Source organism: Euphorbia lathyris, chromosome 9, assembly GCF_963576675.1.
Source record: "Euphorbia lathyris chromosome 9, ddEupLath1.1, whole genome shotgun sequence".
In the NCBI taxonomy this organism is placed as follows: domain Eukaryota; kingdom Viridiplantae; phylum Streptophyta; class Magnoliopsida; order Malpighiales; family Euphorbiaceae; genus Euphorbia; species Euphorbia lathyris.
In genome coordinates, this window is record NC_088918.1 from 11,957,052 (window position 1) to 12,029,140 (window position 72,089).

General features: G+C 33.9%; 2 protein-coding genes and 2 non-coding genes across 10 annotated transcripts; 2 read left to right on the top strand and 2 right to left on the bottom strand.

Annotated features, from left to right (window-relative positions):
* Positions 1-974: 974 nt before the first annotated feature.
* LOC136205717 (uncharacterized) lies at positions 975-6,466 on the bottom strand. Of its 5 annotated transcripts, none has more exons than XM_065996442.1 (9): positions 6,329-6,442; positions 6,129-6,151; positions 4,931-5,108; positions 4,528-4,830; positions 3,560-3,768; positions 3,422-3,470; positions 3,243-3,332; positions 2,928-2,990; positions 975-2,812 (listed from the first exon to the last, which is right to left on the bottom strand). In XM_065996442.1, exons 3-9 carry the CDS (start codon positions 5,096-5,098, stop codon positions 1,214-1,216), a joined length of 2,481 nt encoding a protein of 826 aa, XP_065852514.1. In that variant the 5' UTR covers positions 5,099-5,108; positions 6,129-6,151; positions 6,329-6,442; the 3' UTR covers positions 975-1,213. The 5 variants fall into 5 exon arrangements, with proteins under 5 accessions (XP_065852514.1, XP_065852515.1, XP_065852512.1 ...); XM_065996443.1 differs by having other exon boundaries at positions 4,931-5,103; positions 6,329-6,441; XM_065996440.1 differs by lacking the exon at positions 6,129-6,151 and having other exon boundaries at positions 4,931-5,103; positions 6,329-6,466.
* Positions 6,467-28,588: 22,122 nt separating this feature from the next.
* TRNAI-UAU (transfer RNA isoleucine (anticodon UAU)) lies at positions 28,589-28,662 on the top strand. Its single transcript has one exon. It is a non-coding gene; the product is annotated as a tRNA-Ile (tRNA).
* A 3,117-nt stretch (positions 28,663-31,779) lies between these two features.
* Positions 31,780-37,098, bottom strand: LOC136206685 (putative pentatricopeptide repeat-containing protein At1g16830). Of its 3 annotated transcripts, XM_065997831.1 has the most exons (8): positions 36,839-37,098; positions 35,276-35,834; positions 33,786-35,185; positions 33,525-33,620; positions 33,308-33,429; positions 32,772-32,887; positions 32,114-32,230; positions 31,780-32,039 (listed from the first exon to the last, which is right to left on the bottom strand). In XM_065997831.1, exons 2-3 carry the CDS (start codon positions 35,825-35,827, stop codon positions 33,881-33,883), a joined length of 1,857 nt encoding a protein of 618 aa, XP_065853903.1. In that variant the 5' UTR covers positions 35,828-35,834; positions 36,839-37,098; the 3' UTR covers positions 31,780-32,039; positions 32,114-32,230; positions 32,772-32,887; positions 33,308-33,429; positions 33,525-33,620; positions 33,786-33,880. The 3 variants fall into 3 exon arrangements, with proteins under 3 accessions (XP_065853903.1, XP_065853901.1, XP_065853902.1); XM_065997829.1 differs by having other exon boundaries at positions 33,786-35,834; XM_065997830.1 differs by having other exon boundaries at positions 33,786-35,834; positions 36,774-37,098.
* A 13,953-nt stretch (positions 37,099-51,051) lies between these two features.
* On the top strand, positions 51,052-51,123 carry TRNAD-GUC (transfer RNA aspartic acid (anticodon GUC)). Its single transcript has one exon. It is a non-coding gene; the product is annotated as a tRNA-Asp (tRNA).
* The last annotated feature ends 20,966 nt before the right edge of the window (positions 51,124-72,089 follow it).

A 72,089-nucleotide genomic window follows, 5' to 3' on the forward strand; every position in this document is an offset into this window, starting at 1 on the left:
TAATTTTCATAAAATAAAATTTAATTTAAAAATTAAGTTTTTTTGAATCTCAAAAGTAAAAGAAAAAAAAAACTGATTTAGCAAAAAGAAATTAGTTTAAAAAGGTTAAGAAGTTAAAAAGAAACATAGAAAATTCAATAAATAAATAAAAGTTTAAAAAAACTTCATGAAATTTGAATTCATGATCTCTTATATTAAAAGGTGTAATTTAAGGAACTCAATTATCTTAAAATATTGTAATAATACTATAAATACATCAATATAAATGAAAATTAAAGGGAGCTGAAATCTATCAAAACACCATTATTCAAGGGTGGAGCCGACAACCGGGGGGGCGGAGCCCCCCGAAACCCTAGGCTGGCTCCGCCCCTAATGGCAGGTTTACCGATTCATGAGGTTAGGACAAACCACAACTAAATTTTGATAGAGTGAAATCTAACCTCAACTTCTTAACACTCGGATCAACTAATTGACAAAATTTTCTTAAAATAAAATCATATATAGAAAACGCTTTCTAAACAACATATGCAGATTTTAAATGTATATAAAATGAATAAAAAATACACTTTTAGTCAAATTTATGTATGCAATTATAATTTATAATTGATTAATCTTGGATATATCTAATTGAAAAATCACACATAATAAAAAAGATGAGGTAACCTAAAGATATTTTTTTCCCCAAATAATAACAATAATAAAGTCTAAGCTCAGTTTATTTCATAAAAAAATATAGTATATTCAAAATAATTTATAAAAAAAATTAAAACTTAAATTTAACCACTTTTCTCTCCCCTCACACTTCCTTTCAAGCCAAAATATATATTTTAACTCCTAATTCTTTTTCTTTTCTTGATTATTTCATTCACCAAATTCTATTTAGATAAGTAATTCATACCAAAAATTCTATTTAGATAGTAGCTATTAAAAAACAGTTAATAACAAACAATTGAACTAAAAAAATCCCAAAAAAATGTTACTGTTAGATATTGAAGTTGTATTGCGTACTATTTTATGGTTCCAACGGTCATAAAACCATGTCTGACTAAAAAAAAGGGCGGCCCGGTCGCACTACGCGTCCCCGCTGAGCGAGGGTCCGGGGAGGGGTCCCACCACAAGGGTCATAAAACCATGTCTGACTAAAACCATGTCTGACTAACCAAAATAAATTACTACTGAAATCAAGTTTCATACCAAGTTCTATTATAGACAATCATTTTCTCCCGTCTCTCTCCGTCAACACCACGAGTCTCCGGCCACCACCGTTTCGCCAAACTCCATGTATTGGCATCACTTCAGGAGGGTCTTTCTTCCAATGAGATTTCCCCTTCTCATCAGAACCAGCATCAGCATCAGCGTTGCTGCTTTCTGAAAGTGCAGTAGCTGAAGTATCACCAATGCGGTTCCTGACAAATTTCGGTACTTTTTTACGCGGTTTATTGCCACTTACGCCAGGTAGAACGCTCTTTTTCAATGTGGTTGACTGAGCATCATCTCCATTCCGCAGCTCTAATGACTGGAATCGGTCAGCTTCTTCTTCAGCCAAAACAACTTTTGATTTGCCTTTCACAGCAGAACGGTGTGAATCCGAGTCCGAAACCTTCATTTCATTCACAGATGATTTATGGTTCAACTGCAAGTTCATTACCTTTCTATTAAGACTTTCTGCCGGAGCGTTCTCTGAGCTATGATTACATTCACACTTCTCTTTACCTTTCTTTGAGCTTTTTGTGCTATCCAGCCCACCATTACTGATTCTCAAACTACTTCCGTTGCACTTATTTCTCGTGTTGTAAATCTCAACAAGCTCTCTTCGTTTCTGGGCATCCGGACAAAGTATAGCTAGTTCAAGAACCAGATGTTCGAGTCCAAATTGATGCACATAGGCAAGATATTCCCCAGTGCCTATCTGATCCTGGCGATACTCCACGGATATCAGTTTAAATGCAGCAAATTTGTCATCCTCAAAATCCAATGCAGCTCGAACTTTTTCCACCAGAGCCTTATTAGCAGATCCAATATTTTCGACTGTCAATAGCTGTTGGCTGCTCTTGGTTGTTTTGTCTAGTCGAGAGTCAGAAATAGATCTGTCAACAGTCTCGCTGCTTTCAAGGTTCAGAGCCGAAGAAGAGTGACCAACTCTGTTGGTGCTACTTTGAATCCTTGAAGAACTTGCAAGATTAAGAGGCAAAACAAGGTTATTAGCAGCGGATGGTCTAAGTCGAATAGAGCTTGCACGACTAGATAAAGAATATTCATTACTATTTCCCGGCTTAATGGCAGAAGAACTTGCAGAACTAGATGAGGATGAAATGCCAGAACCTAAAACAGGCTTCGATGGGCAAGAAATGCTTACTGATGAAGTATTACGACTACTCGCTGCAGACGAAGCCCGAGAAGAACTCAGAACCTTTACAGAGTTATTGTTTCGCAAGCGAGCAGCCATTGTATTTGCACTCAACCTACCTGCAGCTTTTTTTAATCCCCGTTTACTGCTGCTCGGAGCCGCGGGGAGTGGTGGGAAGGATGATTCTTCCAGCACAGTACTTGTAGTTGTAGAGTTCTGCCCTGACATTCTAAAGGATCTTGAAGCCGGCTCAGAATCTATACCAGCTAATGGCTCATAAGGGTTAACACTCGAACTTGTTTGCCCAGTCGAGGGAACGTTGCAAGACCTTAAAGTATTAGATGTCTCGAGACTATCCTGAATTGCCATGGAAAGTTGAAAATCTGCTGAGTTGGAACCGGTTCTATGCCGTCTGCCTCGTCGATCTTGTTCAGAAGGTTGCGGATACCGAAAGCTTATAGGTATCTGGACACAGGAAAGAAAGAGTAGTACGCTACGTTGTTCCACATCGAAAGATAAAATGCCATGTATACAACAAAATATGAAGAACCAAAATATCTATGAAATAATATCTACACACCTGCAGTGCAGCATTACGGTTAGAACGAGACATACTCCCTTTGTGTTCCATGGCAACATGCCTCTACAGATGTCAGAATTAAGGGTGTCAAAATGTGGTGTTGTGTTAAAATCGTGTTATATGATATAAATGCAACAAAAATGATAATCGTGTCAAGCGGGTTGACTCCATAAATTGTGTTGTCGTGTCGAAAAATGACAGTTTTATCAGAAATACTCAAATACATGAGAGAAAAAAAATCTTGAATCATATTGCAAACTTCAGAATGAAAAATATAAATAGATTATAGGCATTGTTAGATTTGCTAGATACTACCTTCATTTCAGATTCAGATGTAAAGACAATGAACTTTTTTGCAAGGCATGCTTCATCTTCACATAAGCAATGTCGTTGACGAAAATGGGTCTGAGACATAAACTTATGTCAATTAAACAAGATATCAAGCTTCACAATACAATAGCAACCAGCAGGAGGAAAATCTACATATAACTGACCTCCAAGTCATCATAATCATCATAGTATTCGTATTTGCCTGGATGCTGCCTGCATTAAATAGAATAACCGGATACTCACATTTGATAAACCGAAACAACAATATATAAATTATGGAAAAGAAAAAGACAGGGGGTCACCTCCGGCATATATGGCAAGTGAAATGCTCAGTAGACATATGCAAGTAAAGCTCATTGTCCCCATAGAACGGGTTCAGGCAAAATTCACAAGCTGGGTGACCTGTAAATCCGCCTCTTTCACTTTCACTACCATCAACTACAGAGTCACCAGTCTTAATATGCTGATTTAATTGTGTTCTATTGTACAACTTTTGCTCACTCATAAATATCTGATCAAAGTTCAGTTGAAGTCAAAGGAAAGCAAGTATCTAAATGACTGATTTTAGAATGAATTGTAGCAGAATATCAGTATCTAAGCAGTTTCATTTCCTTCAACCAGAGTCCATGTGAACCAAATATGAAAGATAAGCCCAATTTTTTTGCATTTAAGATGAGAAAACTCTAGCAATCAAACCCATCATAATTAGGGGTGGCAAAATTACACATGACCCGATTACACGATACAAAATCAACACGCAATTATAGTGCTTGGGTTCAGCTTAGTTGGTAACGGGCCCTTTTTGGGTTGGGTTAGGGTCGATTTGCTAACTCGAAAATGACATGAATATTTAAAATTATTATCCTATTCTATCATGTTTTTACATGTCAACTGAATTAATAAAGGTAATAAAATTACAGTTATTTCCTGCAAATTAAAGACGACTTGAACCTCCCATATTTTTACATGTTATCCATAATGAGATAGTAAAATTACACGGAACTTATGAACACATTACATGAACTCAACATGATATTAACAGACTTTTGGATGGTCATGGTTAAAAAATGAACTTTATGACCTTATTGAAGCAATATCCAAACTTAAGAGACGTCATGCGATTTACCCTAAAATTATAGCCTCAAAACAAAGCTGTTTATGAATGTCATAATGCAATTACAGCAACTGCTTCTTTTTCGAAAGAATGCCAGTAGGACAACTCTTCATCAACCAATACCATCAAACCAACTATCAAATGCATACATCTTACCTTCCTCCCTTCTAAACACAGACTGCACATGAACAAATTATGCTGGTGGAACAAATGAATCTTCAGCAGCTCAATGCTACTAAAATCCCCACTTATTCTTGATTCTCCATTTCGTGGACCATTCTTTTTCTCGCAAACATTGCATGATAGTCTACACATGGCCTTTATGATCTTGAAATGGTCCACATCATCAAAATATGCTTGTGCACCTTCATGGAACCAATATTGCCCAACTTGGCCTTCAATTGGATTGGGTGGTAAAACAGAGAAGTCATTTATCATCCTTGTATAGTCTCCCAAAGCCTTAAAAGGAGCCAAAATAACGCAAAAACATTATAGTTTCTTACATCATCATGAATGTCAAATGTGCATTTTTTAATGAGATTAGATTGAAAAGGCTAACCTTGGTGACAAATATGACTGTGGATTCAGATTTGCAGATGCAGCAGCATTGATCATCGCAGATGAAACGGAGGCGGATAATGCAAGTTGAGCATACCTCACGATGGCCACATGGTCCATATGCAACCCACTCCAATGTCTCAGCACATACAGCACAACTATCATCCATTGCCTCTGTGCTACGAATAAAACAGATGGAGAGACACCATGAGCATTGAGTAACAATGAAAACACGTTTATGAAACTAAGAAGAAAATATCATTCCTACACCTAAAATCATTCGGTTGCATGAAAACAGAAACAGATATGGAAATTAAACCAGAAGGTGATCTTTGTGAAAAATATAGGAAACAAAAACATGGGAAAAACATGTAAATGTTTATTTTCTTTTTTATATATATACATTAAAAAAATTAGAGGGCGAGCCTTGGCGCAACGGTAAACGTTGTTGTTGTGTGACCGAGAGGTCACGGGTTCGAGTCTTAAGAGCGGCCTCTTGCAAAAAAAAAAAAATGGCAAGGGAAGCTTGCCCCCTATACACACTTGTGGTGGGACCCTCCCTGGACCCTAGCTTAGCGGGGAAACGTAGTGCACCGGGACGCCCAATGCATTAAAAAAATTACATACATGTCGTAATGATAGAGGGAACAAAGAGATCTTTTCATTTTGAAAGCTTGTAAAAGATGATCTAGAAAATATTAAGGATTTATTAAACATGTGATTAGCAATCATCTACTTCTAAAAGGCATTACATCCTAGAAAACGAGCTTCCGATTTTTCTGAATTAGGGAAACATGATCTGAAACGTTTCATACAAATTTCTTGAAAGTTTCTGTTCTGAAATGAAACACTTTAAAATCAAAGTTTTCGTTCAACATGCTTTAAAACGTTATATCCTGTGGGAAAAGGCTAATGCATGAAAGCTAAATGAAGTTGCAGGAGATGTAGCTGAAAGGCAATACACGAATATGAAGAAAAGAGAAGGCTCATTTGCTTGTTCACTAGCTAAAAGACACAACACAAGTATTTTAACTTATTCATAACAGAAAAAACAACATTCTCAAAGCAATTTAAAATTCCGAAAATTGATTGAATGCTTATTGGTAACTCTAAAATTCACTTCATCATCAAACAGTAACTTAAACAGAACACACATTCCAGAAAACCATGTATCAATTCGCATGCATGACTAAGGATACCTGAAGGAAGACTTGGTTTGACTCTGAGTGTGAGGAAGATACAAATCAACCAGTGGATTAGGGTTTGTTAGAGAGAAAAGGAAAAATAAAATAAAATGCGATCATGAAATTGAGGTAGCTTTCTTCGAAATTGACCTGCAATAGGCGTTCTGATAATAAAAAGTAAGCGGAGAAAAGAATGGGACTCTGTCGGTATTCACCTGTGTAATACGTTTTCTGTCTTAGAATCCGTCGCTTTCTCGGCAACCAAACAGAATCTCGCGAAATTGAGGATGCGGACCGCGATGATCGTCGACGACGCTATTGGTGGTCTAGTTTAATGATGAATTGGATTGGACTCGTTTTAGGAACGCGTTATTGTTAAACGACAGGTCGTAGGATAGTTTGACGGTCAAAATGTCTTCATGATTATTGAATTTCTGAATGTGTTTAGGGAATTGTTAATAAAACTTTACTTATTTAAAAAAATTAATTCACTTTCAATAATCCTTTCAACTTTTTTGAAATTATTGCTTAAATTGGAAAGATTGGAGTAATTTAGGAATTTAAGGTAATTTAGAATTTAATTGATTTGATTTATTATTTAGGAAGTTAGGTAATTTAGGAATTTAATTGCTTTAAATTATTATTTAGGAAATTGAAGTAATTTAGGAATTTAATTGATTTGAATTATTATTTAGGAAGTTGAGGTAATTTAGGATTCTAATTTACTTTCCTTTATTTGTACGTCAATTTTAAAGAGGTTTATATTCGTGTGTAAATTAGGGTGCACGTGGTCGATTAACCAGTCTATTAATATTAATTTGGTCGGTTAACCATTTCATTAGTTTTTTAAATACACTAATCATATATTAGTCTACTAAATTCGGTTAACCATTAATCGGTTAACTAATTATTCGATCGCTTAACTTTTTATTTGGTTTCTAACCATTAGTAAATAAGTGTAAAAATAATAAAAGAATTTTAAATCAAAGTTTACTACCAAATAAAATTAAACAAAACATTATAATATATCATTCACTTCCAACCAAATCAAGGTTTAATGTTGAAAATGACTCATAAACATTCATAATTTTAAATATGAACTTAATAATAAAAATAATAATGGAGATGTGGGACTTTTTGGACGGACTTCCGATCCTAGACTCCTCATCTGTTGGAATTAGTCCATATGAACACTCTGACGTTCAAGTTAGACAGGTAAAACGAGAATAAAGTAGCTAGGGAGAGAGTATGAGATCAGACATGTTCCTAATAGGGTTGCTCACCCTATGTATATGCTCTTGAGTGTGGATCAGGTAAAGACCGAACCTTTACCATTGATGTTAGGTCTGGCCTCCTTCTTGGTGGGTTTGGCCCACATACCTCATGAATTAGTCCCCCTTTCTTCCAGTGGGCTGCTTCGAACCATTACATGTGAGGTTGTCGGATGATGGATTTTGTGTGTTGATCACGAGGTGCATAAATGAACTAGATGTGAGGTCATCGGAGAGCAGATTAGTTGAGGTGGATACATAGCATTGGAAAAGCTTCTGAAGGGTGTTAGTGGGGGGGATTTGATGAATGTATGCTACTTGTCTAGTATTTGAAAGGTTATTTCTTGATACTGGGGTGTAATAATGACCTAATAGTCATTTATTATGTGTTGATTGTTCGGCGGTCGCGTGGGTGACAAATGTCAATCCTTAGGTCGTTTACGTCTTGCTGCTGTTTGGTTAGTCTTTTGGCCCCTATAAATAGTTGCCATTTTTGAAAGTGTAGAAAAGTTTGGCAAAAAAAATCATCATTCTTTTCTTCCTTCAAAATCTTCCTGCTTAGCAGGTGAGGGTTGTGTCCCTTCTTTTTTGTTGCACCTTGTGCTATACACGGGAAGTGTGCGTAAGATATCAGAGGCTACTGTGGTTGTTGTGTGGAATTGGTTGAATGTAAAGGTCAGTTTCTCACTACCTTTTGAGATTTTTTGCTTTTTTTTATTTGCATGTTGTTGAGGCCTTGTTTTGGGGGAAACATACTTTGTCTTTTGAGTATGTCTAGTGAGTTAAGTTGTGCGGAAGTGGTATGGATATCCAGTGTAAAGATTAGAGACTCAAAGTTAGTGGATACAAGTCGTGTGAGACAAAGAAAACATAAGACCATTAAGGTTGGTGATATGGGAGAGGGGGGTAGGAAAAGTGTGACGAAACCTCGTGTGCGAAAGCACCAGTGGTAAAACAGGAGCCGCAGTTCGTCGACCAAGGGTGGTGTTAGGCCTGATGTTTTGGAGGTGGTTATAAAGGTGACAGCCTACTTAGTTAGTGACGGGTTGACCCTAGTCGATCTAAATGAAAGAATGCGAAAGAAAGTGTGGCCGCATGGGGTCAGGGCGCTTGGATCAGAGGGAGCCAGGTTCAAACTAACTTATAGGTGTAAAGAACCAGGGTACAAGTGCTTGGAGGAGGCCTAGACAGTTATTATTTGGAAAGATCTCGAGAGAATATCGACCACTTATAGGGTCAGGGATCCGTATGAGCTATCGACGCTCCCGGAAGAAGTGGGAGCGAATGACCATGTGTTACCGAACGAGATGATTGTCTATGAAGAGCATTATGAATCCGGGATGAGGTTACCTATATTGCCATTCTTTAAGGAAGTTCGATCTCAGCTCGGGGCAAATATAACTGAATGGTTGGTGAATAATGGTTGGCTTTTATTCGCTGTGTCGAGCAGCAGGATTCTGAGCGACGAGGCTTGTCTTCAGGAAATTCTTCAAGTCGTCGAAGGTGTAAGGTTGCAGCATGTGAGCTTCTCCCATTCCAAGTTCAAGGTGATTTGTGGGCTGTCGGACAAATTGCCAGAGTGGAGGCACTAATGTTTGAAGGTGTCTTTGCGCAATCGCGAGTTTCCTCATCGCATAAATTGGAATATAGAGCCTACTTATTCGGGCAATTGGCTAGTGGAGAGGGCAATGATGGAGAAGGAGCTAGATTTAGTGGCACATTTGGATACTCTCTCATCGTAAAATTGACCCCCCAACGAACCAATCTTGTATTCAAGTTAAACAATTGATGTGTTCGGATTGGGAGAGATATAATGTGAGTAGAAAATCTGTCACAAACTATTATTCTTTTAAGCAAAGCTTTGATCTTTAGAAACCCAAAAAACAATCAACAGTTAGTTGTAGAGTATAGAACTATGACTATTATCACGTGTGAGTTGAAATGGCTAAGTTTCTTGCTTAGAGAATTCCAAATTGAAGCGAAACTACCAATCACCTATATACATGTAACATCCCTAAAACCCTAACATATACATCTTCCCACATTCATATATGTTTTCATGATTGAATACATACATTTTAGATTCATCGCATTGTCATTAGAAGTTTCATATGCATAATGCGATTACCGTGCGATTAGTAGACGATTAGTGTATCGTTAAGATGTAACGATTGGTTAATTGAGTTAGGACTTAAATGAATGAATGAATGAATTCATATGTCCTAAATTGATTAAGTTACACTTTAGGAGGGCTGAATTTGAGGTTTGTGAGCAAGCACGAGGTGTCACCCCAATATTAAGACAAAATACACCTCTTCATTTGCCAAATGATGTGCACAACTCATTCTTTATCTATTCCAGCCATAATTTCGACCAAAGCTTCAGCAAAACCTTCCTTGTTCATACCCTAAACCTCTCCAAAGAAAACTCTTCCAATTTCTTCCATTTTCGAGTCAAACAAGTCAAGTTAGGAAGCATACTAGGTGATAGACTGTAAAAGGATTTGACAATCCATTGTGTTTAGTGTGAGCTAGGTTGAGTGAATTATGGTAGATGCAAATCTGGGTAGTCTGTTTCTTGGCTGGAAATAGGACATAATCATTTTGCATGCCATATATTGTGTAGAAGTGATATTAATGTGAATTTTGGATATGTTATACCCATATATGTCTAGTTTCAGTAGGTTCAAGAAACAGGACATTTGGATTCATATAGAGAAAGTTATGGCAGAATGTGTGCAAGTAGGTCATGTGATGATCTAAGACAAAAGGATTAGATTGCATGAACTTTGTGGAGTTAGTGTCTTGTAAATCATAGAGCATTAATTAGTGTATATTGTCATTAAGTTTATGTTAAGGCTAATGGTATAAATGTTATATGACATTAGGAGGACAAGGTGCAATTGAACGCACACCCGATCGTGTTGAATAGATCGAACCAAGTGCGACGGTAAGCATATTGCTTATATATGTGTATGAATGTATTGTTCCTTGTGATTTGTTGAGTGTGGGATGTGGTTGAATCTGATGTGAATGATGTGAATAATGTTTGAGTGTTTGTGATACGTTATTAGTGATAAGAAAGTGATATGATTGAGTATGTTGCAGTGTTATGAGTGAATACGGCATGTTGAGCCTTATGCACATACTGGAACTGAATAATGGTTGGATTATAAATGAATATGAGCTTGCTTAGATGGATATGTGAAATGGTCCAAGTTGAGAGTGTTATCCGAATATTGTGAGCCGGAAGCACATGTGTTGAGATATATGAGTACGTGAGTTGAGTGTAACTCCTCCGTAGCACAGATGATTGTATTCCGAATTTAGTGAGCCGGAATACAGATTGGGCCCAAGGACCATTTTATATATATTGTTTAAGTACAGCAAGGCCTTTCTAAAATAAGTATTATTATAATAAGTGAAACAAATGAATAAATTCTAACTTGGTACTAAATGATATATTTTGCTTTGTGCTCTTTACATTACTTTTGTATATACATATATGCGTAATATGTTTATTGAGTAGGCAGCTCACCCCTTGCCAACAGATTTTACAGGTTAGGTGGAGTTCTTCTTGCTTAAGGTCGCACCACAGTGTCAGTCCATTCTCATCTAGGCATTTTGGAGTCTTGTGATGTACTTTTGTTTTGTAAATCCTCTATGTAGGATAATGACTTAAACGTGTATTGTAAATGTTTTCTCTTATGTATAATATGTAAAGTTTATATGAGATTGAAGTTTATATGATTGAGAATTGAAAGCATGTCTATAACTGATATTGTGTGAGATATCATGTGATCCAAGTGAGGGGGTTACATTTAGTGGTATCAGAGAGGGTCTACTTTCCTAGGGATTAGGTTGTGTATGACTTGTTTTGGATTCCTAGGTTAAGACCACATAATCATATTTTCTTATTCTAAAGCATGTTGACATGGTCATGTTTCATGTAGGGTTATGGAGTCTGATGGTGAGAATGGACAATCCGGTAATGTGTCTAGTCATGGTTCAGTTGGTCATGTTCATAAGTCTCGGGGCTCAGAACATATATGAGCTTCAGGACATGCAGGTTATCCGCAGGGTTATAACCAGTTTGAAGAAATGATGGGAATCTATTTGGCTCAAGGTCAGCCTCAGCCACGTGTTCAAGCTCGTCGAGATGCGCCAGTCTTTGATAAAAAATTTGAAAGGCTTAAAAAGATGGGCGCAACAGAGTTTGAGGGTAGTACAGATCCTGATATAGCTGATAAATGGTGGGCCAAGATTGAAGATGTACTTGAGAACACAGAATGTCGACTAGATTCAATGGTCAAATATGTTTCTAATCTTTTCACTGATGAAGCTTTAGAATGGTGGAGATCTATAAAAAGGACAAGAATTAGAACTGAAATAACATGGGATATTTTCAAGAAGTTGTTCACTAATAAGTACATGCCAATGATATACAAAGATAGGAAACAAACAGAGTTTTTGACCCTTATGCAGGAGGATATGTCTGTGGCTGAATACGAGCTTAAGTTTAACACTTTAGCCAAATATGCACCTGCAAATGTGGCTACAGAAGAAGCAAAATGTCGTAGGTTTGAACATGGTCTACACCCAGATGTTAGAATGGGGATTCATGCACATGAAACGAGCTTTAGATTGTTAGTAGAATCTGCACTCAGAGCTGAGGAAATTGTGAAAGATAGAGAGCAACTTTTTGTAACCAAAAGGGCTAGATTTGATATAGAGGGCCAGTCTAGCAGGCCATCAAAGAGAGGTGGATTCTCAGTTTCTTCTAGAGGCTATTCTCAACAATTTAGAGGTAGTAGTAGTATCCATCGTGGTGGGACTAGATCACGGGGCGGATTTGGAGATGTTTTGAGTAGTGCTCCATCTGTTGGTAGTAACAGATTTTCAGGTGGTCGGTTTAATAGTGGGTATAGAAGAGGAGCGAGGAAAGCATCTTTTCCAGCTTGTCAGACATGTGAACGGGTACACAGAGGTGAGTGTTGGGGACCTTCCCTGGTTTGTGGAAGATGTGGCCGATCTCACACAGGAGAGTGTTATGGTTCATTTAAGAAGGGTACATGTTTTGAGTGTGGAGAAACATGCCATTATCGTAATGATTGTCCCTTACTAGTTGATAGAGGAGAGAGAGTTCAACCTCAGTCTAATATAGGAGGTGGTGCAGCTGGAGTGGATAGAGGCAGAGGCAGAGTTCGAGGAGGAGGTAGAGGGGGTAGACATGATGCTCCTATGGGTGGACAGACACAAAATTTACCACGAAATAGAGCCTTCAATATGACGAGGGGTGAAGCTCAAATAGCACCAGAGGTTATATCCGGTACAATTTCTATCCTTGATACCTTAGCTTTTGTTTTGATTGACCCTGGATCCACTCATTCATACATAAGACCTGAGTTTATATTGAAAATAAATGGGACGGTAGAACCATTAGGATATGATGTGGGAGTTATCCTACCAGTTGGGAATAATGTTATTGTAAATCAGGTTCTGAGAGATTGTCCTATAAAAGTGAGGGGAAGTGAGTTCCCTATAGATTTAGTAGTTATGGGGTTTAGAGAATTTGATATTATTTTGGGGATGGATTGGCTGTGTAAATATGAAGCTAAAGTTGATTGTTGTTCAAAGGAAGTTGTGTTACATTTTAATTCAGAATCAACTGTGTTATTTGTTGGGGAGAGAAAGGTTGTGCCGTCTTGTTTAATATCTTCAATTCAAGCAATCAGATGGATTAGAAATGGGTGTGAGGCATATTTAGCTCATGTTGTGGACACTAGGGAGGATGGAGGTAAATTGGAGAATATTCCAGTGGTGAGAGATTTTGTAGATGTATTCGTAGATGAACTACCAGGATTACCACCTCATAGGGAGATTGATTTTCCTATTGAGACCATGCCAGGAGTATCTCCTATATCAATTGCTCCATATAGAATGGCTCCAATGGAATTACAAGAATTGAAGAAACAAATAGAAGAACTACTTGAGAAGGGGTTTATACGACCCAGTACTTCACCGTGGGGAGCACCTGTATTATTTGTGAAGAAGAAAGATGGAAGTATGCGATTGTGTATTGATTACAGACAACTGAATAGAATGACAGTGAAAAACAAGTATCCATTGCCTCGGATTGATGATTTGCTAGATCAGCTTAGAGGAGCTCGTCATTTTTCAAAGATTGATCTAAGATCGGGCTATTGGCAGTTGAGAGTTGCAGAAGCTGACATACCTAAAACTGCTTTTCGTACAAGGTATGGTCATTTTGAGTTTCTTGTGATGCCTTTTGGCTTGACTAATGCTCCTGCAGCTTTCATGGCATTAATGAACAAGACTTTTTAGCCATATCTAGATAAGTTTGTTGTGGTGTTCATTGATGATATCCTAGTGTACTCAAGGACTGTGGGTGAGCATGAACAACATTTGAGAATTGTTTTGAAAATTTTACGAGATAATCAGATGTATGCAAAGCTGAGCAAATGTGAATTTTGGATGGATGAAGTTGTATTCCTTGGTCATGTGGTGTCAGGTGAAGGGGTTCAACCCGACCCTTCCAAAATTAAAGCTATTGATGAATGGGAACCGCCAAAGAACGTTACAGAGCTTAGGAGTTTTCTTGGGTTAGCTGGTTATTACAGGAGATTTGTAGAGGGTTTTTCTCTGATTGCAGGTCCATTAACTAAATTGCTGAGAAAGGGAGTTGTATTCCAGTGGAATGATAAATGTCACCAAAGCTTTGAGGAACTAAAGAAGAGATTGACTTCTGCACCAGTGTTAGTGTTACCTTCTGAAGGTGGTGGCTTTATTGTTTATACAAATGCCTCGGGACAAGGTTTGGGATGTGTTCTAATGCAAAATGGGAAAGTCATTGCATATGCTTCTAGGCAACTGAGACCTCATGAGATGAATTACCCCACACACGACTTAGAGTTGGCAGCAGCCATCCATGCATTGAAGGTATGGAGACATTACCTATATGGGGAGACATTTCAGATTCTCACTGATCATAAGAGTTTGAAGTACATCTTTACACAAAAGGAGCTGAACCTAAGACAAAGACGATGGATTGAGCTATTAAAAGATTATGATTGTACAATAGATTACCATCCAGGAAAAGCTAATGTGGTTGCAGATGCTTTGAGTAGAAAGAGTGTTGATATTGTGGCTAGTATGAAGAGTTATAGTTTAAATTCACTAGTGGAGATGCGAGCCATGGATGTGCAGTTAGAAGTAAATGAAGTAACAGGTTTGATGGCTACACTACGGGTAAAACCAGATTTGAAAGAAAGGATCCAAGAAGCACAATGGCATGATCCTTATTTACAAAAAATGCGAGATCGTGTACAACAAGGTAAAAGACCTGATATTTCTGTGGAAGATGATGGAACTATGATGATAGGTAGTCGATTATGTGTTCCAGATGTAGCAGATTTAAGATCAGAAATTCTACAGGAAGCACATAATTCTCCTTATGCTATGCACCCAGGAATGACAAAGATGTACAGAAATTTGAGACCTTTTTACTGGTGGCCTACAATGAAGAAAGATGTATCTGATTTTGTTTCCAAATGTTTGACATGTCAACAGGTTAAAGCTGAACATCAAGCTCCCGTGGGAAAACTAAAACCTTTAACCATACCAGAGTGGAAATGGGAGAGGATCACTATGGATTTTGTGATGGGATTACCAAGAACAAGGCGTAGACACGATAGTATATGGGTGATAGTGGATAGACTTACGAAATCTGCTCACTTTCTACCGGTTCAACAGACAGACTCGATGGATAAATTGGCTAGACTTTATGTGGAACAAATAGTGAGGTTGCATGGAGTACCTATATCTATTGTTTCAGATCGTGATCCTAGATTCACATCGAGATTTTGGGGCAGTTTACAGCACTCCTTGGGAACAAAATTGCATTTCAGTACAACTTTTCATCCACAGACAGATGGACAATCAGAAAGAACTATTCAGACCTTAGAGGATATGATGAGAGCTTGTGTTCTTAATTTCCAAGGTGAGTGGGATATACATTTACCTCTTATGGAGTGTGCTTATAATAATGGTTATCATTCGAGTATAGGCATGGCACCTTATGAGGCATTATATGGAAGACCATGTAGAAGCCCTATATGTTGGGATGTTGAAGGAATGAGGCAATTGGAAGGACCTGAGTTAGTCCAGGAAACTGTTGAGAAGATCAATGTCATAAAGAAGTATTTAAAAGCTGCACAGGAACGTCAGAAAGCCTATGTGGATCAGCATCGAAGGGAGATGGAATATAAAGTTGGAGATAAAGTGTTTTTAAAAATATCCCCATAGAAAGGAATAGTTCGTTTTGGCAAAAGAGGGAAGTTGAATCCAAGATACATCGGGCCTTATGAGATCATTGAGAGAGTTGGACCATTGGCTTATAGGTTAGCTCTACCACCAGAATTGTCTTTAATACATGATGTATTTCACGTGTCAGTATTAAGAAGATATAGATCAGACCCAAGTCATATGATTCCTGAACCTGAGATTGCAATAGTGAACACAGACTTGACTATTCGTGAGCAACCTTTAGAGATTTTGGGACGAGAAATGAAACGACTCAGAAACCGTGAAATTCCGATGGTTAAGGTGAGATGGAGTCATAATCAAACACTTGATGAGGCAACTTGGGAGGTAGAAGAAAATATGAGGACACAATATCCTTACCTATTTGAAGCTTCTGGTAAGTGAATTTCGGGGACGGAATTCTTTAAGGGGGGAAGAACTGTAACATCCCTAAAACCCTAACATATACATCTTCCCACATTCATATATGTTTTCATGATTGAATACATACATTTTAGATTCATCGCATTGTCATTAGAAGTTTCATATGCATAATGCGATTACCGTGCGATTAGTAGACGATTAGTGTATCGTTAAGATGTAACGATTGGTTAATTGAGTTAGGACTTAAATGAATGAATGAATGAATTCATATGTCCTAAATTGATTAAGTTACACTTTAGGAGGGCTGAATTTGAGGTTTGTGAGCAAGCACGAGGTGTCACCCCAATATTAAGACAAAATACACCTCTTCATTTGCCAAATGATGTGCACAACTCATTCTTTATCTATTCCAGCCACAATTTCGACCAAAGCTTCAGCAAAACCTTCCTTGTTCATACCCTAAACCTCTCCAAAGAAAACTCTTCCAATTTCTTCCATTTTCGAGTCAAACAAGTCAAGTTAGGAAGCATACTAGGTGATAGACACGAGTTGAAGGTTAGTATGTTGTTTTAGCTTATTTTCTATGAGTTTGAGATTCTGAAATACCTAGGTATGATCATAGGATTTGTTGTGGATGAGTTGTGATGGAGTTTTTTGAGTTTTGGTGTTGTTTCAAGTGGTTATAGGCTGTCCAAATGAAAGATATGTATCAAGTGCCCTAAACAGAAATCTAGGGTACTGCTTTCAGTCATTTTGGAGCATGTTTTTCATATTGATATTGTTCGAATTTGAAGATACATAAAGAATAAACTATGTTCCTATATGTGTTATGAAACCCTCTGTAAAATATGGGACTTTAATTCCATATATAGAGGAAGAAAACCTAGATGGATCATGACTATCTCGAAATGCAATGTCATGTGAGGCAGCTATGTTGATGTAGCATTTTGAGGACCTTAGAATCATAATTTAGGAAAGTTTATCTATACAAAAGTGTTCCTAACTACTTGAAGTATATGTCTGTAAAAGGATTTGACAATCCATTGTGTTTAGTGTGAGCTAGGTTGAGTGAATTATGGTAGATGCAAATCTGGGTAGTCTGTTTCTTGGCTGGAAATAGGACATAATCATTTTGCATGCCATATATTGTGTAGAAGTGATATTAATGTGAATTTTGGATATGTTATACCCATATATGTCTAGTTTCAGTAGGTTCAAGAAACAGGACATTTGGATTCATATAGAGAAAGTTATGGCAGAATGTGTGCAAGTAGGTCATGTGATGATCTAAGACAAAAGGATTAGATTGCATGAACTTTGTGGAGTTAGTGTCTTGTAAATCATAGAGCATTAATTAGTGTATATTGTCATTAAGTTTATGTTAAAGCTAATGGTATAAATGTTATGTGACATTAGGAGGACAAGGTGCAATTGAACGCACACCCGATCATGTTGAATAGATCGAACCAAGTGCGACGGTAAGCATATTGCTTATATATGTGTATGAATGTATTGTTCCTTGTGATTTGTTGAGTGTGAGATGTGGTTGAATCTGATGTGAATGATGTGAATAATGTTTGAGTGTTTGTGATACGTTATTATTGATAAGAAAGTGATATGATTGAGTATGTTGCAGTGTTATGAGTGAATACGGCCTGTTGAGCCTTATGCACATACTGGAACTGAATAATGGTTGGATTATAAATGAATATGAGCTTGCTTAGATGGATATGTGAAATGGTCCAAGTTGAGAGTGTTATCCGAATATTGTGAGCCGGAAGCACATGTGTTGAGATATATGAGTACGTGAGTTGAGTGTAACTCCTCCGTAGCATAGATGATTGTATTCCGAATTTAGTGAGCCGGAATACAGATTAGGCCCAAGGACCATTTTATATATATTGTTTAAGTACAGCAAGGCCTTTCTAAAATAAGTATTATTATAATAAGTGAAACAAATGAATAAATTCTAACTTGGTACTAATGATATATTTTGCTTTGTGCTCTTTACATTACTTTTGTATATATATATATGCGTAATATGTTTATTGAGTAGGCAGCTCACCCCTTGCCAACAGATTTTACAGGTTAGGTGGAGTTCTTCTTGCTTAAGGTCGCACCGACAGTGTCAGTCCATTCTCATCTAGGCATTTTGGAGTCTTGTGATGTCCTTTTGTTTTGTAAATCCTCTATGTAGGATAATGACTTAAACGTGTATTGTAAATGCTTTCTCTTATGTATAATATGTAAAGTTTATATGAGATTGAAGTTTATATGATTGAGAATTGAAAGCATGTCTATAACTGATATTGTGTGAGATATCATGTGATCCAAGTGAGGGGGTTACAATACAGTTGTGAATCCTATTTTTCATGAACAAACAAAATATATAAATATTGATTGTCACAATTGTGTGTGATTAATATGTGAGTGGTTTCATAGATACTCCTTATGTTCATACGAAGTTACGAGTAGCAGATTTTCTCACCAAATCTCTTACCAGTCAACCAGTATTGTTATGACGCTTACTTTATACGAGTTTGGGATTCGTTTTGTAGATCCTCAAGCATAAGAGAGGAGTGTTAATATAGTGATGAATTGTGGTAAATGAAGAAAATAAAAGGAAAAGAGAGTTATCTTGTAAATGACCTTGAGGAGGGAAAGGGTGCAAAGTTATTTTCTCTATTTATATTGCATTCCTCTTTCTACAATAGTTTAAGCAGTTTTAATTTGATCCATTGTGAATCAAAATTGATTATTGGGGAATTACTTATTTCCTAATTAATGAAAATCTTATTCTCATTTCATAGCTAATTTTATTTAAACAAACAGTAGAAATTGAAATATTGTATACCATTTCGATTTCATAGTGCATTTTTACCTACATAAATATCTTCTTAGAAAATATACAACTTAAATTACATAACTAAGGGAAACCAACCGAATGTCTTAATGTTTTACTAATCATATTTTAGTTTTAGGAAGATTTTAGGGTACTTTTAGAGTAATACTTCCGACCAGTGAATTCATGACACACACACACACACACACACACACATATATATATATATATATATATATATATATATATATATATATATATATATATATTCCATCAATCATGTCTATGTAATGGTATTCAAAATGATTTTCACTGGCCGGGAGTATTACTCCCGAAGTGCTGTAAAAATTTTCTTAGTTTCAAGTGTTTAAACTTCAAATTTTAGTCTTTATCGGTTTAGTTTAGTTAATTAACATATCTTTTATATCTTTTAATTGGTAGTCTAAATTTTCAGATATTAATACCAAGTGGACCTTTAACTGTTAGCTTGAACTATTAGTTTAATTGGTTCTATGATATGGTAACAGAGCCTCTTGAACCAAACGATCGATGGTTCGAATCCTAGCAACCTCATTAATTGTGAAATTAAAAACACATGGTGGGATGGATCTGGGTTGTACACGATGCAAGCCCAATGGGCATTTTCGTGTGGGTGTGTGTTACATCAGATATTAGTTGATTTTTCTGTTAAAAGCAATTGTTTCGAATTTTTACCAAACACTTTTGTCTCATATTTAGAATTAAAGGGTAAAAAGCAATTATGAGAATGGAAACAAACGGACACTTAGAGCCCATTTGTTTCAGTTGTTCCTGTTTGCTGATTGCTATTGCTGTTTGCTGATAGGTAGTAGATATTAGTTATTTTTTTCCCTAAAAGCAGTTATTCCAGAATTTTACCAGATATTTTTTTATCTCCTGTTTCGAATTAAAAGGTAAAAAGCACTTCCGACAAATGGAAATGAACGGGCACTTAGGACCGTTTGTTTTACCCATTGTTTCCTGTTACAGTTTGCTGTTTTATGTTGGAAAAAACTGATTTTCCAAAAAGCAGAGATTCCATATTTTTGTAAAAAGCTACTTTTCAGGTGTAAAAGGCAAACAAGAAGTCACTAACCAAACACCTAAAACTCTTCTTTTTGAAATGAAAAGGCAAACATGAGATTGAAAGGCAGCAATCAAACACCCCTTTAATTTCCATGAGCTGGTCTTTTGCTCGTATCACTTTATTACTGTTGGCCCAATAAATAAATTTTATTTATTTATGTAAATAAAGTATATAGCTAATTCTAGAGTAAGTTTTAAAGATAATATCCACAAAAATCAAATCTGAAAATATCATTTTTTCTCTTCCAAATTCGTCCAGCCACGTGTCCACGCCTTAACTGAAGTTGGCAACTGCTTTCCAATTATAGCTTAATTTGAAACAGGATGTTCCAACTCCTTAATTGAAACTGGTCTCTGATCTTCGATTACAGCTTTCCCATTATAGCTTGATTTGAGACGGGACGTGCCCACACCTTAACTGAAGTCGGTCTCTGATTTACAAATGCTTTTAATGGAAAAATTATATGAAAGAAAATCAATATATATATATATATATGATAGGTCTCGGCGAGACCTAGTCTTGGAAAAATTTTCTAGGAATCTTGCTTCGGTCCACCTGACTTCTCCAAACGCACACCGAATGGAACCACGAGCTAATCCATGAAGCCTTCCCTACACCTATGACTAGCCTTAAGAGTCTCCAACCACAAAGTAGTGGGATGATGTGGCATGGAAGTTGAGGGAAGTTAGGAAGTAGTTAGCGGTAGTTAGTGAAAGTTGAGGGAAGTTAAGAGGTAGTTGATGGTGGTTAGTGGAAGTTGAGGGAAGTTATGAGGTAGTTGATGGTGGTTAGTGGAAGTTAGGGAAGTTAATTAGGTGTCAAATTATGGTGAAAAGCTGAGAGAAAATTAAGGAGAAGTAGGTTGATTAATTACACAAATTACCCTTTCAAAATACTATAAATAGACCCTTCATTCTTTATAATAACACACTCATTCAACACACAAAATCCTCTCCCAAAGCTCCAATGCTTAATTCCTAGTTTTTGTTCTTAGTTCTTTAAGTTCTTAGTTCTCCTTTCTTTTTTCTAGCTCTTTTAGCTTGCTTTAGCTTTAATTTAAGTTCTAATAGCCTCTTTTCAAGTTTTTTCAATTCAATTTAGCATTCCCAAGCCTTTAGTTTGCTCAATTCCTTAGCTAAAATCATTTTTCCAAATTAATTTTTCCAGATTCGTCCAACTATCTTCAAAGCCCGATTTTGTCTATTTAAATTTATTTTTTGCTTTCAATCCCTTCTACAAATTTATTCCTGACTTCTTGAAGTTCAATCTAGCCTTTTAATTTTTCCAATTCCGTGTTGGAAGCTCCATTTACAAGCCAATCTTTGCAACCCAAATCATTTTAGGCATTCTGTTTCCAGATTGTATCATAATTCATCCAGTGATTTTCAAAGTCCAATTTCGTCCATTTAAAGTTCGTTTCAGCCTTCGATTCCTTCTAAATATATGTTCTTGACATCTTGAAGTTCGATTTAGCCTTTTTATTCATCCAATTCCGTATTCTTAAACATTCATATGATCCCTCCGAAATTGAAGGTCAAATCTGCCCCATTTTGCCTACCACAAGTCAGAGATTTTCTAAATCAATCTGCTCGTGCCAATCGACCGCGGTGCTCCGAGAACCTCGAACTGACGCCAAAATTCAACGTCCAACCGAGATAGCTATTGTAGCTCCGAGTTTGTCGTTGAATTTCATTTTTTTTTATTATTTGCATTTCAATTATTTATTGATTTGTTTTTCCATTTCAATTGACTTATCTATATGTTTAGTATAGAATTAATTCATTTGTAATCAATTTCACCTTTTTTTTATTTTACTTTGAACCTATGTATTCAAATTTTGATTCATATCAATAAAATATCAAATTTTCACCAGATCTTGTGTCAATTTCGCACATTTAATCTCCATTATTTTATTCGTCTTTCATTTAATCGCATTAGCTTAAATAAAATAATTCATCTAGCAAAGTTTCTATAACGGCGCTAGAGACCCATCGGGGACTTTTTCAATCCTTGCGTCCCTCGCCAATCGCTTCGTTTAGATTTCAAGTTTTGGCACGCAAATTCCATAAACTTAACCATTTTAATTGAGAAATAATCTTCTCTGACACGCCCGCACCCTAACCACACGTGACAAGGTTGAAAATTAGCGTTACTCACAAAATATCGCTAACAATTACTTATTAATGAGAGGATGTGTGTTGTATGTAGATTATATTCTATACACATCAGGATTAGAATACTAAAACCAAAAGGTATAATGTACTAAAATATTTTTAATATTCGCGGCTAAAAACAATTTTACCAGTAATGTCATAAATGGTGTAATTTTATCTATAATTTTGACAAGTTGAATCAATTTCAGACATTATTCATTTATCAAACACTTTTTGTAGTCACGAATCATGTTATTTCTACTGTAGAGATCATTATTGAATCACATACATATATATATATATGCATGGTGAAAAAAAATAAAAAAAAAAATATGAATAAATTATTTCATGTTCTATACTTGTTGGAAAAGGATAATATTAAAATTTAAATATGTTACCGAGTTTATCTCCAAATCTAATATGAAATTATGATATCTAAAATTAATTCAACTATAGTATTTTGAGACATTATTCCAAACAAAAAACACAAACATAATATAATAAAATATTAAAATTTATAATTATCCATAACCAAATCTTAAATCAATAACTAACCACACACATTAATCTTAAACCCAACAAGAAAAAAGAACACACACAAAAAAAAAAAAACAAAAAACAAAAACTAGAACTTGCATATAGTAGAACAAGCTCAACTAGTGGAGGTGGAGGAGCAGAGGACCACCACCATCCAAGGCAATTTTCACGGCGGTAGTGGTGAGGAAATGCCGCCGCCGCCACCGGGAAGAGTAGGCTGAACCCTAACACAACCAACACCAGGAAAATTAGAACAATAGCCAGATGGACCAAAAGCAATGGTTGGACCAAAAGGTGTAGGAATAACAGAACTAGTTCCACCAAATCCACCATAGTAATTTTGTGGTTGTTCAGCTTTATCTTTCTCCTTCAATCTTCTTCCTCCTTCAACAAAAACATTCCTGGATAAAAGTAAAATCACCATTGTTATGGCTATAACAAGCTTCTTATTATTGCCTCTCTCCATCTTTTCTTTGTTTTTGGTGTATGCTAAATATCTCTACACTTCACTCATTTTATAATGCCAAACAGGATGTCATATCAGCAGTTGGAATGACGTGGCATCATTTAAGTGTAATGTAACGACCCGGTCCGGAGAGGGTGACGCCGGGGTAGAAGGTCTGAGCAAGGAGCGGCCCTAAGGGATGTCAATGGGGCAGGAATGAACTGAATCCCACATCGAAAATGGTGAGGGAGTGATTGAAGCTTATTAGTAAGATAAGAATCCAATACATGTAGACGCTTTTTAAATCCGTATGGCCTAATGTGTTGGAATTGAGCTTGAATGGACAATATCTACATGGTATTGGACCGAGGTGTTACATGTAAAGATCGTTACTGATCTCGATCCACGATATAATTTTTCGCCAAATACTATACTAAATAAAATTCATTGAAATTTATTTTTTATTTCAATAAAGTGATCGGTTCAAGTAGAAAAAGTTATAACTATATATATGTGAAGTGAAAAAAATAAATATATGCACAAGACTTCCATTTCACTCCACAGTTTTAAGCAATTGAATTAAATAAGTGATAAATACTCCCTCCGTTTTTTATTATATGACGTTTTGGACTTTTTAATTTGTTCATTTTTATATGTCGTTTTGTATTATCAATGCACTTTTTACAATGCTTTCTCTAATTTGCCCCTATTTATGGTAAGAGAGAGATATAGTTATTAATGCAAATTATCTTAATTAAGCCCTAAAAATTAATAAGAGAGAGAAATTTTACATAGAAAGTAGAGATCTGGGAAAAAGTATTAAGGGTACATTAGTCATTTTAATAGCCTCATTAATATTGCATTGGTCTTGGTGAACAACCTTAAACGACATATAAAAAAGAATGGAGGGAGTATATATTTTTTCTGTCATGTGGTTATCATCTTACAAGTCAATTATATTCAATGTGACTACTATCTCATTATTCAAGTGATTTTGTCTGTCTAAAAATGTACCAAAAAACCAGAGAAGATGTACCGTATTGTTGGATTATTAAGTTTTTTTAACATGTTTTTAAATTGGACTCCTTTCAAGCCTGAGGTCTAGATGGTCACACTCTTTACTTAGGCTTAGAGCCGATCCTGAATATCAAAATTTTTACCTCTAATATTTTAAGTAAGATCCATTTTTTTTATATCTAATAGAAAATTTAAACAGACTGATTCAATCGTGCACTCTTTGCTTAGACCCAAGGCCGATGACCTTGAATATCAAAATTATAATTTTTTTACCTCTAACGTTTCCAAGTAAAATTAGTTTTACTATATCTAACAGAAATTTTGAACAAACGGGTTTGATCGTTATTTGACTATGATATCACACATTTAAAACAAATTATTGATAAACTGAAATAATTTTCGTACATTTTGACAGGTTATGTGTAATTATGTTAATAACACAATAAACATTTTAGACAATTTAACCCTTTTTATATTTATGTGATTTACTTATATATGATAGACTAATTATATTATTGGTATTTTAACAGGTTTTGTAATTATATTAGTAACACAATAAACATTTTTTACATAATTAGTCTTTGAAAGTCTGGATGTAGCGGTCAAATAAGAGTATATATAACTACTCCACTCAAATTTCCGTTATATAATTAATCTTGGTTGGAACATCAGCAGTGATTTATTATCATTTCATATATTATAGGTAAATCAACGCTTTCGCAATAACGTAAGGGTAAATGTGGACATTATTTCATTATAAGTAGCTCGAGTGGTTAAGGACCATAAGTTACTTAAACTTGAGTTTGAGGGTGTATTTGGTTGCTACTTTTTCTCATCATGTTTGTCTTTTCAGTTTAAAGGGAAGAGTTTTATGTGTTTGATTAGACACCTCATGGTTGCCTTTTATAACTGAAAAGTATCTTTTTTATAAAAGTAGAGAATCTCTGCTTTTTGAAAAAGCAATCTTTTCTAACAGTAAACAGTAGGAGCAAGCAGTAAACAACAACAGCAAACAATAGGTAAAATAAACGGGCACTGAGTCTTAATGTACGTAACAAACTTTAATTGAAAAAAGATCCACCTAAAAAATACTGGGCAAATCTCAAATTGATTATTAGATTAATTACAAATTAATCGTATAATAATTTAATTAAGCCTAAGGAGAAAATGCAAGGGTGAATTTAATGAGTTGGTATTTGAATTGATTATGTTCTTACCTAATTTAACTATAATTAATGTGTATCAAATATTTCAGTGTACGAACCCTAAAACTCTGATTTTAGTGGTTGTGGTAAATAAATATTACTTACATTTTCCTCACCTAAAATTTGAAATTTTACAAGATTTTAATTTCTACCATTTTTAATTGGTTTAAATAGTTAGAATCATTGAACCCCTTAAATTAAAGGGTAAATAATTTATTAGTCTCTGTATTTTTATCTAACATATTGTTTAGTCTTGAAAAATACATTATAAGGTTCCTATATTTTGTCAATATTAACCAATTGGTCTTTCTGTTTAGGTTTTTTAGACATTTAACTGAATATATCTTACCTTTCAGACAACCATAGTAGATACCAAATGGTCATGTTACTCTGTTATTTTTTGTCTGTCTGTTTATACCAAATATTAACGGTTAAATTTAAAAAAAAATATAGAATGAAGGACTAAAAGGTTAATATTGATAAAATATAGAGATCTTTTTTTTTTAATGAATATAGAGATCTTATAATCAGGGTCAGTCATGATAATTCATGGGTCCTAGATGGAATAATAAACAAAGGCCATTTTAATAAAAAAAAATACGTAAAATAAATTTAAAACATATGTCAATACATGATAAATAAAAAAAGTATTTCATTAATAATTATACAGTATGTATTATTACGTTCACTAAATACAATTGTTTATCCAAAATCAAAAAGATGTTTCACAATTTCTTTAAATTATGGATTAAACCCCTATTTGGCACATGCGATATCCAAAATTTTATCATTTGACTAATATGGTATTATTTGATAACATTTTCCCATTGGAGTATTTCCATAAGTGACATTTAACTCATAGCTTTGATCCTAGGCCAGCTCACTCCTGGCCTAGTCCCAGAACCGACCCTGCTTATAATGTGTTTTTCAAAATAGGAAGACTAAATCGTGTGTTAGATAAAAATAAGGGGATTAATACATTATTTACCCTAAACTAAATAGCTTGAATTATTACCCATGAACCTGTAAATGAACTGAGCCGCTCATGAGCCTCTCGATGGTTGGCTCGATAGAAGTTCGATTCGGCTTGACTTGGCTCAATTTATAAACGAGTTGCTCATTAATAGAGTTTAGAGGCTCTATTCGTAAATGAGCCAAATTTGAACATGACAAAGCTCGGCTCGAAAGCTCGCGAACATACTCAGTTATAGGTTCATGAACAAGTTCATAACCGAGCTCGATTATAATGTTCACAAACATCATTCGTTTAGGATTTTTTTTCTGAATCACCATCAGATCATTTCATATCTTCATCGCATTCACTTCTCCTCACTGATGAGGTTTTTAATGCTTATGCATGTACAATTGTATTATTTCATTTGATAAACATGTTATTATTTTATTTGATATTATTTCGTTCATGAACAAAAGAAACGAGCTGCTCGCAATCAAACTCGTAAGTAAATTAAATGAGCACCTTGCGAGCTAAGTTCGTGAGCAACATAAACGAACTGGCTCGTGACTAGCTCGTAAACAGACGAGCTTCTTAACGAGCCGAACTCAAACACAAATTTGAGCTCGAAGCTTGGCTCAAACTCGTTAACATTATAATAAGCCGAGTTTGAACATGCCAAAGCTCGATTCGGCTCGATTACAACGCTAATTACACAACTAATTTAGTTGAAATTATAATAATCCACCTAAATTATATGAATTAAACTTTTTTGTGGAATCTATTTGAAACTCAAAATTTCTTTTTTTTTCTATAAAATGAAATATTATGGTGGTATAAAATTATGGGAGAAGAATATATAGAAAAAAAAAATTAAAAAAACATATATATGGTTTCGGATTGTGATATTTTGATAAATATGGTATTTTTTGTGATAAAATAGTACTTGTAGTTTTAGATGTTAGAGAAAAAAATTTAGGTCTTGTTTGATAAATCACTTGATTACTTAAATTAAAATGTTAAGCACTTATTTAATTTAAACGCGTTTGATAACAGTTGTTTCTCTATCATTTAAATTAGTTAATCAATTGACAGAAATTGATACATCTATTAAAATTGATGACGTGCTAAAAGATATATGTATAATCAATTGACAGAAATTTCCTACAAAAATAGCAACTTGAAGTTATTTAGGGCCTGTTTGTTTTACCTACTGTTTGTTGTTTGCTGTTACGGTTTACTGTTTGTTGTTGCTGTTTGCTGGTTGCTGTTGGAAAATGCTGCTTTTCCAAAAAGCAGAGATTCTCTGCTTTTGTAAAAGGCTGCTTTTCATGTGTAAAAGGCAAAGAGGAGGTCACTAACCAAACACTTAATGCTGATTTTTAACTGTAAAAGGCAAACAGGAGAAGCATAACCAAACACCTAAAACTCTGCCTTTAAAAATGAAAAGGCAAACAGGAGGTGAAAAGTAGGTAAACAAACACCCCCTTAATATCGGTAAACATAATAAAATGAAATATGGAGAGGCATAAAAGGTGATTTCCTTTAATTTTAATAGTGTTGTTAAAAAAATTTTGCTAACAAATAAATCACAAGTACCATTTTATCACCAAATGTACCATAATTTTTTAAGTTTCAAAGTTCGAAAATACTGTTTTTTCTAACTTATCCCTAAAAAACGTTTAGTTTCACGGGTTAGAAATATGATATTTTTTAGTGTAAGTAGGTACGTAACTCAACGAGAAATTTCCTTACTTGTCCGATTTCTAATGAATCAAGATAACCATTCGTTCCGGTATAAATAGTTATGAATCGATTGGCAAGTCCAATCCCAATATCTTGATTTCGAATGGCAATACATCGTAGACCCATATATATATTGTCTGCTAATACACGACCAATTAATGTTTGAATAAAAACTCTTTCCGACAAAAAAATACTATAATGTCATTATATATATTGTAATTTTGTTTTATAAAATATAATTACATAATTTATACTTATATAATATTTATGGATACGTAAAAACATGACAATGGATGGCTTTTATATAACAAAAATTATTACTACGTTAAATAAAACTCCGTTTGTTAAGTTAACATCGAAGTCGTTGTAGTATAGTGGTAAGTATTACCGTCTGTCACGCGGGTGACCCGGGTCCAATCCCCGGCAACGGCGGTTTTTTTGTTGATTTAACCGATATTAAACGTTATAATCTTTATTACGTTATAATGAACAGCAACGGTCCCGTAGCTCAGTTGGTTAGAGCGTTGGTCTTATGAGCCGAAGGTCGCGGGTTCGAGCCCCGCCGGGACCATATTTGATTTTATTCTTCTGGGTTTTTTTGTCTTTTCCAATTTGTCTGTCCTTTGTTGGGCTTTTCTGTGTATTCTTGTCTTGAGGAATACACAGATAAAAACACTTTTGAAAATTATGAAAATTATTTTACAGTTTAATAACTTTTTTTTTCTGCTTTTATCATTTTCTGTTTTTTCTTAAATTTTTGTCATTCTGTCATTTTTTATTTCTATTTTTGTCACATTTCAGTTATTTTTAAATTATTTCTAATTAAAAAAAATATCTGCAATTGCAATGATAACTATTTTTTTAAAAAAAACTTGACATTTAAAGAATTTTTTTTTACACTAATGGTTTGTTGTAAATAGTTCACCAAATCTGGCTAACATGTAACTAACCCTTGTGTCTTTCCAATTTGTCTGTCCATTGTTGGGCTTTTTTGTCTTTTCTAATTGTCTGCAGTTTTGGGGCTTTTTTGTCTTTTCTAATTGTCTGCAGTTTTTGGGCTTTTTGTTTTTTCTAATTATTGAAATGATTTCCGAAGAATTATTACAAGGAAATTGAAAATAATTATTGAATTAAGTCATTTCCAATAAATATTTTCAGTACCTTTTTAATCAAAATGAGTTTGATAATTGTAACTCGTCATCACTTAAAAAATTTAATTAAGTTAAAATTCATTTAAGTAAGTAGTAGATAAGTAAAAAAATTAACTTAAAAAATAAATTTGTTTCATGGTTTAAAACTTTCTTAACATTTAAATTTTAATATTTGAATTTTCAGTACTCGATTTTTAATTTTTATCAAACATTGTCTAAATACGGTTAGTTAAATTCTTTTACCTGGTGATTGAATCACTAAAAATATTTTGCTATAATCACTAAGGCACCGTTTGGTACGTTACAATGGACGTCGTAATTGACCATTACAATGGAAGTTCATTACCATGTTTGGTTAGTCACATCATTTTTATCGTAATGGAATCACTATTACATCATTCAATTTTTCTTCACAAATTTATGTAATGGGCATTACAAACAAAATAGACATGAATCCCCATTACGATTGACCCTTGTATTTTTATTACTAACGGCGAAATACGAAAAAAAAACATAAAACCCGAAAAAATGCGGAAATGTGAAAAATCCGAAAAACGAGAAAAAATGCAAAAAACGAAAAACATGAAAACGAGAAAAAATATGAAAAATATGAAAAATACGGAAATGGTAAAACGAGAAAAAACACGAAAAAATGTGAAAAGGCCCAAAAATGAGATAAAAATGCAAAAAAACGAAAAAACATGAAAACAAAAAAAATATGAAAAACACGGAAATGATAAAATGAGAAAAAACACGAAAAAATGTGAAAAGAAAAAACGGGAAAAAAACAAAAACGAGAAAAACGACGAAAAATGAAAATGAAGAAAACATGAAAAATGAAAAAAAAACATAAAAATTGTATTTAACTAATATAAACATACGTATTATAATGATAATTGCATTTTATGGATTTTATTAAAATTTAACAACCAAACATGGCAATATAATCATGATTCCATTACATTACACATTTGATTACATTACAACTTTGGGGGCTAGGTTATGGTTACTTTGTTTTTGACAAAGTAAATTACTTTGTTTTTTCTACCATTGGATGGTGATGAACTTTGACAAAGTCATCACTATCCAATGGTAGAAAAAAACAAAGTAAAGCTTACTTTGTCAAAAACAAAAAGTTTATCACCATCAAATGGTGGAAAAAACAAAGTAATTTTATCAAAAATAAAGTAAGCATAGAAGACATGACAACTTTAACAACGTACTAAACGGACCCTTAAAAATATATGATTTTGCTACAACTAAATTTTTTTTAGCCGATATGACATTGATATACCATGTTTGGAACTTAACTTGATATGGAAAAATATCCGGTCCTCACAATTTATAGAGAATTTAATTGTTTCATCACAACCGATGCTTTCTAAGAGAATTTAATTGTTTAATCACAACCAATGCTTTCTAAGAGTGGCAATTTCTAACACCTCAACATAATATATAAAAGGCTTAATACATCATTTGCCCCTGAACTTGTCCAAAATGGTTGATTAGCCCCCTGAACTTTCAAAGTGTTTCAATAGCCTTCTGAACTTGCATAAAATGTAATCAATTAATCATTCGGTTGTAAAAAAGTAAGTCAAATGCGGAAGATATGTTACACGTGCCGTAGAATGTTATTACATACTTCATAAAATAGTTAAAACACGTTAAAAAAGAATTTCTTACTTATTCAGCTACAAACCATTTTCTTCTCTAATATTATAATCGCATACCCCGATCTTGGTCGTTTTACTTTTTTAAGATACGTGCAACATATCTTCCGTATTTAACTTACTTTATTACAACCGAGTGATTAATTGATTACATTTTATGCAAGTTCATGGGGCTATCTGAACATTTTATGCAAGTTCATAGGGCTATCGAGATACTTTAAAGGTTTAAGGGGCCAATCAACCATTTTGAATAAGTTAAGGAGACAAATGATGTATTAAGCCTATATAAAAACAGTTCAATTGACATGATTGAAAGTATTAATAAGTTAGGACAGCTCAAAAACTATTTGACCTTGGCTTGGTCAAAATTCAGCTCGAACTCGGAATGGGCCCATAACATTTAGTCTAACCTAAGACTCCTTAAGCTCGACTGGGAAGCTTTAATTCAAAATAAATTTGTTGTAAATTATATCTTAAATTTATTTTTTAAAGTTTAAAGTTGGTATTTCATTTATTAGAATGCTAAAAGTAAATATTAAATAATAAAATATTAAAACAGGTTCATTTAAGTACAAATTTAAACTCAAAATCATTCTCGAACTCGAACCGTTCTCAAGCTGAGCCTGTGTTTAATTCTCTCAAGCCAAGTCTCTCGAGCCGAGATATTCACTCGAGCCGAGCATGTTTTTATTTCTCTCAAGCCAAGTCTAAATTTTTGAACTTGACAAGATTCGAGCCGAGACGAGTCTACCAAGCTCGGTCTCGATCCAGTAGGTTCGATCTCGGTTCGGCTAGGTTTTGTATTTATATAAAATCATATAGAACTATATAGATAACATTATACGATCATAACACAACAAACCGAATGCGATTATTATAACATTATATAGATTGTGTCAAACCAAATTCCATTGAGAGTTGCTCCGAATACCATGTACATATTGTCCGTTTTGATCCAAGTCACATTCCTAGAGTCTTACGGCTTTAAAACACGTCTACATGTATTAAAAACTCATCTTAAATCAAAGCACTGATCTTCCATTTCCTATGTCTGATTCGGTTCATTCAGGCCTTTATCGCCATCCTTTAAGGCACTCCTTGCTCAGCCTTCCACCCCGGAATCAACCCTTAAAACCGGTTCATTCAAGTTCACGAAAATGGATGAATTACTCATGAAAACAGCTAATTTGTTAATTTATACCTCAAGAGGAACACCAAGCTCTTCTCCGAGAGCTTGCATCTTGGCCAAACCAGTCTGATAGTTTGGGCCACCTCTTCGAACATAGATGTGCATTCTTGATGCTTTCAACTTTGATTCCTGTTGGAAGCAAGTAAATATTATCAATATATGAGAATTGACAGGTAAAATGAATTATAACACTACTTACATTATATGACCCTTAAACTTCATTTTGTGACCCGCTATGTTGCACGGAAACTCTTCTTCATTAGCGTTTCTGCGTTTTGTATGCTTATCGGTTTCCGTTTCAGCTTCTTTTCCCTTTCCATTACCATTTCCTAGCTATAATGTTTTAGAAATAACGTTCCCCAGTATCTGTTTCCGTGCAACATAGGTGCCCTGTTATATTACCCTTCTCTTTTTTATCTGTCACCAAATTTATGGTCAAATATCTATTACCAAGTCATTATTTTGTTAATTTTTTAACAGATTTTTTTGATTTGGACTTTAATGTTGGTATAGTGTAAAATTCAAAGATTTTATAACGTAAAACTCAAAATGTTTATGTGACGAAATGAAGTTCAGGGATTATAATATTAGTAGCGCTATAGTTCAAGGAACATGGATGCATATAAAAAGATCGAGCTGCAGCTGGAGCAAAGAATAAACCAAATAATACCTTTTCTCTGAGGGCTCGTATAATACCATTGAAAGTTGCTGCAACATTGTGAAGTTAGCAATGCCGCCACCAATTAGAAGGGCTCTCTTACGACCCTCAGGATCCGAAGTAGCACACTGTAACAAGTTCACATTTTTCCTCAGTATATGGAATTCAACCATGATCATTGGCAGAGCCAAAACAAAGCACTCGAGGGGTCAATAGACAAAAATTACAGATTTTTTTTTAGGTTGAGTACATTATCAATATCCTGAACTTGGCCCGAAAAACCGATTGACCCTAAACTTTAAGGATGTCTCGTTAGCCCCTTGAACTTACTTAATGTGACATGATTATATCTCTATGCTACGTGGAAGCGTAAGACAAGATTTGTGTAAGTTGAAGCACGTATCACTTTCAATAAGTTCAGGGGCTCAATATGCCACTTAATTATAACTTTTCAACATTTCTCCCTCAATGGACCCTCCTTGACCCCTCTAAATCCTCCCCTGAACATGATTATTAAACGAAACTAATGCAAAATGTTGTTCTCTTACATCAATCACAACTCTTGCGTATTGCAAGACTTCCTCCTCATTTGGAGCTCGTTCCTCCTCATTTGGAGCTCCACTGTACTCGCATAGTTGCCAAGCTCCGATGCATAACCCAAATCTCCAACCTAGTCAAGCAGAAAAGAAAGTGCCAAGCCATTAAAACAACAGATATCTACAAATCTCTCAACAGCGGCTGAATGAATGCGAAAGATGCACTTACAGTATCAGCATATATAACACTGGCACCACCTCCAGCTACCATTGTCCAAATAAGTCCTTTTGGGTTCAGAACTGTGAACTTTAGAGATGCACTTGTCTGAAAACGCGAGAATGTGATTAGTCTATCCAAATTATGTCCAAAGAGGTAAGAGCAATTTCGCAACATAAACACCGGGGACAAGTAATTCTAAAATACACAAGGAAAATAACTAATTGCAATAAAAAAAACAAAGTGGCATATGAAATAGCTCAGTGATCATACCTTTATAGTGCCCGATACATGAAAGCAAGCTGCGCTCCAGACATTTGAAAATTTACTTCACTTTAATGTGAAAACAATAATTTGTTCATTATAACTCAACTGACTGCAGCAACTACATCAAGAATACCATCAGAACTAGAGGAGTCCTCAAACATATTGTCCAAAAAACGACCTTTCAGTAATGAATGATTTGCACCACTTAGTTTTACATTATGGTCAAGCCCATCAGGTATCAGGCGCATATTCCACAATTCAATTAATTTGTTAAAGAGTGAAGGAGAGACATGAGACCCACGTAAGAAGCTAGTCAACTTGATGAATGTTTTATGGTTCAACTGAATCCTTGCCTCAATAATTTCCTCCAGCAACATGTCTACCATATTAATATCTCTTTCAACACAAAAACCATAGAGCATTATATTATATGTATGCGCATTAGGAGCCAAACCAATCTCTTTCATTTCAGTATAAAAATCATACGCTTTTGCACACCTCCCACTTCTGAGAAGTCCACGAATAGCAACAGTGTATGATACAACATCCATTGGATAATTGTACATAATCCCCTTTTTAAGTAATTCGATAGCTCTACGGCAGTTCCCAATTTTTATAAGCTCATCAATAATTGCAGTATGGACATAAGCATCGAGGCCGGTATGACTTGTGACAATTCCTAGGTACACGTTGACTGCATCATTCGCTCGCTTTATTCCACAAAGTCCTTTAAGCAGTCCAACAAAACTGTAGTTATCAGGTATAAAACCTCTATCCACAATATCAGCATACAAGTCCACAGCAAGATGTGGAAATCCAGCCTTACAATAATAATGTAAAAGTGAGTTATAAGATACCAGGTCGGCTTCTATTACAAGTCCATATACTAGCTTAGGCAAAATATCAAACTTCCTAGAATATGTTACAGTTGAAAGCAAAGAACTGAAAGTATAAGCATCGGGTACCAGTTTCCATTTTTCCAAATCCCGAAATATAGCTAGTGCATCATCATATCTCCCAATCTTAGACAAAGTATCGATCAGTACATTACAAAGATGCAAGTCAGGAGCACAACCTTTCAATTCCATAGTATTCAAAACATTAAATGCACTAGAAAGCATTCCGGATCCCATAAACCCCTTGAACAATGTTGTATAAGTTACAATATTGGGAGAACAACCACACTTAACCATCTTCTCCAACAAACAAGATGCCATAACAGGTTGATGCAATCTACAAAATCCATCAATCAATACAGTCCATATTTTTATAGATAAAGAAATTCCCAGAGTCATCATTAGACCCAATAATTGGAATGCCTCTTCTAACCTACCCTTCTTGCAATAACAATTCAAAAGCATCTCAAATGTCTCAGAATTAGGATAATATCCTTCCCTCAGCATTATCTGCAAAACATCCTTAGTATGAACCAAATCTTGCAACTTGCTTAAGTTACACAATGTGATATTATAAGTCAAGAAGTTTGGAAATGGTACCTCCTTCAAAAACTTGATTCCTGCTTCCACATGTCCAATCTTAAATAAAACATCCAATACTACATTATGTGCAAATGTATTAGGTTTAAACCCAAAATATCTCATTTCCTCAAAAGTTTCAAAAACCATAGAATAGAATCCTCCACGCCAATAAATTCTCAATAAAAGCAAGAAAACTTGAGCTCTTATAATCAAGCCAAGACACTCTAATTCCTTAACAATTGTTTTGACTGTCTTATAACGCTGGGTTAAACGAACAACAACACTAACCATGTGATCAAATGCTTGGTTGTTATGGAAGTAATCATGTTGCTTAGCGCTCCAAATAAAAAAGCTCAAAGACATCAAATCAGAACGGCAATTTAATAAGATGGATTGCACAATCTGAGGCGTAAGAATAACCTCAGTATTATCCCGAGAAGATATATGGGGGGGTTTGTCAACCATATTACGACATACCACTGCTGATGAAGTAAATTGATGGGATAAGCATGTTTTGAGGGTTTGGATCTTCTTAATTGTGTATAACAAACTCCTGTATCTCCATTTCATTCTGCATCTGAAAAAAGAAAAGACACGACAATTCAATAAGGCAAATAAATAAGAGGAGCTAAAATTACTTGCATTTCCACTTCTTCAAAAGTAGAGTGCCAAAATGGGTTGACATATCGTATTGATGTATTTGAGTGAAAGATTTAGAATCAACACGAACCAGAACCATTTATTAAATATGTTGACACAGCACGACACAACACTTATAACATGTTTACTTAAATGGGCTGTGTACCAGCCAAAACCTGATATGACTAGGGGTGTACACCAACTGGTTAAGTTTCCAAAACCAAAGGGATCTTAATAAAAAAAAGGAACCAAACTTAGCCGAAAAAAGGATAAATTTTGGTTCAAAGTAAACTAATTGAACCTGGTCATTTCAGTTTCAGAGAAAATTGGGAGTTAACAACTCCTTTCAAATTTGCCAAATATATATGCTGATTCGGAAATGTAATATAATTTGTGAAAAATTAAAAATAAAAAAGAAAATAATCCCTTTGTCTCTCTCTACGACTGAAACTCTACGAAAAACCCATGAACAGCCGTGAAACGAGGTATGTATTCCTGCGACTTTTTCCAGAAAAGCCCCTAAATCCCTAAAGCGCAACTCTTAAACCCAATTTTTCGCCTAAATAGCAACTCCTAATGGCAACTCATGAACCAACCGAAACTAATAAATCGCAAATATGCAGGGAAAACCCCTAAATCGCAATTCGCAGAAACTAATTATACCAATAATTGTCCAGATTTGTTGTGAGCAGATGGTTACTAGTGACAAATACATTCATACGGAAAATACCAATAATTTTCTAGAGTTAGTCCATTAAAGAAAATAAAAGGCTTAAATCCTAAATAAATTTACAGATTATACAATAATTTTCCAGATTTAGTCCATTACAGCGGAACAAATATACGACCTAACTTGTGCCGATTCCAGAAAACTTACTATTGCAGAACTAAGGGATTGCAGACAATTTACGACCTAACTTGTACCAATTCCAGAAAACTTACTATTGCATAACTAAGTTGGAGAAGGTTTCGAATTTCAATGTTGCGAACGTTAGGGATTTTAGGATTCTGAGGGAGAAGAAGATTGCGGTGTTAGGGGATTTTTGGGTTCTGAGAGAAAAGAAGTTCAGGTGTGAGGGAATGCTATAGGTTTGAGATTCCAGAAGAAGCTTCTGCATTTTCTGGAGTTTCAATCGCGGATTTGCAATCTCTGAGTTCTTCAATGGCAGTGGTTTTTGGGTTTTTGGAGTTTCAATCGCAAAGAGAGAGACAAAAGTGAGTTTAGTATTTTCTGTTGGCCTAATACACAAATAGCCCTGAACTTGTCTAAATGTTACAATTTACCCTCCAATTTTCCATTGTAACAACTTACCTCTTACACTTGTCCAATTGTAAAATATAGCCCCAAATTCCGGACTGAAAACGCAGTTGATAAACACGCGCTGCCACGTGGATTAGGTTGAAAAGTCAGACAATGCACGTGGAAATTGCTGTAATTATTTATATAATGTAAAAATAATGCATTTTTGATCCCCAATCCCTAATGAGACCCTTCAGTTCTCCGTTCTTCTTAGTAGAAAAGCCAAAACCCTAATCCTCAATCCTAAATCTCTTAATCCCTTCTGACCGCTTCAATTCTCTGTTCTTCTCTTAATCCCTAAGCCAAAACCCTAATTAATTATTGATTTGATGAATCAAAATCGAGAGAAACTAACAATTCGAATGAGGAGATCATCAGATGAGAATGAGGTGAATGAAGAAAATGCAACATAGAATCAAGAGGTAAGCTTATTTTAATGCTTTAATGGTACAATGACAGGGCAAAAAGTTAGATTATTTTAAGCATTTGGCATTTTTGTGAATTTTGGTTAAAGGTCAGGGCAAAATTTAGAGCATAGTATATTAGGGTTTAACTTTATACTTTTGGTTGAGTATCTGAAAGTCATTGTCAATGTTTGCATTGCTTTGTTGAGTATAGTATAGTATATATTTTTAGGTTAGATTCCTTATTGTCTTTTCACTGTGGCAGATGGGAGAGCGTGATTTGAGCATTAAAATTCACCATGGAGGTAAGGTAAATTAGTGATAGGCAATTCTAGAACTTGGCATTATGTTGATGGGTTGGTGTATTTCAAGTCAAAGATAGATGTTGGTAAGTTTGGGAGATTGGATATATTGTGGAGTCTTAGAGATTTAGGATATACAAATTGTGGTCCTATTTATTACTGTCCTAAAGATGCAGATAATTATATAGAATTAAGAGATGAAGTTAGTGTATTAAACATGTTAAAGGATAAAGACAAAAGTGTTTGGTTGGATGTCTTTGTGGATTGTTTGCCTAGTGACTTTGTTACAAATGTTGAGGTGGAATCTAGGGGCGAGCTGGAAGTGGTAGCTAACATTGTTATAAAAAGGACTCCATTGTATGTTGTTGCTGACTTTACTCCAAACAAAAATATCCACCATTCATTTGAAGCAGTAGATCTTGATGGTGGGAATGAGGGTGATGTAGAGGAGGTTGGGTTAGAAAGTGATGATGAGTCTAAAACTACTGATGATGAATTTTATGATGTGGAGATAGATGATGACAATGGAAGTTATAATGATGCAGAGGCTTTAGAAATAAGGAAAAATGTATCAAGCTATAGGAAAGAGAGGTCAAGACGGAACAGACCTGCAGATCCAAGTGTAATTGAGTTAAGGGATGTTAGTATAGATAAGGGATTAAAGAGTTATATTAAAGAGGGAAATAAGTATGCTGGTTTACTTGGAGGTGATGAAGACTATATAGGAAGCTCAAGTCCTGGCAGTTTTACTTCAAGTGATGATCATGAGGATGAGTTCGAACATAGACGTGTGAGAAGGACTGTGAAAAGAGTGCATTATGATCTAGAATGTGAAGAACCTTTATGGGAACAGGCTATGGTATTTAAGAATGTGTATGAATTTAGAGAAGCAGTGGGAAAGTATGCAGTGAAGAGGGGCGTAGAATTGGATTATGAAAAGAATGATTTCCATAGAGTAAGGGTGATTTGCTGTGAGAAATGCCCATCATATATGTATGGGAGTTTGGAGAAGAAGACAAAGAATTTTGTTGTGAAGACATATTATCCAGTCCACAAATGCATGAAGACAAACAGAAACATGCACTATAATTCTCAGTTTATAGCTAATTATTTTAAGGAGAGAATTATGGATCAGCAAAATATCAAGCTGTGGAAGTTGCAGGCTTTGGTTAGAACCAAATTGAAGGTTCATATTGGTAAACACAGTTGTAGAAGAGCAAAGATGATAGTACTTAACCAATTCATTGGTGATTACATAGAAGAATATGTTAGGTTGTATGACTATAGAGATGAACTATTGAGATCCAATCCAGGCAGCATTGTGGTTATTAATGTTGATAAGAGATTGGAACCTGAGAGACTAATTTTCAGGGGGGTTTTATGTATGTTTTAGTGCTGTTAGGGAAGGGTTCAAAAGTGGATGCAGAAGATGTATTGGATTGGATGGATATTTCTTGAAGGGAATTTGCAAGGGGCAGTTGTTGGTAGCTATGGCAAAGGATGACAATCACTAGATGTATCATGTGGCATGGGCTATTATAGATGATGCTGAAAGCAAGCATACATGGCGTTGGTTTTTGGAACAGTTGATATCAGACTTGGAGCTTCAAGATGGTGCAGAGTACACTATCATTTCAAATATGCAGAAGGTATGATGTTGTTTGCTAGAATTTAGGATGCCTAGTAGTATGTTATGGTATTACTGTGATATGTTAAAATGATTGTGGTATTAATATAGGATTTAGAGGTAGCAATAAAGGAATTGTACATAAGATCTAAAATTGTTGCTATATTCAAAACAAGGTTGATATCATTTCAATACTTATCAAATTTTCTAATCATTCTCTCTGTCGTCTCTTTAACATATAATATACCAGAGAAGATTAGCAGTAGGATAATTAGTACCAGAGAAGAATTCAATTGCAACATAAAAGATTTTCAACTTATCACAGATATTTTGAGCAATTTCCCAATCTCCATCTGATGGACAACATTGAGAATTAGATTCTATTCTCAAACGCTTAAAAACATATTTATATAGAATAGCAACATTAAACATATGATATGTCGAGTTCCACCTAGTCCTACAATCCAAAGTTATCTTTTTGGTCAAACTAATCCCCATTAGGCGGGCAGTTTCTTCAAATTTTTCATACCTCTTAGGGGTGGTAGTCCAAAAAGATATACAATCCTGAACATTCTCTATGAATTGATCAATAATTTCTAATCCATCATGTACTATCAACACTCATAAATCTTCGAAACCAATAATGCTCCACCATTGTCAATGAGTATTCATGAAACACAATCATACATGCTAACTCTTTCCTAACAAGTTCTTCATTAAACTCCCAAGTTGCAAGTGATTTCACATTATCAGCAATCTTAGCTCCTACCAAACTTTGCTTTATATCTCTTGTTTTTCTTAATGGATATATTTTAAAGTGACCATGTAAGTGTGTAGTTCCGTCCCTTGACTCTCCACCAAGTTTCTTATTGCAATAATTGCATATTACCTTCCAATTGTCACCAATTTTTTGTCTTTTAAAATGATTCCATACATCAGACCGACCTCGTTTGGTTAACAAGGTTACTTCTTCGTTTGAAGTGTTTTTTTGCTACAACCCCTTGGTGTTGATTCTTGTCCAATTGGTGTTGACTCCTCTATTAATGCTTTAGTAGTAGGTGAATCAACCTGGCTAAATTTATCCATAATTCACCTACAAAATCAACATTAATATTCATATAATTAGTAATGAAAAAAAAAATTAATCAAAATCAACATTATAAATATATTAGTATTATAAACTAATAAACACTGATTTATAAATCAATATTACCAAGTGGTTTATAATACCAGGACATATACTGGTATCAGGTACTACTGGTTTATAAACCACCAGTATATGTCCTGGTATTACAAACCAGCAAGTACTGGTATTATAAACTAATACCTACTAGTTTATAATACCAGTACGTACTGGCATACAATAGGCTGAGTACCTATTGGTTTATAAACCAATAGGCACTGGTATTATAAACCAATAGGTACTGGTTTGTAATATCATTATGTATAATACGGGTATTATAAACCAATTAATACTGGTATTATAAATCAATATTATATATACTGGTTTATAATATCAGTATTAACTTGCATTTCTTTGGTTTATAAATTAATAATTCAAAGTCTTGCATGTATAATACCAACAGTTCAATATGAAAATCGAATATACCTAAAAAGTGAAAATCTGAGTATGTATAATACAGTAAAACCTTCATAAATCAATTTTAATAAATTAATAAGATAATAATTTTTTGGAACAACCCTTTATAATACATTGTTTTATTATCTCTATAAATTAATAATTTCTTAAATACATATGTCAAGTATATATATTAGGATAATTTAGCAAAATATGACTCTATAGTACTTTGTTTTTTTTTTTTTTTTGAAATTTAAATCTAGTTGAATTTCATCTCTAACTATTCTCAGTATATCCAAAAGTTCTAGTGTATCCTTGTCAAATTATAACAAAAAATTGTAAAGAATGGTTGATGTTATAATTGCTTCTTTTCTTGTGAGTGGTTCCAAAGGTACCGAATCATCATTACCTTCATCCTCAATTGAATTTTGCATGACACTCTATAAATTAATAATTATTGATTAATTAATATCTCTATAAATTAATAAAATTTCATGGTCCCAACATTATTAATTTATAGAGGTTTTACTGTACCTAAAACTGCATCACACAAAAGAGAGAAAAGTTGGGTGTCACTGTATTGAGAAGAAGACGAGCACCAGAAGCAAAGAGAGTGTTGCTGTCTGAGAAGAGTAACCTTGGTTAGAGAAAGCGAAGGGTCTGAGGAAGGAGAGAAAGAAAGACGATAAAACTTCTAGAGTTTATTTCTAGGAAACGTTATATTAGGTTGTAGTTTATGTTTTTAGTTTTTTTATTTATTTTAAACTGTAACCCTAAGTAAATATAGTCTGTATTTTTTAAAATCAAATCTAAATGCTAATGAAACTTTTTTTGAAATTTTTTTATTAAGAATGTTTATTTTTAATTAAAAATAATTTTAAATTAAAGTATATGTATTATCTTATATATATATATATATATATATATATATATATACAAAGGTGGTAATTTCTGACACGAAAACACGATTTAGAGAGACAACCCGACTGAAACGACACGATTGATACGAAAATCATTTTTCTAGTATTTATAACATAAAAAACTATATGAAACATATATATGAGATAACACGATTTTGACACGAAACACGAAATTGCCACCTCTCTCTCTATATATATATTATTTTTCGGGGAATTTTCGGTTATTTTTACGGGCGGTTTTTCGGGGGCGGTGTGGGGATCCCCATAGTTTGGGGATAGTAACACCCACCCCGCGCCCAAATTTAACGTTCGGGGGTAAAAAATTTCCCACCCCCATCCCCGCACCCAAAAATTCGGTTTTTCTCCGACCCCGTCGGTTCAGACCTCCACGATTTTCGGTTTTTCCCCGCCCCGTTGCCACCCCTACTATTAACCCAACCTCTTTAGCGTCAGGAATGGTAGCACTATAAAGGATCTGAGAAGTAACACCCTTGAAATCAGACCAAATCCATATAAATATCGGAGAACAAATATTTGTTCCAGTTGAGCTTGCATCACTTTGATATCGGTGCTCAAAGGGAGCAATTCATTCAACTACTCAAAAATTTCCCTCACATGCATATAGTAATCCTGAGTATATTGACTGTGGCGATCGGTGGTATAGAATGACTTATAAGTATCATATAAGCGAGAGACATTACTCTTACCATCATATAAATATTGCATGTAGTTCATAAGTTATTTGATATACTCCCAATGACGAACCATACCAACAATTATCGTATCAATGGGCTTCTTGATTCCGAGAAATATACAAGCATTATTTTCCATTCATTTTTCATTATCTGTCTTTAGATCATCATTCAAATGACGAGTCTTCTTGATACTACGCAAATATATTTTAATGGTTTTGGACCAATTGACATAGTTGGACCCAGTCACTTTATGATTGATGATCTTCAAAGATGCCGTCATGATGCTACTGCTCACATTTTTGCTAGCGTCATTTTTCTTTCCGCCAGTCATATTAGCAAATAATAACCACAAACATAGTAAGCAAAAGATAATTCAATATAATGATGTGACCATTTAATTGGTTATAAAATTTCAGAGGTTTCATAAGAGTTCCATCAACAAAATCAAGTTTATACTTGGAGACGAGTGCCATTTTCATATTTCTCTACCAAGCATGGTAATTTGCAAAACTAGTAAGAACAGATTCCATAGAAGAATGAACAAAGTAATTAACACTGAATTCATCGGTACGGTTTTGATTCGCCATTATCAAATAGCAATAATCGAAAGAAAAGAAATCAGAAAGGGAAAAGAAGATATCAAATCAAGAGGGGGGAAATGATGGTAGAAAGATCACAATCAAGAAAAATTTCAGAAATAAGCAAAGAACAATTTTTCTTGACTTTGCTCTAATACCATCTTAAATAAAAAAGAAGAAGAAGAAATTAAATTGAAGATAGAAAAATAGAAAAAAAACTCAGTAGTTATTACATAGCCGTATATATTGTGTACCTGATAACTTGTGGAAAAATCCTTGATCGGAGCACTTCCCTGTGAGGCGCCGTTGGGATCGGCCGGGGACACTCCGATGCCAAAGTCAGTAATATTTCTGAGAATAAACTGTAAGCACAAAAGTAGAGAATCAGTAAGTGTACCTTTGATCCTAGGAAGCTAGGGTATTTATATAGGTTTCTGTAACCTTCAGTATTAATGGGGAAGCAGATGAAGAGTCATGTCATTACTCATCTTTAATTGCTATCAATTCTCCATTAATCCCAGCATTTGTTCTTGAAACCCTTAGAGTTGAGGTATTCGAACAGTCAAGTCTTTATTCCCCTTTAATGGCTATTAATTGCCATTTAATTGTATTTATTCCCATTCATGGATGGTAATAAAGACGCCTTTTGGTATTTTTAGACCCGTCAAGGCGTATGTACGCTCTCCTTGAGAGCTATGGCGGGTCTCCACTACTCGCTCTCATCGGGCGTATCTCGTTATGGCGTATCTCGCCATGGTCCACTTTGGTGTGGCATAATGCTAGAAACTCCTTCATTTTCTTCATTATTTACATATTCACCCCTGCATTAATCCTGCAATAATTGTCATTAATTCCACATTAATCATGCACAAATATCTCTTTTAGAAGGAATAACGGTTTGTCATTATTTATATTAATTTTCCCTTATTCCTTATTCAAGAATAATTTGGGTTGTTATCAAAAGCCCACTCTAAAGGTGTAAAAAGCTCTTTAGGGCTGTCTAAATGGTGTTTTATTTTTCTATCTTGGAGGAAAGTGGACTCGCCCTTGATGGGGGATCATATATGGAAATGATGCGCTTTTAGGGGCTTCCTTATGCAGGAACTTATGAAAAAGATCCGCCCTATGTGGGATCACATATGGATATGATGCACTTTTAGGGGCTTTTGCTTCCTTATGGATAGGTGGCCAACCGTATCCATTGTTAGCCTCTAGGGGTCTTCTTGAGAGTTATATTTCTTTTAGAAAGGGAATAACTCGCCCTTTATGGGACCATTTGTTCCTACCGCATAGGATTATGATTCGCCTTAGATTTCTTTTCTTCAGTTTTGCCATATTGAGGAGAATGACCCGCCCTTAGGGATCAGTAAGAATGATCATTCATTTAGGGACTTTTGTGCATTTTGTGGGGGGTTTTGACACTCTAGGCATTTGCCTTTATAGCCTTTACTCATTTTCCAAAGTGTTTTTACTTTGCATTTGTGAAGGCGAGACTTCATTGCTTTGATGAAGATGAGGCTTCATTATCTTTGATGAAGACGAGGCTTCATTGTTTGGAGATGAAGACGAGGCTTCATTATTTGGAGATGAAGTCGAGGCTTCATTATTTGGATGAAGACGAGGCTTCATTATTTGGATGAAGATGAGGCTTCATTACTTGGATGAAGACGAGGCTTCATTACTTGGATGAAGACGAGGCTTCGTTGTTGGATGAACCCTTTTCTTTCCAGAACTATTTTTACTAATGCATTATATCTTTTAGCAAGTAACTTTTTAGAATCTGGTTTAGGATTTCTCCGATTGTTTAGGGTAGGTGGCCAGTCGTACCCCAATGTGTGAACCTTTGTGAAGGTTTAGAAGCTTTTATTCCTGGTGAGGAAGTTAAGCTGCCTTGGGCGATCGATTTGCTTCCTATCTTTGAGGTGAATCGATCCGCCGCCAGGTCTTGAGACTCTTATTTGGGAAGAGTATTTGAGAGTGTAAAGTTCTCACGTCTGAGAAATGTTTTAACTCTGTCTCTGACGACAATCAATTGTTTCCTATCTTTGAGGTAGATCGATCCGCCGCTGAGATTATTGTCCGATTGTTTGTAAAACTTAAGTACAATTGTTTTAATCCTTATGGTCGCCATTTACTTTTACGTTTGCGTAAGTAAATTTATAAGTTTGTAGGATTTAATATGGAGTAGGTGGCCAACCATACTCCGTTGTGCGAACCTTTATGAAGGTTTGAAGCTGTTCTATTCCTTCTAGAGGAAGTAAAGCTGCCTAGGGGATCAACTTGCTACCTATCTTTGAGGTGAAGCGATCCGCCCGTAGGACTTGTGAACCCTTCTTTGGGAAGGGAGTGAGAGTGTGTAAAGTCCTTGCGTCCAAGGAATGTTTTAACTCTTTCTCGAATGGTGATCATCTAAAGATGGATCCACCCATGAGAGTGTTCTCCTATCTTTGAGGAGAAAGTTGAGGGTGTAATGATCTCATGTTTGAGACGATTTTAACCCGCTTTTGATGGTGGTCAATCCTTTTCCTGTCTTTGAGGAGAGAGTTGAGCTCATTTGAAAGCTCCTGCGGGTCTGTGCTTCTTATCTTTATGGAAAGGGGATCCGCCCGTGATGGGATCAATTGTCCTATCTTTGAGGTAATTGATCCACCTGTGGAACTTTTCATTCGCCAGCCACTGGGCGTATATCAGCACTAAAAGCTAGGCAAATGAATATAAGAAGTATGGCGAGAAAGAATAAATTATAAAATATAAGATACTATAACAGTTTAATGCACATATAAGAATATGTAAAAATACTGATTTTTAGGCCCATGGTTCCGTCTTTTCTGAGCAACTAGAACCGCATCCTCAATGATGTTTAACTTATGAGTAATCACATCTGGGCTTACTCCTGTGGGGATCTCATTCTCCTATGTAAATACGCTTTCAGACTCAATGAGAACTTTTTTAACATCCTCTTTGATCTCAAGTTTTAATCCTTTGGCGATCCGCACCCGCTTTCCATCAGTAATAAGGAGCGTTTCTGTGTCGCCCAAAGCTGTAGTGACAAGTTAATATTTCTCACCTTCGTCCTCTTTGGATTGTGGGCGGATTGATAGTGACGCCGAGTATAAGTCTCTTTAGCCACCTTTTGGTTCCCGCTAATCATTACTCCTCCTTTGCTGGTGGGAATGTACATTGTCAGACGACGGATGGAAATTAGGGCTGCAACCTCTGGCCCTTGGTCTAGATAGTGTGACCCGTCACTCCAATGATGTCAACAATGGTTGTTTCTATTTGGATCGGATCAACCTTTAGTTTGGCGAATGCACCTTTGGTGATGACATTGTGAGAACTGCCCATGTCTTTACTCGCTTTATTTTATCTCCCATCCTTGAATCGCCATTGTTACTACCAATGCATCTGCATGTGGAGAGATTACTGGACCTGTTTCTGCAAAAGGAGCAATGGAGGGATGTTTTATCCAGAGCGGATATTTTTGCTTTTTCCACGGGTGGCTGATACACTGGTCCATCTGCTATGACATTAATGACACTTTTGAATTTATTTTTGGGATCTGTCTTCTGCTTGTCATCTTGTTATTTGTTATTCTGGACAAAGCTATCTAGTTTGCCAGCACCCAGCAAGCTTCAGTGCGGTGGCCAACCTGTAGTACGCTTTGGCGTTTCTTCCAACGGTTACATGCTCCCCTCCTTTGGGTTCGGGATATGTAATGTCCCGCTTATATTGATTCTTTTCTTTTATATTGTGGCAAGTTGGAAGCTTTAATCATTTTTTCCGCCTCGTACCTCATGATTCGCGCTGTGAATGGCGAATTCCTGTTAACTGGATGGCGTATCTTTCTGCATTGTTCTCTTGTCTATCCAGAGCGGCATGCACTCGCCTTGTAATCTCATCATTCATGTGTTCAATGTTGAATCATGATGGTGAAGCCGACTCTTGATCTTGATCGCGATCATGTTGAGGTTATGCTTGGAGCTATGGTTTAACGCGGATGGATGTTGTCACAACCGTGGGAGCCATTTTATCTAGCTTCGAATATCTTGTCTCCGCATCCTTCAACATTTTGCTAACATAATAGATGGAGAACTGATGACCTTCTTCTTCTTGAATAACCACGGTGCACATAGCTTTATCCATGACAGATTGATACAAATGCAGGTCTCCCCTTCAGATTGGTCTGCTCATCAAGGGTGGTTCTGCTAGGAATTGTTTTATACCTTGATATGCTTGTTGACAATCTTTCTAGTACGATGATCCGCTCATTCAACCTCTGGATCTTTCTCACCCATAGTGGGGCTTTCATTTAGGCGCTCTTTTCACCTTTTTCCTCGCATGGCTTTTATTTAGGCGCTCTTTTCACCTTTTTCCTCGCAGGGCTTTTTACTTTATCTGGATTTGCTCTAACTCCTTTTTTGCTAATGACATAGTTAGGGAATTTTTCTGAAGTGACTCTGAATATACACTTCTCTGGGTTGAGCTTTATTTTTCATGCTAGTGTTTGGTACTGGTTGCATTATTAGCAATTCCCTTGTACCTGTGGGTTAGCACTGAAAGAACTCCAGAAGTGGGGCATACCCTGTCCATTATTAAAAGATTGTGGTAAGGCATAAAAGCTATATTCACTTACCTTGGGGATCAGTGGCTTGATCCACAGAACATACTTCATAGCAAAAGACTGTTTGCATTGACCTTGTTGGCAAATATCATGTATAATGCAATGTCTCTTTATGGAATTTTTAGTTCATCTTGGAATCAACTTAATAATTCCTTCACGTTGGTCCCTGACTCTAGAATGAACTTAGTCAAAGGATAAAACCGAGTAAATATTATATGTCAAACAAATTCATAATAGAATTTTAATTGTGCTTGTTTTAATAATAATATCACGTATAACGGTCATAACCATAAAGATTGCTACTGCACATGAATATCATAATGAATTCTTAATAAGTAACCATAATGAGAATGGTTTAAGAATAATGTCCTTTTGTATTTCAATGCGCATTAATATCCAAGATAGCATATTTATTTTAAACGTCATAGAAGTTATGACATACTATATTGGGTAAGATATCTTACATAGTTGCTATTTACTTGCAATTAATATTGTGCATCCATACATTAATGGCATTCGGAGATCATTAAAGCCTCATTTGAATGAGGTGTAATTAAAGAAAGGTAACTGATGATTTAATAATATAGTTATATATAAAATTACTCTTATATCATTTCATTTGTACGAATAAAATAAAAGAGAAAGGGTAATTTTGGAAGAAAAATACATGTACCATGATTCTCCTCCAATTTGGAGTGTAAGGAAAATTATTCAAAATCCACTCTCACATACCTTCACATACAATCCTCCAATCTTTAAGGAATTCTCATGTATATCCTAAGAATTTTGCATAAATTAATGTTCTGATCCAAAACCGATACTTGCACTATTTTGTAGTTAGCTCAAGACATGAAAGTTTTGTTTATCCAATTTGGTAATTCATCAGCCCATAATGCCCTTAATAGTTAGGGACAATTACATGATAATTACAAATAGACTCAATATTTTCAAGTCTCTTGTGTTGGTAACAGAAATTCTAACAATGTCAAATAAACAGTTTTTATATGAATAGACATATCATTGTAAAAAAGGGAATGAAATAACTGTTTGACAAAACAATATTCAAAAATATGAATTTCTGATATTAAAAGTACTATATAGGAGAAAAGCCATATATAGATGGTGAATTGTACAAGGAAAAACCAAATATGATTTTTTTGTAATTTCTTCTAATAGTTATATGCATGTTCATCCAAAAGACCGACCAGATCTAAATCATTTGTAATTACATGAGCCCTTTTATGATATTTTAATATCAAATGACAAAATCACATTGAATGGATGAATTTTTTTTGTAAATCCCAAGATTACGGGTCTTATACATGCGTTTGTACTAATTCAATGATAATATCATATTACACTTGTCATGCATAAAAATATGAGGGCATAGTAAGCATGCAAGATTTAATGAAAGATTTGTGTCTATGACTTTATCTTTCACATTTTATTAGATTTATCATAATAACATGTAACGATATTCATAGCAACTTGATAAAGGTAAGAAACTTCAATTTTCTTTAATTAAAAATGGAATAAGAAAGGGTAGGAAACTTATCTTATTTATCATAAAATTCCAGATTTAATGTAGAAAACTCTTTCCCACCAATCTATAGAGAAGCCTATCTTTGGATAGATTTGTTTGCACTGATTGAGCCAAGGTTTGAGATTGTGATTTCTATTCCGTTGACTCCATTGTTTTGTTCTTTGTGAAACTCTATACAATCGAGATTTTGTGATCTTCTGTTTGTTAGAGATCCACGCTCACCGCACCAATTGATAACTTGTGGAAAAATCCTTGATCGGAGCATTTCCCTGTGAGGCGCCGTTGGGATCGGCCGGGGACACTCCGATGCCAAAGTCAGTAATATTTCTGAGAATAAACTGTAAGCACAAAAGTAGAGAATCAGTAAGTGTACTTTTGATCCTAGGAAGCTAGGGTATTTATATAGGTTTCTGTAACCTTCAGCATTAATGGGGAAGCAGGTGAAGAGTCATGTCATTACTCATCTTTAATTGCTATCAATTCTCCATTAATCCCAGCATTTGTTCTTGAAACCCTCAGAGTTGAGGTATTCGAACAGTCAAGTCTTTATTCCCCTTTAATGGCTATTAATTGCCATTTAATTGTATTTATTCCCATTCATGGATGGTAATAAAGGCGCCTTTTGGTATTTTTAGACCCGTCAAGGCGTATGTACGCTCTTCTTGAGAGCTATGGCGGGTCTCCACTACTCGTTCTCATCGGGCGTATCTCGTTATGGCGTATCTCGCCATGGTCCACTTTGGTGTGGCATAATGCTAGAAACTCCTTCATTTTCTTCATTATTTACATATTCACCTCTGCATTAATCCTGCAATAATTGTCATTAATTCCACAGTAATCATGCACAAATATCTCTTTTAGAAGGAATAACGGTTTGCCATTATTTATATTAATTTTCCCTTATTCCTTATTCAAGAATAATTTGGGTTGTTATCAGTACCGAACTAACATATGGCTAAATTACTACTAATCCCTAGGCTAATATTACTTATTCAATAGTGTCAAAATCTAAAATCACAAAGTTTTTTTTAACTTTTCCCTAAAAAGGTTAGTCTCACGAGTTAGAGATATGGTATTCTTTATTGTAAAAAACACTTTTTTTTACCAAGAGTGTTTTTATTATGCCATTAATGATCAAGTGAATTTGATCATTCACTGTTAGATCTAGACTTATTAAATCTAAGCATTAGGATACTTTGAATGATCATCCTATGATTCTAATAAACCTAGATCTAACGGTGAATGGTTAAATACTACATGGTCATTAAAGTCCATATAATCAAAACCGGGTTTTATATCATCAATAATAATAATAATAATAATAATAATAAATTGACCAACATTATTTAATATTTATCATGTCATTAGCTCAAACATCACCTAAATGAAAATCAATAATTCAATAATAAAAAATCAATAATTTATTTTGTCATTAGTACATATTGCAATTTTCTTTTATAAAAGACAATCACATAATTTATCCTTCTACAATATTTATGGCTAACGCTCCATTAATTGATAGTTTTAGGATAAGTAAATATGTTATTTACTATAATATGCATTTAGTTTGACATATCAACATCAAAGTCGTTGTAGTATAGTGGTAAGTATTCCCGCCTGTCACGCGGGTGACCCGGGTTCGATCCCCGGCAACGGCGTTAATTTTTGCTGGCTCCAATACTTATAAATTATATAATATATTTGTTTACAGTAACCGAGCGCTCTCTGGTAGCGCAGTTGGTTAGAGCGCTGGCATATTAGTCTAAAGCTGCAGGTTCGAGCCTCTCCCGGACCATATTCATTTTTTTTTTCCTGGGGGTTTATTCGTCTTTTCCAGTTGTCTGCCACTTTTTGTCTTTTCTAATTTGTTGCAGGTTTGGGCTTTTTGGTTTTTCTAATTATTGAAACGACTTCCGAAGGATTATTACAAGGAAATTGAAAACAATTATTGAATTAAAGTCATTTAAAATAAATATTTTCAGTACCTTTTTAATAAAAATGAAAATATAATTGTAACTCGTCATCCACTTAAAAAAAATTAATGAACTTAAAATTTATTTAAGAGGATAAGTTAAAAAAAAATTGACTTATAATTACATGTTAATGTAATCAATGATGAGTTTTTTTTGTAGTAACACTTAATTTTCGAAATAAATAAAACAGTTTCATAATTTAAAATTTTTAAAAAATATTCAACATCTAAAGTTAATATTTAAATTTTTAATATTTAATTTTCAGTTTTATCAAACACCAGTTAAATAAGAGTTGGTTAAATTCTTTTTTCAAGCTTAATGATCCTGTTTAGATTATTAGATTGCATATACACTAGTTTTTAAATAAGAACCTGTGAACTCACAAAAAATTATTATCAAATGTTGTTGCAATTGAACAAGTTTTTACCATGTTTGGAACTTCGGTAGAAGAGTTGAAATCAAACACCAGTCACTGAAATCGGTAATGTAATCGCATGATTATGTGCACTGGAAACCAGTGTTTTAGACATCGGTTTTATGCGCCGTCTGATAATTCAATTGTTTCATCATAACCAATGCTCTCTACGAGTAATAATTTCTAACACATGGTTAGGAGTATTAACGAGTCACGATAGCTCGTGAACTATTCGAGTTTGACTCGGTCAAAATTCGACTAACCTGAGTTTCCTTAAATTCGACTCTAAAGCACATGAACAAATTCGATTATTTTTTAATTCATAATAAATTTATTATAAATTATGTGTTAGATCTGGTTTTTAAAGTTTAAAGCTGGTATCTCTTTTATTAGAATGCTAAAATTAAATAATAAAATATTAAAACAGGTTCATTTAAGTACTAATTTGAACTCAAAATCATTCTCGAACCATTCTTAAACCGAGATATTCACTCGAGCCGAGCCTGTGTTTAATTCTCTCAAACCAAGTCTAAATTTTTGAAATTGACAAGATTCGAGCCGAGACGAGTCTACCAAGCTCGGTCTCGGTCTAGTAGGTTCGATCTCGGTTCGGCTAGGTTGATCTTGTATTTATATATAATCATATAGAACTATATACAGGGGCGGATCCAGCCCAGAGCCCGGGGGGGCCAAAGCCCCCCCGGCTATCGGCTCCACCCTTGAGTGTCGTTATTTTTGTCCTGTGTAGCCCCCCCCAAATATTAGTATATATTTAATCTATGTAGTATTATCTCAAAATTTTAAAGTAGTTGAGTTGGTTAAAAGCTTTGTTTTAAGGTGAAAGGTCATGGGTTCAAATCACTCAAAACTCATTTTTTGTTTTTATACGAAGTTATTTTTATTATATCTCTTTTTTAAGAAAATTATAAAAAAATTATAGCTAAAAATAAAAAAAGTGTGAAAATGTTACAATTTTTAGCTAACATATCAAAACCATAAAGTTTAAGTGTGCTAAAACCTTAAAAAAAAAAAAAAATTCCACTCCTAACAGATTGGACTTCGAAAAATTACTCCCAATAATCGGACTAAAATCAGCCCCTCGGACGTCAATTCCTGGATCCGCCACTGACTATATAGATAACATTATACGGTCATAACACAATAAACCGAATACGATTATAACAGTCAAACCGAATTGACAATCGTAATGTTGTCCTTCTACAACAATATAGTTCAACCTTTACATTTATAAAAGAAAAAGAAAAAATCAGTTGATAGTCCTCTACAAGAAATTATTGTCTCACATCAAAAAAAATAATCTTCTTGAACACAATTATGCAATAGACATTATGCAATCAATAGCCTCTTTGCAGATGCCTGTCATTGTAGCCTCAGGCCCATAAACCTGTTGTAAACAAAACAAGAAACACATAAATGGTTTCAAGACTCTATCTTCACATGGAAATTTAGATTCAAATATATCCATCTTATCTCACACAAGATGTCAGGTTAAATTACAAACGTGATTAGGGATGGCAACGGGTATTGTACCCGTGGGTACCCGACACTAATGAGACTACCCATACTCTGTATAAAAGGGTATGAGACCAAAACCATTACCCGTTAGAGTAATGAGACGGGTATGGGAATACCCCAAGGTACCCGGTACCCGTCATAATTTTTGTATATACTAATAAATATCATTCTTTTTTAGATGTAAGACGTGAAGTTTGAACCCCCAATCTTTTGTTTTCAACCATTGAGTGATACCACTAAGCTAATTTATTCTTATTAATTAAGGTTCAATTTTTAATAGATGATTTATTAAATTTATACTTTGTTAAATCTGTAATATTTTTGTTTTATTTAATGATTCTTAACGGGTAAGGGTATCCGCGAATTAAATGAAACGGGTATGGGATGCAAAAAATATACCCGTTAGGGTAATGGGACGGGTATGGGTAATTAAAAAAAAGGATAAGGGTTTGGGATTGGCATTATCCGCGGGCACCCTACCTGTTGCCATCCCTAAACGTGATGTAAAATCTTGTCCTATTTCACATCTGGTGTATAACCTTCAATTTTGCATACAAAAGTGTACAACCTTTTGTTGACATTTCACTAAAGTGTACAGCTTGTAATTGTGACCGGTCAACGCGTCACGTCAGCCATTTGATCTCCATAAAAGTCAAAACTACTGACGTGACGCGTTGACATTGCATTAACCGATCAACTTTTGACTTTTATGGAAGTCAAATTGTTGACATGTCACATTGACCGATCACAATTACCGGTTGTACACTTTACCGTGAGGTCATCAAAAGGTTGTACAATTTTATGTGCAAAATTGAAGGTTGTACACCAAAGAATGAAATTGGACAACAGTCGTACACCATGTATGTAATTTACCCCAAGATGTAATGACCCGGTTCTGAGCGTGTAGCATCGGAATGAAAGTCCTGAGCAATGAATAACCCTAAAGGATGGAAAGAATGGCAGAAATAAACTGAATCTCATATCAGAAAATGCATCATACATAGAATATTGCCCATTTTGCTCCAAGTCTCATTTCTAAAGTCTTAGAGGTTTAAAATAAGTCTATGTATTAAAACGCATCTTAAACCAAAGCATCAGCCTTCTGTTTCCTACATGAGATTCGGTTTATTCATGCTTCCATCATCATCCTTTAGGGCGCTCCTTGCTCAATCTTCCACCTCGGACTCACTCGGGTCGTTACATAAGATTTTCATACTCTTTTAAGTCCAGAAAAATGGATGACTCACTCATGAAAACAACAAATCTATGTTGCACGGAAACTCTACTTCATTAGCGTTTCCGCATTTCGTATCCGTTTCAGTTTCTTTTCTGTTTTAGTATCTTTTCTGTTTCCATCACCCTTTTCTAGCTACATATTTTTAGAAACAACGTTTCCAAATGTCTATTTTCATTTCTATTTCTATTTCCGTGCAACATAGCAACTAATTTGTTAATTTATACCTTAAGAAGAACACCTAGCTCTTCTCCGAGAGCTCGCATCTTAGCCAAACCAGTCTGTTAGTTTGGGCCACCTTTCCGAACATAGATGTGCATTCTTGATGCTTTCAACTTTGATTCCTGTTGGAAGCCGGTATTAATTATTTTGATTATTTCGATATTCAATTTTTTTTGGCTAGGTTTGGTTTTGTACAGATACACATTCCAAAATCATGGTTGTATTTCTCCTGATTAATAAAAATATTATTTTTCTGGTTATTTTTGCATTTTCCATTTGTATTTATTTTCAATTTTATGATTTTCTTTTTGTAAAGCTGAATTTTTTTCTTTTCCTCCATATGCAGAGGTAGAAGTTTAGGAGAAGTTCAAACTGTCAAGGCTTCTGTCAAGTGTAGAGATGTAATTATTGAGGTGAACTTATATTTTGTTTTGAAGTGATAATTTTGTAGTGTTTAATTATAATTCTAACGTGAATGTAAAGGAAGAGATGTTTATATAAAACATATTAAATCCCAAGTTGCATATAATTTAAAGGCTTAATAGGTACCCAACCCTCTAAACTTGTAATTTTTTTTCACCCGACCTTCTCAACTTAGAGGACAATCTCTCAACCCCATCAACTCTCCAAAAACATCACATACAGCCCCTTATACCCCTATGTTCGGTCAAAATATTGACCCGTGTAGAAAACGTGCTTGACTGTTGACCACACCAATGTCACGTGTCACTTTTTTATTAAAATTTTCCATTCTGGCATAAGAATTCTGATCGAAATCCATCTTTGGTAGTTGCTTGTCGAGTACAAATGGGCTTGCTCGCCGAGCAGGGGTCTCAATGGAAATATTTAATAAAAAATGACACGTGGCATTGGTGTGGTCAACAGTCAAGCGCGTTTTCTACACGAGTCAATATTTTGACCGAACATAGGAGTGTAAGGGGTTGTATGTGATGTTTTTGGAGAGTTGAGGGGGTTGAGAGGTTGTCCCCTAAGTTGAGGAGGCCAGGTGAAAAAAAATTACAAATTTAGGGAGTTGGGTGCCTATTAAACCTATCTAAATATACTTTTACTTTCATGAGTGCGAATGTTATTTAATATGTTAAAATTTGGATATAACTTACTCACACGAAATCTTTACCCTTAACTCAAAGGAAATATGTCTTGTTTTCAATGACATTGTTTATTTTAAATTTATTCATTTATTTTCACCTTCAATTTTGGTGAACTTTCTTACTATGCATACTCTTATTATTTTCATGAATGTTCCAACAATTTAGCGAAATAAGTCAAGAACGGGAAATATAGTTATTGAGCAATTAATTTGTAATGGAGAAAAATAGTTTAGGGGTTTGGCTATAGTCAGATTCGGTCTTGACATTTTATGAGTCATAAGCGAAATAAGGAATAAAGAGTCTTAATAAAATAAAATAGGATAAGAGTCAAATTTAATTCCTAAGTATAGATTTAGCAAATAACGTTTGAAATTGTGCAAATTTAACTATAAAATTTTCAAGGAAAATTAATTTTAGTCTTACTATCGAAAATTTGAAAAAACTGATTTGACTGTTATTGAACTATCACATTAGACATTCTAAACAAGTTTGTCGATAAATTAAAATAGTTATCTACATTTTTGGTTATTTTTTGTGATTATATTAATAATACAGTAAACATTTTAAACAATTTGATAAAATAATTTGTGATTAACTTATATGTAGTCATTAAATGATATTTTAAACAAAATTTGACAAATATCATTTAATTTTTGAAAATTTCGAATTTAAAGTCAACCTAAAATTTTCAAAATTTTCCATTTAATTTTTGAAAATTTTCCAATAAATTTGGCAAAGTCAACCTAAAATGGCTAATGATGCCAATCACAGAATTTGCTTTGTAACAAAAAAATCACAAGTACCGAGCTACAAAAATAGGAAACCACAAAGATTTTATTACCATTAATTTAAAATCAACAAAGAGAATTATACAAGGACAAATTACAAATCTAGACCAACTGAAATGGTCTATTAACTTATTTGATCCACTTTGCTTTCATCTCACCAAATTAGACACTTTCATCATTTTTGGAAAATTATACCCCTAGTTCCATTCGACTTCTGCTTTTGCTCCGGCTCCCGCTTCTTCTACTTCGTTTCAATTGAAGGGGTCTAAATAGGGTAATTTAATTATGTGGAAGAAGAAGAATTATGTGGAAGAAGTATTATGTGGAAGAAGAATTATGTGGTAGAAGATGGTACCGTTTGATTTTTTAGCGGTGAAGATGAAGAATTATGTGGAAGAAAATGGTATTGTTTCAATTTCCTCCATTTTCCTCCATTTGTGTCGCATTTGTGACGAAATTTATCGTACTTCGTCACAAATGCGATAACTGTTGTCGCATTTGTGACGAAACATGCGACGAAATACGACGCACATGCGACAACTATTATTGCATTTGTGACGAAATGCGAAATGGAAGAATTGAAATGAAACCATTTTCTAGTGGAGCTTCATAATCTCTTCTTTCTCTCTCTATAAACCACCATCATTTCTCTATTTAGACTTGGCGGTAATGCCGCTTTCATCGGTTTGGGATGACGAAGAAGACGTTGAGAGTCTGATGAAAAGGTGAATTGAAATAAGAGTATTTTTGTCCAAAGGGAATGAAAGTGTCTAATTCGGTGAGATGGAATCAAAATAGGTCAAATATATTAATGGACTCATTCAAATGGGCTAGATTAGTAATTTGCCCCTTATATAATTATTAGAGAACATATTGATATTAAAATAATTGAATAATTTTTGTATAACTTTTTTGCTTAGTATATGTAACAATTTGAGAATATGTTGATATTAATTTAAATGAGCAATTTGCAGCAGAAAAAATTTAATCAGTAAAACTTGATACATTTAATTATTGGAAAATATTTTCAATGTTTATTTTCGCAATTATTATTATTATTATTATTATTTTTTTTTTTTGATAAAAATGCTTATAACTTTATTAGATTAAAACACAACAAGTACAACAACAAAACAACAGTAAGAAATCAATTCTTACAAGATCTATAAAGAGACTAAAACGGTTACAGAGAGCAAAAAAGGCCATGAAGGCATAAAAAAACACAAAACAACAATAAAACATATATTTATCATAAATCGAAATCTGCAGAAAAGTAGATGCAATCCAATCTTCAGCATTTAGGTCATTCCGATCATTCGGATCTAAGTCCTTTCTTTTGATGCAACCACGTAGATATATTGATCCACGTACAAGATTAACCATTTCCGCACTTGCTAACTTCGAAAATGATATAAATGAAAGAATAACAGAGAGCAGATACAATTCAAACGGATGAAGAGATCCGATAAAATATATGTAAACTGACTAAAAAGAAAAAAACAATAAAGTAAAAGACATAAAATCTAACCGGTGGGGTAGGAAGAAGCTTCTTCCTATTCAAAGTAGATCTTCAAAAGAGAACAATTTGAAACTCAACAGATGATGAAATTTGGACAGAAAATGAGAAAAGAAGGGTGAAAAACAGAAAAGATTGGAAAGGAAGATAATAATTATTAATTAATATCAACAATATAGTATGATAGTATGTTGATATTACAGAGAAGGATTTTATGATAATTAATTTGTTACTAAATTAATTGGTATTTATAAATTGTTTTTTTTAAATGGGGACTAAGGTCATCGTTTTGCTAAAAACGAGAACTGTTTAGTTTGATACTATAAAAATGATCGTTAACGACTTCAAAATGAAAAATTACAAGAATTAAAGTTGTTTAGTACCATATTTGCTGTGAAACCAATTTTTTTTTATTTTCCAAAATCATCATTTTCGAAGTTTGCTCTCTCTAAACATTCACTTTCTCTCTACTCACCAAACAACACCCAGATGACCTTTAAATTAAAAAAAATCAAAGAATTAAATTTGTTTATAATATCAGAAGTCTTTGAATTTTTCAGTTTTAAAGTCATCAACGTTCATTTTAATTTTGAAGTCCTTATTTTTATTAAAGTGAAAAACCTCTAAACAATTTTTTTTTACATGTACTAGTTTAATAATAAAAAAAAGTAAAAGCACATGATTTTTTTTTTACTTTACCCTAAATTGATTAAATGAATAAATTGAAAAGTTAATTTTAGTAAATTCTTCTGATGTCATGGTAAAAAAATAAAAAAGTTTAGTAAGCTTTTGTAAAAATACAACATGGATAAACATATCAATAATGAATCCTTGTATTTCTCCTGATGTCATGGTAAAAAAAAAGAGTAAGTGTAGAATTAATGGATAATGTAGATAGGGATAAGTACGGTTCGGTACAATTCAGGAATTTGAAAATCTCTAGAATTATATCTAATAAAGTCAATAATACAATTCAGTTCAGTTCGAAAGAAAAAATCAATGGTTCAATCCGATTTTGAATCTTCTTTTCAGATATTCAATGCGCTTCCGGAATCTCCAACATATTTGCTCATTAATATTAGAAATTTAAAAATCTCCAGAATTATATCTAATTAAGTCACAGTACAATTCAGTTCGATCCTAGAGAAATAAGTCAACAGTTCAATCCGGTTCTCGATCCTTTTTTTGAATATTCGGTCTGGTTCTAAAATCTCTAACATATTTACTAAATAATATTAGGAATTTGAAAACCTTCAGAGTTGTACATAATTAAATCAACGGTACAATTCTTCGATCCTAGAGAAAAAGTCAACGGTTCAATCCAATTCTGTATCTTTTTTTCAGATATTCGATCCGGTTTAAGAATCTCCAAAATCCACACTCATATTGATGTCAGAGGTCAGTAAGCTTCTTCGTATCAACTCATACCAATGGATGAGCAGGTTGGAGCAAAAACGTTCATGCTGAAAACTCATTAGATTGAAAATAGGATGCAGATTAACGCTAAGTTGTGTAGTTCTATAAGTTGAAAAAATACATAGATATCAGATTTGTATTTTTATTTCTTAATCAACAAATTATTATATAAATTCAATTAAAATATGTATTATACTATCTAAAAGTACTATAGTAAAGCCTCTATATAGGAACAACCTCTATTTTGTTATAAAAAAAAACTCGGTCCCAACTTGGTAATAACCTCTATAACCAAACTCTATTTAGTAATAACCTCCCAATTGTTATACAAATAGCCTGGTCCCAACCCAAATGTATTCCTATATAGAGGTTTTACTGTATCATAAAATTATTTAATATAGAAAAATACCTATAACTATAAGATATATTTTTAAAAATATGCAAAAATCAACATTTCAACAATAATATCATTGAAGCAACTCAAAAGTTAATTATAATAAAGAAAAAGATAAATTCATAATAATTTTTTTTTGTTGTTCATGGTCGCTTAAGCAGAGTCTAGACAAGAACTAATCAGAGATTAATCAGATTTGTATTTTTATATTTTTTATTTGTTAATCAATAGATTCTTATATAAATTAAATTAAAATATATATTATACTATCTAAAATTATTTAATATTGAAAAATATCTATACTTGTAAGATATATTTTTAAAAATGTGCAAAAAAAACCAACATTTCAATAACAATACCGTTTAAACAATTCAAAGTGAATTATAATAAAGCAAAAAATAAATTCACAATAATTTTTTTTTGTTCATCGTCAGGCGGAGTCTAGACGGAACCTAAACGGTTAAAAATCGTATAGGAACTAAGAAATGCCTAGAGGGACTAATCGGATAAATCGGGACGAATTTTTAATTTCGAACGCCTAAACGGTTCAATCGGTCTTATTTTTTTTTAACAGTGCTTAGGAAGAATACAATACCGGATGAGTCCAAATTTATATGTAGTGTAGTATATACATATCATAATGGATAGTTTATTTCCTTCCATTTCTTCTACCTCTACGTTTTCACATTTTATCTAACTAATCTAGTGATACATTAAGTAAAGGGAAAAAAACTCCCAAAATAACCTATTTGAAGGGTTATTTGTTCGAAATAAACAAGTTGGGGGTTACTTGTTAAAAGTGAAAGTACGAGGTCAGTTGCAGTATTGAGCCAACTTGAAGGGGTTGGGAGGGTATTAAGCCTTTATTATATATACAAATAATTTTCGATTTGTTCATCAAATAGAAAACAGAAAAATATGATTAATGAGTTTTAAAAAATACAATAAGTATACATTAAAATAAAATTTCAAATATCACAATAAAACATGAGACAAGTAGTAAAATGAGATGACTCTGTAAATGCATGCTTTGTCGCTGAACAAAACGATTGAGTAAGAATCATGGTAGATAGGCAATTCCGAGAAAGAACCATGGCTAGCTTCTGCCGCTACCTTATGAAGAACGAGTGTAAAGCATAACTCGCTCAATAAAGAGAACAAAGCTATTAGAGAGAAAAAATTATCTTCCACTTAGAATCTTGTATACGGTGGCGATTTCGGCTTAAGCGCTCATAGGGCATTTGCCTTTAGTCCTAGCCGACGTTGAAACTGACATCCTTAATGTCTGGCGTAAAGAGCAACCTATGACGGGGTAAGCCCAGGCCTTCGAAACGCCTACGGAGATGTCGTCACAACGATCGTGGAAAGCAGCACGCGCCGTCACGGCATGCTTCGGCACCTGGGCGCTCCCGGCGTCGGTCAGCGGGCTCCCTGCAGTGGAAGTTGGAAGCTTTGCAGAATGTAAGTAGTGTTGGTGCTTTTGACATTTCAATTTAGCACTTGATGTGGTCAATCCCAAAATTATTTCTCTATTTATGGTGGATTTAAAATTGAAACTATTTCCAGTTTTGTGGTATTTTTGGTTCACTCTGCCAGTCATAATGGCGTGCTTTTTTTTTTATCAGACATTCAAAGCAGTCCGCCTGTTAGAGTGGATTTGAAACTATTTCTAGTTTTGTAGTGTTTGTGGTTCACTCCGCCAGTTGTAGCGGCTGCCGAATATTATTGTGAGACATTCAAAGTAGTCTGTTTGTCTAACAGGCGGACTGCTTTCTCTGATGCGTGTCAGAGGTGGCCTGGTGGCAAGAGTTGCTCAAAGGGTAGGATAAATTGAATCTTGTCACCAGGCTGTCTTTCCGACAGGCGGACTGCTTTAATGTTTGACAAAAATCTTTGGCGTGCCATTATTGATTGACAGAGTGGAGTAAAAACACCACAAAACTGGAAATAGTTTGAAATTCACCATAAATACAGAAATAGGGATTGACCGCAAATGTGTCTAATACCGCACCTTGTTTGGATAATCTGTTGTGATAAAGTCGCACTTCTGATACAAAGCTACCAGAACTCGAAATATCCGAATTAATTATAGTTCTTCCTATGATATTCATGAATTTGTTATTCCTGGAAGAGTCAAGGGTATAACGAATAAAATCACGAAACTATTAATTTTGTTGTTGAATAGAAATAAGAAATGTCAGTAATGATTATAAGATTGCATAAATATTTTATTTTCCAAAATTATAATTTTTTTGAAATTTCGCTTTCTAAAAATTCATTATCTCTTAACTAAACATTACATAAGTAGTCTCAAAATGAAAACTTTAAGAATTAAAGTTGCTTAAAATATCATTAATTCTTAATTTTTTTATTTTATTTTGAGACTGAAAATAGTCGTTTTGAGGTGTTCAACGACCATAAATATAACAAAATGTAAAATTGAGTGACTTTTATATTACATTTTGAAGTTTAATAATCATAAATTAAAAATAGGTAAAATTAAGTGGCTATGGATGTCTATCTGTTCCTCCTTCTTTTCTTTTGCCTTCTCTCCTAGAGGATAGGATTGGAGTCAGCCTTCCTAGACTGATCCCGGTGTAGGTTTTTTGTTGGTTTTGTTTTTTTCCTTTCCTTTCTTATCAAAAAAACAAAAAAGTGGCTATGGATGTAATTATAGTACTACTACCCACTTTATTTATTTATTTCCTTAAGCTCTCACAAATGCTGATTGTACAAAGGATAAAGCAGGCAAAGATTTACCTCCGTGGAAAGGATGATTCATTCGAATCGACATGTTAAATTTAAGATAAATAGCAAAAGTTTATTCCAGAATTTCTGTCTCTTCACCGCTCTCTCTCCATCTCTTTTTTATATCAAAACTTACTGAGTTAACTCAGTCTCCGATTTTCTATTCTCTTCGATTTCTGGTTCCGTAGTCTCACCGTAGCAACTTCTTTTGGTGCTCTTTCCTCAACTGACCTTCCTTATTAGAATCGGTAATTTCTATTTCTTTTTCTTACTTCTTCCATTCAGTTGGATCATTTTTAATTTTGTGTTCTGTTTTATGGAAATTTTCAGATAGCGTTAATGGAGTTGCTTTCTGTGAACCGGAACACAGATCTATTTTAGATATCAAAACTTGCTGAGTTAACTCAGCCTTATACTCCTGTTGCTGCTTCCCTGTCGAGTTAACTCAGTCTCCGATTGTAGCAACTTCTTTTGGTGCTCTTTCCGCAACTGCTCTTCCTTCGAATCGGTAATTTCAATTCTTGTTTCTCACTTCTTCCATTCATTTGGATCTGTTTTAATTTTCTCTTCTATTTTATGCAAATTACAGGAAATGATTTCTGTGAACCGGAATGCAGATCTAAAGTACGGTGACGTTCTGTTCTATGTGTTGGGAATTTTTCTGGATTGCGACAATTTAGCGGAAGCGATAAATCTCAAAGCACAAGAATTTTATTGAATTTATGAGGTTTACAAAAGGGTGTTCTCTAGAAACTTTCTAGAGTTACAATGAGATAAAAGAAAAATAGTAGCACTCGGGTGTTTCCCACAATACCCAAAATAATTATCTTTACTATTTTTATCTCCCCCCAAAATAATTAGACTACCGTCTAAAATAAATTCTCATAAACTCTCAAGGCACAAATTGTGCATCTCTCACTCTACATTATTCCACTCCATTTCTACCTTTCTTCACAATATCTGATACATTTGAGAAGTATATTACATGGCTATAAATAGCCATGTAATGAACCCATTATTCAACCAAGTAGTTGAATAATTAAATGTGGATGCCTCCTTTTTCAATAATGGAGGCACCCAATTTTGACTTTCATTTCTCTTTTTTCATTTATCTCTTTGTTTATTTTATTTTAAATTAATAGTTAATTTTTTTTTCAACAATCTTTTCCTTAACTATTAATTTAAAACTTTCGTTTTTTTTAATATATATATATGATGTACTTTCTCATCATCACATTGTAAACAGAGCACTTCTCTCCGCAAAACAACTTCTCGGAGCACTTCTCACCGAATCGATTTGTTGATTCACTTCTCATCAACCTTCAACTATTGGAGCACTTCTCTCCAAATTAAACAAATTCTTCTTTCTCAATATAATGTGCCAAATTGACACTTTCTTCTCTCTTGTTCCTGCAATTCTGTTGCACGTGCCTAAACTTCTTACACTTGAAACATTTAGGCTTCTCCTTGTGCCAGCAGTCTTTCTCATCATGACCATGCTTTTTGCAATGACCACATTGAAGAATTTCATTTTTTTAACCTTGAGCAAGGAAAACTCCTTCAACTGCTTGCTCATTTTCTCCATTTCCTCACGCCCAATTCTTTGGTGCATGACGCTAATATCAGCGTGAGCGCCAATATTGAACCATGGCTCTGATACCACTGTTGGGAATTTTTCTGGATTGCGACAATTTAACGGAAACGATAAATCTCAAAGCACAAGAATTTTATTGAATTTATGAGGTTTACAAGAGGGTGTTCTCTAGAAACTTTCTAGAATTACAATGAGATAAAAGAAAAATAGTAGCACTCGGGTGTTTCCCACAATACCCAAAGTAATTATCTTTACTATTTTTTTATCTCTCCCCAAAATAATTAGACTACCCTCTAAAATAAATTCTCATAAACTCTCAAGGCACAAATTGTGCCTCTCTCACTCTACATTATTCCACTCACTTTCTACATTTTTTCACAATATTTGATACATTTGAGAAGTATATTACATGGATATTTGATACATTTGAGAAGTATATTACATTTGAGAAGTATATTACATGGCTATTTATAGCCATGTAATGAACCCATTATTCAACCAAGTAGTTGAATAATTAAATATGGATGCCTCCTTTTTCAACAATGGAAGCACCCAATTTTGACTTTCATTTTTCTTTTTTCATTTATCTCTTTGTTTATTTATTATTTTAAATTAATAGTTAATTTTTTTTTCAACAATCTTCTCCTTAACTATTAATTTAAAACTTTCGTTTTTTTAATATATATATATATGATGTACTTTCTCATCATCACATTGTAAACGGAGCACTTCTCTCCACAAAACTTCTCGGAGCACTTCTCACCGAATCGATTTGTTGATTCACTTCTCATCAACCTTCAACTATTGGAGCACTTCTCTCCAAATTAAACAAATTCTTCTTTCTCAATATAATGTGTCAAATTGACACTTTCTTCTCTCTTGTTAATGGGAAGCAATGAACCTACATGCTTAATAACAGATCAAGATCCAGCAATGAAGATTGCAATAAAAAATGTTTTCCAAAAAACAGAACATAGATTCTGCATGTGGCACATTATGAAAAAGATGAATGATAAATTAGGTAAGCCTTCTAAAGCTTTGTTTACAATTAAAATTTTTACTGCTTGATTGTTCTACTATATGTTTTGATCACGTATTAAATTTTATGTTCCAATATATTAAATTGTATGTTTTGATTGTTCTACTTAATGGTTTTCTTAATAGGCCGTGCAATTATGCGAGAAACCAATTTCTTAAAAATGATTCAACCAATTGTCTGGAGTGTTGAGATTGAACCTGAAGAATTTGATGAAAAATGGAAAGCAGTCATTTCAGAGTTTAATTTGGAAAAACATGAATGACTATGTCAAATATTTGAAATCAGAAAAATGTGGATTCCAGCGTACTTCAGGGACTTATTACTAGGAGGAATTATGAGAACTACATCAAGGTCAGAGAGCGAGAACAACTTTTTCACTGCTTTTACAAATTCTCATTTAAGTCTTGTAGAATTTTATTTGAGATTTGATAGTGCAATGGATGCACAAAGGCATAACCAAGCTCACAATGACAATGATGCCAAACATAAAAGACTTTTATGCAAAACACCAATGGGTATTGAAACACATGGAGCTGATGTTTATACAACTACTGTCTTTTATGAGTTTCAGGAAGAGGTTTATAATGCTTCTTTCTTTTGTGGAATAGACGGATTCTATAAACAACCTCCTTTCGAAATTTACACTATCAAAGAGCAAAGGACATCAAAAAAATTTCAGGTTATGTACAGAAGCATTAAAGACGAAACAACATGTTTGTGCAAGAAGTTTGAAAGACAAGACTTACCATGTAGACACATGGTGTGGGTTTGGAAGGCAAAAATGCTTGAATCAATTCCTAACAGGTATGTGCTTAACAGATGGACTACATTAGCAACAAGTCAAAACAACATCAGTCTGCACAGAAATCTTATGGAAGAATGTGCTGCTACAATTGATAAGAAAACATTGCTGAATCAACTATGGTCAGAGATTAATGTTTGTGTCTATTTGGCTCAAGGTAATAAGGAAAATATAAAGGATCTTGTGAAGAAGTTTCAAGGAATCGGAATGGATTTAGAAATTTACACTATCAAAGAGCAAAGGACATCAAAAAACTTTCAGGTTATGTACAGAAGCATTGAAGACGAAACAAAATGTTCGTGCAAGAAGTTTGAAAGACAAGACTTACCATGTAGACACATGGTGTGGGTTTGGAAGGCAAAAATGCTTGAATCAATTCCTAACAGGTATGTGCTTAACAGATGGACTACATTAGCAACAAGTTAAAACAACATCAGTCTGCACAGAAATCTTATGGAAGAATGTGTTGCTACAATTGATAAGTAAACATTGCTGAATCAACTATGGTCAGAGATTAATGTTTGTGTCTATTTGGCTCAAGGTAATGAGGAAAATATAAAGGATTTTGTGAAGAAGTTTCAAGGAATCAGAATGGATTTAGAAGCTAACATCACTCAAAAGACACTGAGAAAAACAGAACTCTTACAAAAAAATCAAGACATTGAAATGTTGATTGGAACTAGTGTACCAACTGAAATTAATGTCAAAGCACCAAAAATATCAAAGAACAAAGGTACAGGTGTACATATTCCAAAAGGAAACAGTGATAAAAGATTGAAGAGTGAAAGATAGAAAGTTATTGAGGAAAACCAGAAAAAAAGAGGTTATGCATAGTCTGTAAACAGCCTTCTAACCATGATAGCAGAAACTGTCCAGAAAAAGAGAACAACTAATCTCTTATATTGTTTAGAACATATGATATATTGTTTATAACATATGATACATGTTTTAGAACAACGATTTAATCTTTCCAATATACAATTTATTGTCACAGAATTATTTTTTTTTTCTATGTAAGAAGTTGAATATTTGTTATTTTTATTTCTCTAAATTTTGTTATTTTTATTTCTCTATCATTTTACCTGTATTTTATTCAATGACATAATTATCATATTTCAAAGTATTATAAGTATAATAATTATTTCATGTTCCTCTATCTTTTTATCTATATTCTATCCAATTTATTATGTGTGCCATAATTATCATATATTTTTTTGAAAGTCATAATTATCATATTTTAAGTATTATAAATATGATCATTATGACATGTATCATAAATCTTGATGACAACATTCATTTTAACTTCAAACTTCTCATGCTATTCTGATGAATTTTCATATGATTACACATTTTGTTAAACAAGCCTCTAAGCTGCACACATTTCCACTCTAAACAAATATATCCAACCTACACTTCACTGCTGTTATCAAAATCATGTATGTTCCAAAAAATATGTTTTATGTTCCAAATAATATGTCTTATGTTCTAACATATATAACATGTTAAAAAATAAAACACAAATTTTGCCAACAGAAACTTCTACAATATATTTTACAAAAATTACAATAACTATCCCATATATATTACACATTATAACTAACTGAAATATAATACTTGTACAAAAAATATTCTAAAATTACAAAATACAATGCTAGAAATATTTACAGCAATTACACAATATAAAATTATTTTATTTGTTCATTCTTCCATTTTAATGTCTTCTCATTAACAGCAGCAACTTCTTTGTTTCCAAAATCTGACAAAATCCTCCAACAGTACTCAACTCTAAAATTCTTCAACTGATCAACCTACAATATTACAAAATCAATATTACTAACATTCTCAAAATAATAACATCAGACTATCATAAAAAAGATTTAAAAAAAACTCACAATATTATCTCCAACTCCAATATCCCATTTATTAACATCTTGTGCAAAATATGATTCCATATGCTTCATAAGGAAAACACCACAATCATCATTGTTGGTTGTGTCTTTCCACTTCAACTTCAAATGTCTTGCACTATAAACACTGATATCATTCAAACACTCAAGGCTTTCTCTTTTAATACAAAGTGAATATGCTTTCAGCTGGAAAACATAAAACAACATCTTATCAATATTAAAACATATCATCAACTATTCAGAACATACAGTTAGTTTTTCCGAACATGACAATAAATATATAGAACACAATAACAAAACTAAAAAACATTTGAGTAATATTACCAAAGCCTTTGGAAAACCCTTATATTTACTAGAAGGTTGTACACCTTTCTCAAGAGCCTTGTTATCAATAACGTCTATCTTTCCAGTAAAATGGTTGATAACAAAAAGATAGAAATGTGCACCATAAATAACCGGAAAGAACACCTAAAAAGATAAAACCATTAGCAATCATAATAATTTCAAACAAAAATTTCAGTAAAACACAATTTACTTTTAATATAATTACCAAGTGATAACTCTGTAAACTATCTACTTTAGCCTCACGAAGTTCATAACTAATCCTATCAAAAAAAGCATTGTGTCTTTCACTGTACTTAGTAGTTCCAGGAAGTCCTTTATCAGTACATAGTAACACCTATACAAAAATACAGCATTCATATTAATATAATGCAATTTCTTTTTAACAAAAAAAATATATCAAAAATTAAAAACACATACAAATGGTACAGTAGAGAAGAAGAATCTATGCACAGTTTGACCTCTGCTCTTCCTTTCACAATTCAATATTCGAGACCACGCATCAACAACATTACAAACCAAATGATTCTTTCCTGACAAGGTCATAATCTCCTCTCTATTGATTGTGGACAAACAATCACTATACAACAACTCACTTCAAAAAAAGCAAACAGAATAAAATAAAAACAATAAGTATATCTTAAAGAAAATTCAAATTAACACAAACAACATTCAATTAAGATCTTACTGTAGGTCTCCATTACAGAAAGCATATTCCACCAACATTCTCCTCGAACCAAGCATATTCTTTAGTAAATGCTCAGACTCAACCAAAAATGGAGACTGTAGATATACAGACAACTTTGAAATCCTTTTTGCATGATTTCCAACACCACCTTCTTACACTTTCTCAACTACATCTTTGTCTACTCTCCTATTACCAACATAAAAAAAAATAACAAAAGGGAAAAAATTAACCATGTTCCAAAACAGAAACCACATACTCTTAAATTCTATTCTTATGTTCTAAAAAATAAACCATATGTTCCAAAAACACATACACATGATCTAAATTACAAAAATTCTTAAATATCACTTACATTGCATTACTATCAGAAACATCATTGGCAAAGCAGTCATCAAGTCCAGTAACTCCTACTCTTATCACTTCTTCCACAAACTCTTTCCGAACTTCATCCAAATCAAATTGACTATATTTCATACCACACCTACTTTTCCACTACAAAATATAAAAAAATTAAAACCATTAAACAAACTATAATTTCAAAATAATGCAACAAAACATTTATTATAAGTGCACTATACCTTTTCAGCAAACTTCAAATCATTGTCCATCACAATATCTCTCATGTACCGCATTACAAAAAAACCACATATTTTATGATCTTTCTGCTCTGGCACACCCTACAACACAACAAGCACAACATTAAATCATGTACATCAATCTAACCTTTACGTTCTAAACAATTTCACACATGTACAAAACCAATATACAAGTTAAGAGTTACCAAAAGTGCAGTCCATTTGACTTTAATTTGATCATTCTCAGAGTATAATAGAATAGCGCTGTTAAAATGAAATTCATTAAAATCAGGTACATAATCTTAATCTTAAAACATAATTATATATCAAATAAACTATAAAACAAAATATAAACAAAAAACATACTCATTCACAACATTCATCCATACATCTGCCTTTGGCAAACGCCTTCTCAACGGATCCAACCAATAAGCTCTAAAATTTTTCAAATCGATAACTGACAACGTCCAGTGTCCACTGAAAATAATACTATTATTATTTCAAAATAAAGAAAATTACTTACAAAAATATTAAATAAAATAACTAAAATATTCATACCCTGTATTATATGGACACAAAAAGATAGACTTATCCATTGTGGACATCTTCAATCGATTCATCAACTCATATGAGCGATGTCTTACTGTTTTAGAACTTCCAATTGAATAAGTGTAATGAGGATCAACAAAATAAAACAATTTGTCCATTCCTCTTTTCTTCAACAAATTAAACAAGTAGCTACATAAAAACACAAAAGTACATAGTCAGAATCAACTACAACTAATATAAATAAAACTATAATATTTCAAAAACAAAATACCTCATATAGAAAATTATAACGTTGCAAGTTATCTCTTCCATATGAACCATAGAATATATATCCTGCCTCAACAATAATGCTTTAGCAGCATGTCCAAACAATTCTTCACCAACAACATAGCTAACAAAACTGCCTTTCACCAACTCCGAATTAGCCCATTTGCACATACTCTGTAACTTATCTGGAATATTTCTAGGCAAAACTTGCAAATTTACATCCACCGCATCTTCTGTCTCCATGTTATCAATTCCATCATCAACAACAAACCTGTTGACAAAACAAACCACCTTAAAACATAAAAAAGGAATAAGATAATCAGAAACATAAAACCTATGTCCTAAACAATAAGGCATATGTTCTAAAATATAACAAACATTAAAAAACATAAACAAAATATAAAATAATTCTTATCACATACATTACTTCAGTATCAGAATTATTCTTCACATCTGCAACATCCACTTTCTCAACAATTTTTTTTGCTTGTGTAGATCCACCTTCAGCTTCAACAAAATCATGCAACTCTTGACTCAACAAATTAAAATTTGGACAAGAATATTTTTCTTCATATTTCTTCATTGGAGTTTCACTTTCTCTCTGGTCGTTCTTCTCTCTTTTAATTCTTTCAACTAAAGCATCTATCTCATCAAAAAAATCAGAATTAAGATAAGGATGACTATCTTGACTAGACAAATCACATTCAAAATCTCCAGTCATTCCTGTATCTTTTTTACTTTCAGCTTTGTTCTCATTAACAACTTCTTCTTTCCCTCCTTCACATTGAGTAACTGGATCTTCATTGCCTCGAGTATATTTACTCCATAAACTCTTGATCACATTACCCATCTCAACGCTTGTACCATCTTCACTAAAAACAACATTAGCTTCTCTCAACATACAGTACATTTCATTAACTTTAGAACCCAGTTCTGTAGCTAATGATTGGAACTTAGAAAGAAATTCCTGCATATACAAATCCATAATAAAAAATAGGGCAAGTTATAAATAATAGTAAGCATGTTCTACAATTTAATAAGCATGTTCTAAAATTTAATAAGAATGTTCTAAAATTTAAAAACAAAGGGAAAACTGTAATAACGTACAAAAATTTCTGCTGGTCCACTAGAAGAAGCTTCTCCACATTCCTTCCTATTGCCTCCTTCATCATCTTGATTATCTTCATTCATATCCGCTGCTTCTCTTTGCAAATTTCTTCATCCCCATCCATACTTTCTCTTACCAAATTTTCTCCTACCAATATTCTCTTCAATACAATCCCACTTCCAAATCCCCTCAACTTCTCCAAAGCCATCCTCTTTTGAATTCGTTCTTTATTCCAAACAGATATCAATGGATAATCTCTTGGATTAACAACATTAGCTCGTTGAAGCCTATCAAAATAACTTATCTAGAAAAAAATAACAAAAACGAACAAGTTATACACAAATTAAAAAATAAACAACAAACAAATATTAATAATCAAAAAAATAAAATTATACTTAC

Coding starts and splice junctions, on each gene's coding strand:
- LOC136206685 (XM_065997829.1), bottom strand. CDS start 35,827: ATGAAATGGAGATACAGGAGTTTGTTATACACAATTAAGAAGATCCAA.
- LOC136205717 (XM_065996440.1), bottom strand. CDS start 5,098: ATGGATGATAGTTGTGCTGTATGTGCTGAGACATTGGAGTGGGTTGCA. Junction 3,471..3,559: donor ACTTGCCATATATGCCGGAG/GTGACCCCCTGT, acceptor TATTTAATGCAG/GCAGCATCCAGGCAAATACG. Junction 2,991..3,242: donor CATCTGAATCTGAAATGAAG/GTAGTATCTAGC, acceptor TGACATCTGTAG/AGGCATGTTGCCATGGAACA.